Below are 72,089 nucleotides of genomic sequence, written 5' to 3'. Positions count from 1 at the left end.
CTTTAAAAGTTTTTTAAAGCTTCCCCACAATATATGCAGGTGCCAGGTAGCACAATCTTGACAATGACCAAAGATATTACCTAGATGCATAACTAATCTCCACTAAGGTACTTTAATAATGTTTCAAAATTTACATAGCAATCTTTTGGTTTAGATAAACTTTATTACTTTTAAGCCTTAGTTAAAGAGTTTCGAGTTATGACTTCTATACCCATACACAGCCATACTTCCTGCCTCGTTTAGTCAGACTCAAGGTTTCATATAATCAGAGCATAGATAAAGATATGAGATTCATTGACTTTACCCCATTGACATAACAATCCAATCTTCCCTTGACAACTGATGAGGAGTTAATCAGAGGCCCCAAGGTTTGACCTTTCAATGGAGAGACATAAATAATTGATGTAATAAATGTAAAATGGACCAATCAACTTGAAACCATCTTGCATTAAGTCCGCAGTAACACTAAACTTTGAAACATGTGGTCATATGGGTGCTAAAGACAAGGTAAGGCATCCATTCAGCAAAGCGAGTGCATTTATTTTCTCCCGCGACTCATTATATGCATTTTATGTACACATGTCCTGGATACTTCAAAAGAAATAAATGCTGACCCTTTCCGCATCAAAAAGGGAATATGAAAATGAAAGTAAGGAATCACTTCGCAATGACTCTGGAGTATGCTATAACTTTGTATACATTGCGTGCTCTAACCTTCACATGATCTTTTATTCTTTAAAGATGCAAAAGAATGTACTAGTATGATTCCTATATTGAGTCTACCCTGAAATCAGAAAAACAGTTGATTTTGTTGGAAAAGGCTCGCTTTGACAGTTAATCTTTTAAATGTATATTGAGTCATAATGTGGACTCAACGCATTTCAAAAATGATTTAATTATTATGAAATCACCGTGTTATAGAATCTACCATGATATAAGGTCTAACCATAAAGTCAATTTAAATTGAAAAATTTAAAAATCATCAGATCTTTGATCTTAATCATGGGTCCACCAGTTAAGCTAATCAATATTTCTGACACCCAACACACACACACACACACACACACTCGTATAGTTTTATGCTATAATGTGCACAATGCAAGCCTGGAATTACCAGGCACATTTTCGCCCCTTCAAATTATGGAGCACTCTCTAAAGACTCACCTTGCCATCATATTCTCGCCTCGAAAGTACTTCAGGTGCTATGTATGCTGGAGTCCCTACCGTGGATTTCGGCCTTGAATGCAGAAGAGATGACTACAAGTTGCAGTTTTAACAATAAACAAATTAGTGAATAAACTAATCATAGCACTTGATTATAAACAACTTAACAAGTCAAGCAAACACATGATACAGAATACAATATACTATTGCTGAGCTTCATGGAAAACATAAATACGGTAAGATTCATCCGAACCTTGGAATAACCAAAGTCACATATCTTCAGGCGGGGAGCTGCATTTCCATCTAACAATGTGTTCTCCAATTTCAAATCTCTATGACAAATTTGCTGCCATCCAAAATATATAAATTAATAAACATAAAAATTGGCATATTTTCTAAGCTAAATATTATACAAATATACAATGATGAACTGAACTAAGATAGCAAGAATTGGTATTTTACCATGGAATGGCAAAAGCTAACACCTGAGATCAACTGCTGGAAGAAATATCTTGCCTGGAAAATTATTCAAACATAAATCTTATTAACTATAGGAAAATGTTAAACGCAGCCCTTAAGGCCATTAAGGATTACGACTACAAATAAGAAGCTAAAAGTAAAAATAATCAAACACTAATAGGGGATCGAGACGTGATTTTGTCATAAATTTAACTTAAAATGGAAATGATTATTAAAAAATGATACTCTAAATATTATCATGAGAGATTAAACAACATGCTATTGATTGCTACTTTCAATCCCAAATGGACCCCACATTCAACCCCAAAATATGACGCAAAACGAGTAGCTAGCCACGCAAGTTAGTATAAGTAATTTAAAACTCCTGGTAATTAATTAATATTATTTGTAAGTGTAACATAAACCACTACAAATCAAATGAATACATAATAATTCAAATAAAAAGCTCAAAAAACAATAAAAAAAAAATAATAGAAAAGGCATGAACCAAAAAGAAGGTGAGGATATTATACCTCATCCTCGCTAAAACGACCAGCAGTGCAAATTCGGTCAAAGAGTTCACCACCGGCCGCGTATTCCATCACAATTCCTAGATGGGTTGGTGTCAATACCACCTAAAAATTATCCACGAGACCTCGGATCAAATTCCGTCTATACGACTTTTCGTCCAAAAAAAAATATTGATAAAAAATAAAAAAACAAAAGACCCAAATTACCTCCTTAAATCGAATAATGTTAGGGTGACGAAGCGACCTGTGATTGATGATTTCTCTTGCTACATTCTCATCAATCTGAAAAAAAAAAAAAAAAAAAAAAAAAAAAAAATCACAAAATTAGCATCTGGGTATTTTATGAAATCTTATTTAAAACTAAACCCAGAAATTAAAATTAAAAAAGAAAAAACCTTTTGACCACGTTCGATGTATTTCATGGCAACAAGTTCTTTGGTTTCTTTATGACGCATTAATCTGGCAACTCCAAAATTCCCGGCACCCAATTGCTTCATTACCTCGTACTTTTCCATTTTGTTCAAATTTATTTTTTTGTCCAATTTAATTGGGATTTTCTTCTTATTTATAAAATTTTGTGAATTGTAAAGAAAGGAGAAATTAGGAAGAAAAAGGGGATAGAAAAGAAAGCATGATAAATAAGCTAAATATAGGAGAGAGTGAAGGTACTATAAATAGAAAGATGGAAAAAGTGGTGTGGTGAGTAGTGGAGTACTGGTAATTAAGAGAGGAGAGAGAAAGAGGAAGTGAAGGAGAAAGCACGTGGGGTGGAAACGAGAGAAGAGTAGTTTATGGGATTACATGCTAATGTCGACTTACCCCACTTTTCCCATCACCGCCCTTATTCCTTAACTCCAATTATAATCAATCTCGTCACACGGGGTAACACTGTCAGTTCGGGTTGACAGTTCGGTTTTGGTTCGGGTTGAAACGAGATCACTTGGTTGATAGATTGGATTGGGTTGTTCTAATAATTAATGGGTTGAATCGGTTATGATAATAAGTGAGTTGGTTTTTAGTTATTATTTTAATCTGGGTTCTAGTCGTTATCAGTTTTTATATAATAGATTGGTTTGATAGGGGTTAGATAATTGTGAGTGGGTTTACTCGGTTTAATGCAGTTTGGGTTCATATCAGTTCGAGTGTTATTAGGTCGAGGCTTAAACGGGTAAAGGTAGTCGAGTATCCCGATCAAATTGGGTCGGGCTGAAATGAGTTTATTTGGTTGGCGTCTTGGCGGGAATATTTTTTTTTATTGTATAAAAAATTAACGTTTAATCAAATTAGACGATTAGATCAAATCAGAAAATATATGTTTATATTAGATTATAAAAAAATAAGTTTACGTTAGATTAGAAAAACAAAAACATGGTGAACTAAACATAACCCCAGTTCAATTTATTATTTAAGTTGATATCAGCTTATTTCAGAAATAATCAAATTAGACTAGATCTGATCTGATCTGATGAAATCAAATCAGATTGAATCATATTAAATCTTATATTCATTAAATATTTTTAATTTCATTATTTAATAAATAATGAAAATTTCATAAAAAAAGTACATATTACTATGAATCTTATGGCATCTCATTTGATAGATTTTCATTTTAAAAACTAGTATACAAATAAGGCTAAATTTGAAAATAAGATCACGTTAGACTAATTCAAATTAAACTAGATTACATCATGTTAACTAAACATAGCATTAGTTTCAAAAATATACTTATGTAAAACTCATACATTGCATTCTTCAAATGATTTGTTTAATTAGTATGTACTCGTAACTCACTAATAAGTTATTTTAAGGCCTTGTTTTTAAGGGTGCAAATGAACCGAGCCACTCAATAAACAACTCAGATTCGAGCTCAGTTGAAGTTCATTCATGTTTGTTTATTTGTTAACAAATGAGCTAAGCTTGAACAAATTTTAAAGCTCGTTTAATAAATAAGCTTGTACAAGAGCATAGATATACTCGTTCAAACATGAACAACTCGTTTATATATGTTCATGAATTACTCATTTATTTTTGTTCATAAACTACTCGTTTATTATTTAAATTCACGAGCTATTCGTTTGATTTGATAAGATGTGATATCTCGAAGACACAAAATGCTTTTATGTGAAATAAAGTTTTGATATAAATTGATCATTAACTCTTTATAAATTATTGACTTATTCACAATTGTTAATTTAAATTAAATTTAATAATTAAGATTTAATTATTAGGGAGTATGCTATTTTTGAGATTTTCAAATGTCAAAAGTGCAAAGCTCATTTATTAGAGAACTCATAAAATTTATAATTAAACTCATTTATGAACACGATCGTTTATCAATAAATAAGCCAATCACGAACTGTTTGCGAACACTATAATGTACTTAATGAACTAAGCCTGAACAGATTTTTGAAATTGCTTGAAAGCTCGAGATCGTGCTCGGACTAGCCGCTTATTGTTGCTGAATATAAAGTATTTTTACTGAACTAAAATTATTTTTACTAAACTGAAAATTAATTTTAAAGAACTGAAACTATTTTTACTGATTCTCTATTTATTTTTTTCATGTTACACTAAACTAAACTTATTTTTATTGATTTGAAATTTTTATTGAATATTATTTTTAAAGGTATAGAGAATAGGATCTAATTCTAGACCATTTCAAAGGTTTTCAATAAGAGAATCAAACAAGTATTGAATAAATAGTATTCCCTCTATTTCTTTTTGTGCTTTCAAAACCACTATACTAAGCAAGACAGACAGTCCATCATTAACAATAATAATATACAAGAAACCATAATATTACTAATTTGCTATAAAGTGGGTTCGTAACACTTCAATTTGACAGTGTCAACATGACCACATCAAACATATGATACACTTCATATTTTAAGTATTCACCAATCATAACAAGGGGAAAAAAAGGTGCCATTTTTTAGTGCTCCTATCTTTATACAAACTAACAGTACCAAGTCACAGGCCTACAGTCTCAAACATCTTAAATCCTTTCAAATTTTCGGAGCACTAGTTATGCCACACGCCCACACCTATGCACACTTTGATAAACATAAAATTTATGCAACATATTGACTACAATGGCAACACCACCAACTTAACTAAGAGCAAACTCTCCACTTGCATGTACTTGTTTCACGGTTTTATCATACTCGTCCTCTTCATCCTCTTCTTCTACTTCTTCTGCATCTTCATCATTATCGTCTTCATTCTCATCCTCCCATCCCGGGACAGGCCTTGCTGCAGGAGCAGGTTTCCTTGCCTCCCCCACAATTTTCATGATCTCTTCCACGCTTTGCAGTGTAGCAAAGCTTGGGTTATCTTTTTGGTAGTAGACGGCTTGAGCTTGTGGAGTTAGTTCCTTTGGAAGATTCTTTAAGAACCATGGATGGCTTCTGATTTCCTTAAGGGTAATTCTCTGCAGAAACATAGGAATGTTGATAAAACAGAATAATTTTAGTCTATATAACCCCATATTTGCAATAATTTAAGAAACAACCATCCATAATGTGGATTCATGTACATAGATTAATTAGATCAATATAAATGCAGTTCAAATTAGCACTCATTTTCTTATCTACTCAAGGTACACCAATCTTTTATCTTCAAAGACATTGAAAAAGGGCATAATTAGCCATCAAAATAGTATATAAATTCAGTGTCTTAATCTAACATTTGCAGAATGATATATGTAGAAAGCTCAACGCAAAACAAATTAGTTCTACACACTATTCCATAAACACCAGAAAAGGTCCTGACAAATTGGGATACCAAGTACTAGAACATATACCAGAAGTCAACAACTCCTCATAACAATGGGTAAAATTGTGTTGTTAGCAGAGAATAGACAATTAAATAATTTGACACGTTACACATTCAAATAGGATCAGACAGATTTCCCGGGGGTGGGGTGGGGGGTTGGGGGGGTGGGGGTGTTAATGTGCTAGGGAAGATATGTAAACTCAAGGCTTACGGCTGAGAAGAAGATGAGAAAAAATAAAGATGAGCAGACAAAGGTTACACTGAATGAGAATTTCAAGGCTTTATTTTCAAAACCAAATACTCCTTATCTGAATTTTTTTTAGTAATGATTTGAACCTTTTTTTAAAGCGAAGAGGTACAGTTGTGAGTTGAACTTGGTACCTCATACACCTAATCTAAGCATTTTGAACTTACAAAGTACTTTTTTGTGTAAATTGAACTTACGGGGTTGGGGGGGGGGGTGGTTGTTAATGTGCTAGGGAAGATATGTAAACTCAAGGCTGGCTGAGAAGAATATGAGAAAAAATAAAGATGAGCAGACAAAGGTTACACTGAATGAGAATTTCAAGGCTTTATTTTCAAAACCAAATACTCCTTATCTGAAATTTTTTTAGTAGTGATTTGAACCTTTTTTAAAGCGAAGAGATACAGTTGTGAGTTGAACTTGGTACCTCATAGACCTAATCTAAGCAATTTGAACTTATGAAGTACTTTTTTGTGTAAATTGAACTCGATAACCCGTAACTTTTTTTATGATACCATTCATCATCGAGAATGACCTCAACCCCACCAATTTTTTTGCTTTTTTCTAAAGTTTGTATCTTTATTTTGGAATTTAAGTTGAAAAAAAAAGGGTGACAAAAAAAAGGCAATAGTATTTATAAAAAAAGATACAGCACAACATGCCATTTGCCAAAGTCAACTTATAAAAGAATGAGCCAAAAAAAAAAGTAATGGAGAATGGAGAGTCTTGGAGACTGGTAAAGAACAAATCAGGTAATTCTTAGACAATGTAGATTCACAAGACTATATACTTCGCATATTCCAATAGCAACCAAACATTAGGGTTCTACCAACCATGATTTAAAAATAAAAAAAAGTAATTGCAACAGCATTCACATCACTTTATATATTTCAGCAGCTAGTGGGAGCCAGAAAAGAAACATTGTCAACCAAAGAACAGACACATAGAGAAAACTTCAGCAACATACATACCCTGGTTGGATTGGTAGTAAAAATTTGAGAAAGCAAATGCTTGCAATCTTGTGATATGTGAACATATTCTGGAATTTTGTATTGAACAGCCATAATCCTCTGCAGAAAACATCGTCAATGAAACAGTTAAAAACTGAAATAATATAATACAATTAAAACCTCTACAAACTCATTATGAGAACTGAAAAAAGAGAGATTACTGTAATCGTCTTTCTGAAGTTCTTTGGATCCTGAGGGTCTTCAAAGGGATATGCTCCAACCAGCATAACATATAGGGTCACTCCACACGACCACACATCTGCTAACTGAACATGAACACTAGCGTCAGAAAGTTTGAAATATAGGCTGATCAATTACAAAGTTACATTTAAATTTTCAGCAAAGATAATGTTAAATAAAAAGAATGGGTACAGACTACAGAGTGGTTTTTTTTGTTTTTTTTTTTTTTTTTTTTTTTAAATAATTATCATCACCTGCCAGGAAACATGTTGGTTGAGGCTACAACAACTACAACAAAGACTTAGTCCTAAAATGATTTGGGGTTAGCTAACATGAATTGTCATGAGAAACTGTCGCAAAAGTTTTGATAAAGTGATGCAATGAAAGTGGACGAAAAACGAGAAAGAACATAGTGAGCATAAGGCAGTGTAATGTGAAAAGCTGAAAACCCAACAGGAGGATATAAAAATAAGATTCGGAAGTTTAATAAAGGGGAGATTAAAATAGAGCAAAAGCGGTGAGTAAAAACCCCAAAAAAAGTTAATAATAAAAAAATAAAAAAAAAATAAAAAATAAAAACCAAAAACCAAAAAACAAAAAAACCCTTAAAAATGAAGTAAATAGAGTTTGCAAAACACAATGAGTTTAGGTACAAAAAAACAGTATATAACTTAAATTTATGCAGGTCCTCATGTAGATTTTTTCCCTCCAACAACATATTTTCCTCTAACCCCAAAACACTCATATCAGTATATCACTCTCAATCACCCTCCTCCAAGTTTTCTTAGGTCTTTCCCTTCCCCACACAATCCCATCAATTTGCCACTTTTCAAGCCTCCTAACCAAAAGAGCCTCACTCAATCCCCATCTTACATGGCCAAACCACATTAGGCGGTTCTCCCTCATCTTGTTGTCAATATATGTAACCCCTATCTTCTTCCGAATTATCTCATCCCTCAACTAATCTTTTCTTGTATGGCTATACATCTAATGCAGTATACACATCTCCGCCACATCTCTACCACATCATTTTATGAGCATGACAATGCTTCACAACCCAACATTTTGTACCATATAATAAAGCAGGCTTAAAGAAAAAAATTACTCGTACAAAACTATCAAATACAAGTAATACAGAGATCTTGACCATTACCAAGCATAAAATAAATCAGTGCTTGATGATGAGACTACAGAGAAAAGACAAGTAAACTGCCTGAATCTTGACTAGAGTTATTTTTGAACAGCACCATTATCACTTCTGCATAGTCCAATATGTGAACCATAGACAGCCCAGCAAAAAGGACTAAATTATCTCAAAATAATAAATTACATTTGACTTGGGTAGTCAAAGCTTGCTAACTATGGCTGTAATCTCTTAGTTGGAGTGAAAAAGTACCTTTGTAGGCTTTTTTACATTACTTGGTGTCTACAATTATTACATATTTTATTGATAAGACATTTTTTATATCTAAATGGCAAATTCTAGTGTGAAATGTCAAATTAGGGCTGTTATTTTAAAATTGTTGTTTTAAGCTTCTTGAAAACATTATGTTTCCGATGGTTTTATAGAGGAATAAAATGACCATATAAAAGAAAAAAAAATGTTGCTTAGACTGAAAGTTATTTGCGATAGTAGTCATGGACGTAAATAGTCAATCACCCTATAATAACATGTACAGAGGTTCAAATAATAAAATGAATAAATAAACTAATTGTTGACGTTCACTATTCTCACGGATTTTTAGGCAATTAGAGAGGGTGTTGATGTGATGGGTGGGTAAAAGAAATAAAATGGATAAAGTAAGAGAGGGAGTGTATAAAGGTAGGTAGGTAACTAGGTACATTATAAGACAAAGGTAAGTGTAAATATTGTTGGATAAAGTAGTAAATGAAGTTTGCAAATAAAAGTGTAAAGAGATTTAAGGAACGAACAGATGGGTAAAGTGCTAAGAACGTCAAAGATGCAAACAACATAATTCCATTGAGCAACAGATCTAACCAAAAAGTCAAATGTGACCTATTATACTGAATTGGAGGAAACACAAATCATCACATCTTTTATCTTAATCATGGGTCAACCAGTTAAGCTGACCAAGAGAGATGACACCACAAACAGACAGACATACATTTCTATATCATATGAAATTATCAGACATAGTTTTGCCCAACCACAGACTACTCTCTAATGACTCACCTTGCCATCATATTCTTGCCTCGAAAGTACTTCAGGTGCTATGTATGCTGGAGTACCTACAGTGGATTTAGGCCTTGAATGCAGAAGAGATGACTGCAAGTTGCATTTACAACAATAAACACATTTAAACTGACTAATTAAAGTACTTAAATTATAAACTTTAAAAGTCAAATAAACATGCAATGCCAAAAAAAATACACATGATGTCATAGCTTCACGGAAAATATAAATATGGTAAGATTCATTCGAACCTTGGAATAACCAAAGTCACATATCTTTAGGCGGGGAGCTGGATTTCCATCTAATAAAGTGTTCTCCAGTTTCAAATCTCGATGACAAATTTGCTGCAACAAAAAAAAAAAAAAGCATGTCAGCTAAGCTGTGACATAAAATTAATAAAAATATACATCAAAAACTAAGATAGCAAGGATATGGTATTTTACCATGGAATGGCAGAAGCTTACACCTGAGATCAGTTGCTGGAAGAAATATCTTGCCTGGAAAGAAATTCAAACACAAATCTCATTAACTATAGGAGAATGCTAGACGTAGCCTAACGACAACAAGTATATAATATGATGTAGAATCAAAGGCACACTTTGAAGAAGCTATCACTTTAATTCTTAGACACCCCTCGCTTTAAGTTGTTTGCAGCTAAGCAAGAATTACACAATTTGCTTTTTCCGTTATCATTTCTAACTTGTTGTATCAGTTAATAAACCCCTGGTTTTACCGTTACTCTTAAAGTGAGAGTTTTACATTGTGTAGGGTGTAAATTGGGCCTGTTATAAGTCCAACAGAGATTATTAGAAATTCCTATTCATTACAAGTTTATCATTTACTATAAGTATAAATAAAAGATTTTTATCCACAATTTAGGATTAGAGAGTTGATTATAAAAAATATTAAAAATAAATTAAAAAACATCTTAGTGAATTTTAATCGAGGGTTAGGAGTAACATTGAAGCCTCTAATTTTAATTCAGGATTAAATTAGGATTATAGCTTGATTGCTTAGATTAAGAGTATGGAGTCAAAACCCTAATGGAATATTTAGAAGTGATAACTTGATCTAAACATACTTAATAGGAGGAAATCGTAACTATCAAGATGATTTATAACTTCATAACTTTAATGATTACATTCGAATGAATGATACACATCACGAATGATCTAAACATACTTAATAGTTAATACGAGGTATCGTGATCATGATAGGGGTGGCAATTCGGGTCAACAGGTCGGGTTTGGGTCAGATTTCGGGTTATGCTTAGAAACTATTAAAAATAGTGTAAAACTTAATATTATTACGAAATATGAAATTTGGGTCAAATCGGGTCGAATTCGGGTTGTTCGGGTTCGGTTCAGGTCGGGTTCGGGTCTCTCTCAGTAACTTCGGGTCTGGTTCGGATCGGGTTTGCCAGCCCTAGATCATGAATTTAAAAAACATGATGATGATGTTTCATTTTGTAGTCAACCTCGTCGAAAAATAGCGGTTTTAAAACTAAACTAGCGGTACTAGCCAAAATTTGTCATTAATGGTGATAGCAATTCTAACATTTACTTGAATGAGTTAGTGGAATGGAAAGGGTAATTGATAACAAGGGATTTGATGAGCAAAAGAAATACAAGATAGCTATTCTAAAAATGAATAGATATGCTTCTATATAGTTAGATAACATGAAAGCTCAAAGAAGAAGTGGGAAAGAGAAGATCTATACATGGGAAAATTTGAAAGAAAAAAAATTAAAATAAAAATGAGCAGGAACTATACATTAAACTAACCCTGGAGGAAGATGAATACACAAGAAAATTTAATAGATAAATTATATAGTGTGATATTCAAGAAAGTGGGACATATTGTCAGGTACTTAAAAGGGTTGTCAAAAAAGATCTCCGACAAAATTGATCTCGAGAACACCCTCTAGTAGTTATAAAAGTAATGCAACCAACTACAAAAGTGGATCTCACTATTGTCAAATCTAGTCCATCGTCAAGTAACTACAAATCTATTACAAGTGGATACAACAAGGATCCTAAGAAGACTATAAAAACAGGAAGGTGTTCATTAGAGAAAAGTAGCAGCATAATCAGAGATGCTTTAATTATCACGACATACAATAAGGGAGTATCCTGATGCTAAAGCTCTTAATCACATGCATGCTAAGCAGGTTGAGTTCTTATAGAGTTCTTACAATTATTTACCTTCAGTTTAGATATAAGGATTGGAAGAGCAATGTTGGTATTGATGCTCTTTCACGAATGATTCATTTACTTGCTATGGTGGATGCTCGAATTCTTAGATTTGAGAAGTAGAAGGCACAATATACAATTGATTCTGAATTCGCACTAACTTGAAAACCCTGCTCAATCAAATATTGTGCAAGATGGTTTTTTGTGTAAGGGTAACAGGTTGTGCATTCCTCATTATAGGGTACAAGAATTACTTATTCAAGAGGTGCATGGTAGTGGATTGGCGAGTAATTTTGGAGCGAAGAGTACTTCTAAGGGCCCTTACACTCCACTTCTAGTTCCTAGGAGAGTGTGAGTATGGATTTTATAGTTAGACTTCCTAGGAACTCAACAAGGTAAGGATATCATTATGGTTGCTGATTCTTTAAGATGGCAAGCTTTATTTTCCATAAAACAGATATGCTTCTTATGTTATTGATCTCTACTGCAATTAGATAGTGAAGTTACATGTCATTCATAGGAGTATACTCTCTGATCATGACAATAAGTTTCTAAGTCACGTTTGGCAAACTTTATGGAAATTTGTAGGTACTAAATTGGTTAGAACTTCCCACCACCCAGGCCCAAGGTCACTAATCAGCAAAAAGATGAGTTCGCTTACAAGAGATTTCATTCGACTATTACATATCATTCTTCATTTTGAGGTGGTGTATGGCATTAATCCATTTCTTTCATTGAAATTGCCTCCTTTTCAAAAGTGAGATTGAACATATAGCATCAAAGAAGAAACTTGAATCTTTTAAAAAAACTTGTGCTGAAGTGAAAGCTCGGATTAAGAAGATAATAAGAAATATCAAACTTCAAACTCGAGCTATTAAGAGACATTATCTCAAGCTAGAGATTTGGTTTCAATACATTTGAGGAAGGAACATTTCCCCTGGTAGAGAAAGAACTTAACGTCAAGCTGATAGTCATTCGAGATATGGTGATAGTGCATACAAGATTGAGCTACCTAGTGATGCTGGAGGCATGAGTGTTAACTTTAATGTCAGGAACTTGCCTTTAATGTTGGGCAAATTATTTTGAAGAGGGAGGAAATGATGTAGAATCAAAGACACCCAATGAAGAAGCTATCACTTTAAAATTTGATACACTTGGGTCCTGGTATTAATTTATTTGCACATAGGCAAGAGTTTTTATGTTGTATTACTTGGCATATTGAATAACCACGTATTAGCCTTTTATCGTTTCCCAGAATGCAAGTTGTAAGTTGAGCATGTTTTCACTCTAACAAAGATTATTATGCTTTCATATACTTTGTAGGGGTTATCATTTATTATTGACATAAATAAAAGATGTATAACCTTTTAAAGATATATAAAGTATCTTCTTTTGTGAATTTCATTAAGGTTGTTAGAAACAATGGGAATATATTGGTATTATTGCTTGATTACTTAGATCAGGAGAATATAAGGCGTGAAAACCCTAAACAGGGTAGAAGTATAAATACTGAAGCACTAATAGTGAACAAAGTGTGGTTTTCTCATAGATTAAACTTAGAGGCTGTTTAGTTCACCTGATTTTAGCTGATCTGATCTGAACTTATTTTTTCTGATCTGATCTGGTCTGAACTTATTTTTTCTGATCTGATCTGAACTTATTTTTTCTGATCTGATCTGAACTTATTTTTTCTGATCTGATCTGAACTTATTTTTTCTGATCTGATCTGAACTTATTTTTTCTGATTTGACCTTATTTTAATTATTTCAATATTCTACTTTGAATGTTAATTAATATTAATGTTTAATTATTATTATTGTTATTATTATTATTATATTATTATTATTATTATTATATGATATTATATTATTATTATTATTATATGATATTATATTATTATTATTATTATTATATTATATTATATTATTATTACTATTATATTATTATTACTATTATATTATATTATTATTATTAAATAATAATAATAATATCATTATTGTTAATTGAATTGTTTCTAAAATTTCAAAAGGTGAGATTGTTACCGGAAGATAGGAGCAAAGGTGGGATTATTAGATTTCATTTTCCTTTTTTTATTTAAGCTTTTATATTTAACTTGTTTAGGGTGTTTAAGTGTTTTTTTATTCATTTGTTCCTCTATTGAACCTTTTTTTTTTATATACAGAAAAAGACTCTACCGAGTTGGAGCCTCTCATAGGTTCTTCCGACCCATGTTAGCGCTAGGCTCCTCTATTAAAACTTGGAAGACATGATTTGGGTCACGCACGAATTACACTCCGTAAGTAAATTACAAGTGCCAAAAAAAAAAATTAAAATGATACTCGTACAAAATAGATTGGTACTACATTTTTTAATGTTGTTTCATGCATGAGTTGTTTGCACTATATTGGTGTTACACGGTTACACACACTATTGCCCGAAATTGTTGACTTTTTACAAATTACAATGAGTTGATCAAATAATAGACTAACTCACTCTTAGTTGTTTCAAATCAAGTTAGTTTTTAACATCACTTGTTTAAAACATATAATCATATTATATAATTAACCATTAACTAGATTATGGTGTGAATGATACTCCAAAAGTATCACAATAAGCTATAGAACATCTATTTTTATAAAATATAAAATAATTTATTTGTGAAATTCCAAAAGTAGAAAATGTGTCCGATTGAAAATTAAAATGCCCAAATAACCAAAACAACTTTGTCGTAGTCTATGGCATTTAGGGCTGGCTTTCTGTAGAGAAAGAAATACTAATCTTATAAAAGAAATTACTACTCATAACGTCAGAACCCATAAAAATGTGGACTGTTTGGTTGAGTTTAGAAAAGGCGTGGAATCACTGGAATTGAGTGATAAAGGTTTGGAATAGTGTGAAAATTAAAATTGGTAAAATTGTACGTAGTATAAGAGTTGAAGTGTTGAACTATAGAGTACAGAATTGTAAGACCAAATTGCAAAACTAAAACTAAGAACACGTACTCTACAAATCAAACAACTCCATAAACTTGAAATCATCATTACCACCCTAATGAAGAAAGATTATAGAAAAAATACAGCAGATGTAGCTACGGAATTCGTGTCGCTAGGGTTCATATAAACAAGTTAAAAAAGAAACATTTACATTTTTTCATTCATTAAGATCAAACGCGAGATTTCTACTCGTAAAATTTGTACATATCAATTTCACTAGTATAGATGGTTTAGTCACTGAGGAATCAATCTGAACATGTATGTATGTTCAAAGAATCAAAGATGATAGCATTATTCAATGATCACAACATAATAAATGTGGTCAATTTTAGGGCAGAAAACACACAAGTACCCATAAATGTAACTGTACGTACTGTTAATTTTTTTTGGTCACCCTGGGCTATTGCTTGCAGACCAAGGTTAAGGCTAAAAATGCGTAAATTATAAGCAACAGTCATGAAATTTACGACTCTTCAGTCTTCACTGTTTAAGCTTACTCAGGCAAAGAGTTCTATCACCACTCTGACCACCTTATTTTCTCACGTAGTCAACCCATAGAGAGAGTGATAATGGGTCAATTTTGGTCTCTTTTCCAAAAAATTTAAGATTTTTTGATGCATTAGTAACAAATAAATAAATAGATAAATAAACGATGGGATTGTATGTTATTCGAGTAAATCAAGTCCGAATATGACCACTTACACGCATATATGTTTTTAACTTCAAGTAAGGTAAGGAAAATGATTCATAATTAACCTTATTTTCAGCTATATAAGTTTAGCTTTTCAATTCATGTAGCAAATGCAACATATAAATGATTTTTATTTTAATTAACCTTTTGGAATGATTTAATTATTTTTTTACTTTGTTTTCTGTTCTTTAATTTTTCACTTTTCCAGATTTTGACCTTGCTTTTTTTTTTCTTATAACAACTGTCTATCTCTTTTTCTGTACTCACACTTTCTCTCTCCTCTCTGTTTTTTGTGCTTACTTTACACTCTTCACCATTGTTGCTACTCTTCACCATTTTTTTTATTTTGAATTACTTTTTCTGTAATCTGAATTGGGTTTCTCGGTACTGTAATTTTACTGTCAGTCAATTCTAGAAATCTGAGTTGGGTGACAAAAATATTAATTGGGAGTATTGGTAGTTTGGTACTACAGTTTTTTTTTTGTGTATATATATATTTTTTCGTATTGCAATATCTCTTACCTACAACACATCAATCTCTCCCAAATTTTGTCCTTCTGTTGGTCATTGTAGTAGCTTGCTCGTATACAATCTTGTCGACAGGTAAATACCTTAACTCTTTGTTATTTTTTTATTATATTTTCATAATTTCATCTACAATCATCACTTCATCTGTTGGGCGTCTATAGTATACAGTTGAATAATTTCAGAATTTATTTTACATACATACGAAGTATACATTTGGGAGCTTATAATTGAACTTATAACTTGATGGAAGTTACGTGTAGTTGATACAATACTTCAACACTTATAATTATAATTGAACTTATAATTTTACATACTACGTAGTTACGGAGTATAATTTCGTCTACAATCATCACTTCATCACACACCCACCACACACACCCACCACACGCACCAACCCTTCCACCAGCCCCCCATCCCCACCACACGCACCCACTGCACATAACCACCACAGGCACCCACCACTCCCGAAAACACCCAAACCACCCAAACCGTTCGAAATTAACCACAAATCCCAGATCCCCACCACCACCACCCCCACCTCGGCATTCCCAACCCTCCCAAACCACCACCGTCACCACCCCAACCATCCAAAACCTACCACAAAAACCAACCAAAAATCGAATTTCAACAATTTAAAAAAAAAAAAAAATTAAAATCACGAAATCTTACCTCAAAATCTGAAATAGGTTCGAACTTCACCTCAAACTTGGTTAATAAGGCCAAATTCGACCAAGAAACCTCTAGCTTTAGAGTTTTCTTGGTCGAAATTGACCTTAAAAACCTTTAAAAATGACAATAGATGCTTCGTTAATGGCGGCTTGGTTAGTGGTTGATGAGAGAGAAGAGAAAAGGAGGAGGAGGAGGAGAACTCAATCGAAAATAGAGAGGAGAAGGAAAAGATATCAGAGGAGGAAGGTAAAGAGATATTACGGAGGGATGGAGGAAGGAGGAGAGAGAAAGGGGAAAGAGGCAGAGGAGAGGAGAGAGAAAAGAGAAATGAAAGGGGAGGGGAATTAGGGTTTTCGGGTTTTTATGGTTGTTTTTTTTTTTTAATTTTAGGGAAATTGTTATATTGAAGAGGAATGGAAAATTAAATTATAAAATTCGGTAAACTCTTGTTTTGTGCTTGCGTGAACTTTGCGGTTGATGTGATGTAACCATTACAATTTACGCCACTAGTTCTGAAAACCCATTTATTTTTATTTTTTTTTTTAAATAAAAATAAATTGCAAAATAATAGAAAGAGGATTGTGAGAAAACCAAAAATATGGCCCATGCAGGGATCAAACCTGGGACCTTCGCGTTATTAGCTCGACGCTTTAACCAACCAACTCAGCTAATGGGCAATTTGATGATAATCTATGTCCTTGGTTATTTGGTCCTAGTTTCTCAATAGATGTTAGAAGTGGAACGTATATATTTTTTGATGAAGAAGAAACGTAACGTATATATTTATGTACTTATTTTGATTATCTATATCCTTCATGCATGAAACTAATAATTTTAAAGTGCTCTTGATCATAGTGTAATGGCTGATAGGGTAGCATGGTCTGATGACAGTACAGAAATTTTTTTGGACATATGCTTGGAGATGAAAGCAGGTGGACTATCAAAGGTTAATTGGGATAGAATAGTGAGTACTTTGAACGTTAAAAGTGGGAAGAATTTCAACATTAAACAAGCAAGAAATCATTGGGATGATTTAAGGAAAAGGTTCAAAATTTGGAATGAAATGGAACTTAATTGGACCGGTCTTACATTTGATCCTATTACTGGTTGTCCTGTAGTTGAACAAGATGATAGGTGGAATATATTTGTGAAGGTACGACATTTTGTTTATCCATTTTGTTGCATTATGACCTCTACAATACTAGTTTATTTTAAAATTTATTTAATCGAAGTTTTGTGCATTTATGCAGAAACATAAAGGTCTGCCAGCGAGATTCCTAAGGAGACCATTGCCTCATCTAGAGAAGTTACGGGCACTTTTTTCAGGGTCTTTTGCTACTAGCAAATGGAGTTTTTCTCCCGGATTAGGTGGGGAACAAATTGGTAAAGAAAATGAGGAAAGGTCCGGGGACAATGATGAAAATATAGGAGATATGGAAATAAGTAGGGTAATAAATAATTCGGATGATGAACAGAGCATTTCACCTCCTAAAAGTACCTCGTTGGGGAAACGTAAGAGTGATGGATGTACTAGTAAACTTAAAAAAAACAAGAGTAGTAACATTGACTCTTGTATAGAGTTGTTGAAAATGTCTATTGAAACTAATTGTAAGCAAGAGAGTGGTAATAAGTATAAAGATGTCTTAGATACTCTATACAATATTGAGGCTATTGTTCAACAAGGAGAAGGATTTATTTACCAATGTAAGAATTTTCTTCATCATGGCGATAATGCAGATTTCTTCTTAGGTTTGTGTACTGATGATCAGAAGATCATGTATTTGAAGACAGCATTTCAAGATCCAACATTGGGTGGTCCTTAATTAGTTTTTTTGGGGAGATGAGTATTTGAAGTTAACTTTGGATTATGTTTTCCTATGACTTGTTTTGCACTTTCATATGTTCTTTGTTAGTTATTTGATGTTGTTCTAGTTTTAATTAAGGTTCCACATATGAAGCTACTATTTTTTCTGACCTTTAGGTTTAAGTAGCTTCATATGATGCTATTGCTTTTCAGGTGATCTAATTAAGAAGCTTTAGCCTTTATTTTAAAAGTCATTGTTGATTTTATTTTACAAATTGAATAATGTTGGTATTTTGTTGGTTTATGTTGTAGAATGGATAACACGCTTCCAATGTGCTTGACAATTATCGCATTGGAAGAGCTAAAGAGACTTCTTACACCAATTGAGAGATTGCCTCTAAGGTTAGGTGGAGAATCTGGTAGCGAATACATAAACAGACTACTACATGCGCATCCTGATTTATGCAAAGAACAATTGAGATTAGATAGAAACATATTTGTGGATCTTGTTACTTGCATGAAAAATAAAAATTTATTATCGGATGGTCGTTACATATCTGTGGCTGAGCAATTAGGAATATTTTTATATATCATGGCTAAAGGCAGTTCTTATCGTGATGCTGCCGGTCGATTTCAGCACTCTATTGCAACAATTGGGTTGTACTTTAAACAAGTACTGGAAGCAATGGTTCATTTGTCTACCGAGATCATAAGACCATACCAAAGTTTGATCGTGGTGCCAAAAAAAATAGGTGACAGCACAAAATATTGGCCATATTTCAAGGTATTAAGAAACATTATTATTATCTTGCATTGTCATTATATTATTTTATGCATATGCAATATATAATCACTTATAAAATGTATCCTAAATGTTAATGAACTATTAAGATTGTGTAGGAGCATTGGATGGGACTCATATAAATGCAGTTGTAAGCGATGATGATGGTGTGACACACCGAGGGCGTAAAGGAAAAAAAACATGAAATGTTTTGGCTGCTTGTTCCTTTGATAGGCTTTTCACGTTTATCAACGTTGGATTTGAAGGTAGTGCTCATGATATTACTGTATGGAACCATTGCTTAACTGTACCAGAATTTCGATTTCCCCATCCACCTCCCGGTATAATTTAAAATAGTGTATGTTTTTACTCCATACATGACACTATACTAATATGCTGTATAATTTTATTTTGTAACAGGAAAATATTATCTAGTAGATTCTGGATATCCGAATACCGTTGGATATTTGAGTCCAATAAAAGAAAAAGATATTAGAACCCATTTGCCTGAATTTCGAAATGGTCCACCACCACAAGGCATGCTTGAACTTTTTAATTATCTTCACTCTTCACTTCGAACAACGATCGAGAGATGTTTTGGACAATTAAAAGGTCGATGGAAAATATTGACAATGATGCCACAAATGGACACTAAACATCAATTGGCAATTATGGTTGCTACATTCACACTTCACAATTTTATTCGATTACATGAGTTGGATATACCCATTGATAGTGGTATAGAAATCGAACCAAGAGCAGATTATGATTTGTTTAACGAGAATCGTAAAACTGTAATGAAAGAAGTACAACTTAATATAGCAAAGGAAATTTGGAACGTCTTGAAATGAATATTATATTTGTAAACGTTTATGATTTGGAGCTTACAATGAAATTTTAATTAGTATCGTTTATTGTTTGTGCTATTTAATAACATAGACAATGTTGCTAGTTCAAACAAACGATAAAATCAAGATACATCATAAATCAATAATAATAATAATAATAATAATAATAATAATAATAATAATAATAATAATAATTTGATCTAAACTTATTTTTTCTGATCTGAACTTATTTTTTCTGATCTGATCTGAACTTATTTTTCCTGATCTGATCTGAACTTATTTTTTCTGATCTGATGTGATCTGAACTTATTTTTTCTGAAATAAGTAAAAATAAGGTGAACTACACAGGGCCTTAGGGTGGGAATGATTACTAAACAAGACAGTGATTTTTTTTTTTTTTTAAGATTCAACAACATGCTATTGAATTATTGATTGTTACTATAATTCCAAGTGGGCTCAATTTCAACCCAAAGAAGGATGCAAATGCAAATTAAAACAAAAAATTTAAAGTCCTTAGTAATAAGTTAACTGCATCATAAACAACTCACTACAAATCAACTTAATATACTTCAAACAAACCAAAAAACAATAAGAAAAATAGAAAAAGCATCAACCTAAATTAAAAAGTAATTGAAAAAAACATTTGATTTATACCTCATCCTCACTAAAACGACCGGCAGTGCAAATCCGGTCAAAAAGCTCACCGCCGGCGGCATATTCCATCACAATTCCCAGATGAGTTGGTGTCAAAACCACCTGAAAATCATTAAAATTCACACTCAAATTACTAATTTTTATTCTCTATAGTATCATCAATACTCCATACTAGTTACTAGTTACAATAATTTAATAAATAAGATCTCGGATCGAATCCCGTCTACACCACTGCCTCTATATAACAATAATATTGAACAATTAACCCCAAAATTACCTCCTTAAATTGAATAATGTTAGGGTGACGAAGCGACCTGTGGTTGATAATTTCTCTTGCCACACTCTCATCAATCTGCAAAAAAGTAATCAAAATGAAAAATTTTGATAAATTACCAACTGGGTATTTTCATGATTTCTTTTCTGAATCAAACCCAGAATTAAAATTCAAAAATTCAAAAAATTCACCAAAAGAAAAAAAGAAAAAAAAAAAAAAAACAACCTTTTGACCACGCTCGATGAATTTCATGGCAACAAGTTCTTTAGTTTCTTTATGACGCATTAATCTTGCAACACCAAAATTCCCAGCACCCAATTGCTTCATTACCTCGTACTTTTCCATTTTTGTGGTTTAATTTAATTTAAATTCAATTGGGTTTTTTTTTTTATTAAATTTATGATTTTTATGATATGGTGAAATAGGAGAATCAAGAGTAGTAAGAAGAAAAAAGGGGAGAGAATAAAAAGCAAAGTTTGTAATTAAGAAAAGGAATTGAATTATTAAAGAGAGGAGAGAGAAAGAGAGTAAGGTGAAGGGGAAAAGCAGGCGGGGTGGAATGTTCAATGTTGATTGCTGAAATGAGAGAAAGACTCAGAGCAAAGGAGAACTAGAGAAGGTGTGTGTAATGTGTTAATGTTTGTTATGAGAATATTTGCGAATGTTCCGACTTACCCAATTAGACCATACCGCCCACATTCCTTAACTCCGATAAGATACGGATAGTGGGATAAGGATACCATTAACTAACCATTTTGGTTTAGACCATTAACAATTGTGTATCTTTTCTTATTAAAAAGATAGGTTAGAAATTGTCATTTACTTTTAACTCGGCCACACGCCTACACTCACTAGAAATCACCTATCTTAAAGTTTCCTACAAATAAAAATACATAACTATAATTAATCCACTATTCTCACAAATTTTCAGCAACAATAATATAATTTAAACCTTACTAATTAACCTAATTTAATTGGTTTAAAAGCCTTAAAACCTTTTCTTTAAGTGTGTATTAAAAATCCTTTCAAAAAGATTTAATTTTCATGACTTAAATAAAATTCCAGCATACTTATTTACTATAAAACATCACTAATAGACTAGGAAATCATTAAAACTTTTTTCCCTGGGTAATCAAACCCTAACACTATAATTAAAATTTAGTGTGTATAATTAAATTCCATCATTAATTGAGGGCTTAAAACCCATTAGAAACATGTTTAAATAATTAATTTAACAACCACAACAACCTAGGATCAAACCCTAACCATATACATTAAATTCCCAAATTCTAGGGTTTGTAAATTAGGGTTTTTGATTAAATTAAAATCTGAAAATTACATAAATAAATTAACAACATCAACTACCCAAAATCAATACCAAAACATAATCAAAATCATGCTTTAAAGTAATTAAAACAAGCTAGATATAAATTAGGGAAAAGAAAGAGTTTTTTTTTCTTAATACCGACCGTAAGGGAGGAGAGAGGACGAGTGGCACCCGGACACCGGTGGTGCGCCAGTGCTGCTGTTGGTCGCCGGTGGCTGGTGGACATGAGGAGAAGAGAAGAGAAGAGAGAGAGACGTGGGAAAGAGGAGAAAAAAAAAAGAAAAAAAAAGAGGAAAAAGGAGAGAGAAAATAAGAGGAAAAACTTTTGGAGTTTTTGTGAAATCTGACAATATGATTTTTAGAGTGTAAAATTCTTGGGGTTTTAAGGTATTTATATCCCCTTTTTAAAACAAAAATACTTATTTATCAAAATTGCCATTACTAATCATACTTCCCCTTAACCTCTCCCTTGAGGGCAACTTGTTGGGTTGTTAAGTGTTCTTTAATTCTCAACAAGTTGATCTAACAATTTAAATAATGTTGACCCAATTCAAAACACTTTTATTGCCTCAATCAATGACTCATATTATTTTATACACTTATTTGATATTTAAATAATTAAGGAAAAAATGAAAATAAATAATCCCACCTTTGCGTGGTCTGGTAATAACAATCTCGCCTTTTGGTTATTACAAAACAATCTCACCTTTGTATGTCATATTCTTTTAATAGACCATTTTACCTATAACCTGTTAAACAGGTTAAGATATTTTTTTTAAAGCCACGTGTCGCTCAATAATTGGTCAAAATAAAAAAAAGAAAAGTTAAAAACAAAAACAAAAATAAGTATAAAAAAAATTAAAAAAAAATTAGCCCAAATCCGAGTTATAACGAGGAAGTTATGGCCAAAATACTTAATCAAGCCCAAACCGGACCTAGGTCCACCTTATCTACGACCCAATGATCACGTGAGGGTCCAAATACCTTAATCTCAATCCTAAACCAATTAGGATTCATTAGGAACTTCTAGAAGTCTCTAGAAGCATCTGATTTATCCTTGCCTCGAAAGATAAAGACTTAAGAATTTTACACCGGATAAAACACTTGTTTTTTAATGATTTTAATTCTGATAAAATTAGAATACGTACAGAAATTCGATCAACCCAATTTAATTGGAAGTCGGATTCCGCAAGATTCAATCTTTCAAAAACCATTGTTGAGCGACGGTACCATTGCGGCGCGAATAAGCCTATTGCGCCGCAATGGAACCTGTTTTACTCCAAGTCGAATTCGGACTATTTTTTAATCCTTCGACCCTCGTTTTTCCTTATAAATAGAAGTCGTATTACCTCGTTTTTATTCACCAACAATCATCATCTAATCCTCTGTCTAAGCTAAAAGCTTATTCTCTCTCTCTTTTTTTTCTAGCCTTAGTCTAAACGCATCTCAACACTTTTCTCGACATCATACACCATACCTCGTTTACGAGTCTCGAATACTCCAAGACAATCTCGAAGTTACCTTCGACCTCGACGTGTAAGGTTGATAGTTCTGAGGGTTTGGTCCAAAATCTATATTTCAATTCTTATTTGATTTATTTGGTTTGTTTGATTTATTTCTTTCTTGAAATTTATTAACGTGTGTATTGTTTTGATAGAAAGAGATACGAGGCATCAAAGTAAGTTATTCAATTACTTAATCATTCCTTTGATATAGAAATCATGTTAGGATGTTTATTTTGATTCCTAGAAATCATGTTAGGATGTTTATTTTGATTCTTAGTATCATGTTTAGGGTGTTAATTAATATTTCAAATATCATGTCATGCTTTCTAGTATCATGTTTAGAATAAAGCTTTGATCTTTTTTATTAGTGACATGCTAGGATTTGTTATTAATCCGTTTAGTATCATGCCTAAGATCTTGCTAATCATGTTTTAATAATGTTTCGATGATGTTTTGATTATGATGATGATTGTTGTGTCAATTATTATATGTTTCTTGATTATTCATGATTGATTGTTATTGCTTGATCACACCCCTTCTTGCAGGTTTAAAGGGAATTTACACTTGAAATCACGCCTAATAAGATAATTAATAATTTGATTTAGGTTAATATGATTTTAATTTCAAGTGATCGCCAATAATAGATTTATTTGTGCATTAATACTCAACCAACGTAGATTAAACAGGTTTAGGGCTAACTTGATGTATTCATGTTGATCGGAAAACACACATGAATATCATAAGAATTAAGTAGAGGCCAATTTAGGGCGGGTTCAATCTCTTTTAGGTTGGATTCGTACCATCATCCCTAAATATCAAGTCATGGTTCCGAACCATTATGAAGTTAGTGATCTCCGTGATCGTGAATGGGGTGTAACCTTCATACCCGTGAACGGTTTACTAGTTCCTAAAACTTGTCGGCGACTCTTTTATCTCTAACTTCCTTCCCTTTGGACGCAACCATGCCTAAAAGCATGATCACAGTGGGGCTCAAGGTTGGGTTTGAAAAATTCCCTACAGAACTTCATTTGTAAATTTTCTCAACACTTTGAGGATTTTATTATTATTATTATTATTATTATTATTATTATTATTATTATTATTATTATTATTATTATTATTATTATTATTATATCTCAAAAACAGACAAAGTCATACAACCTACAATAAATTAGTGGAAAGCCGAGATACAATCTGGGCCCCCCACTCCTCTAGATATAGCAAAGCCTACCCTAGTGAAGATATGAGCTGCAGCACGAGCCCCAATGTCTTGCGTCGTCGAGAACCTCTGAACGCGTTTCAGCAAAGCAAAAACCTCATTCTCTAATTCCCCAAGCGAAGAAAAGGAGAAGGAATGAAACCATATCCAAGCAGCCGACAACCAGCTTCATACTTCACCCGCTTCCGATGAGCCGCATCAGCCACAACCTGTCCAGGAACAAAGTCAGATAACCCTGTCTGTGTCAAAGGAGAAGACCCTGTTAAGTCCACACAAACATCGTGACCACGATCCCAAGAATAAAGTAACACATCAGCAGGTCTGAGGGTCCCGTCATTCCCTCCAGACAGCTCTATGTCAACCTCCTTTCTTGCTGAAATCCCAGATTTGTAGCAGATATCAACAAGTGTATCCAGGACATATTTGCTTATCTCTTCATTTGCTTATTTTGTTCTTCTTCAAAATATTCTTATTATAAGGAATTTTCCTACTTATGGCATATTTTTAGACAAAAATAACATTATTCTATCTTTTGATTTTCAGATATTAATGTATTATTAATTGTTATCTACTATCATAAAGTGTATTATAAAATTGCAGGGTTTTTTTTTTTTTTTAATGCTTTAATCGATTATCACCTAATTGAACATAGCAAATGAAGGAAGTATAACAACATAGCTTAACATTATTAACACTTTATCGATGTATGTAATGATGTAAGATAATTTGGTTGATTAAAATGTCATTCTTTTTTATTTTTATCTCCAATACTTTCATATATTATCATATTTCAGGAAAAAATTGATCAAATATCATTAATTGGGGCTATTAATCCTGCTAATTAGGTGTAATACATAATTTTAAATACTTATTTGGATAATAAAAAGAAAATTGATACCAATACATTATTTATTTTAAAAATATTCATATGGTATAGTTGTATTTATTTTATGTTTTATGTTTCATTTCATTATTTATGCAGAATAAGAAATAATATAGATGTAGTTGTATTTTATCTATGTTATTTTAATAAAAAAAATATAAATTTTTTTATATATTGATTAATTTTATTAAATTATAATGCATGGCACGGGACCTAACCTAGTAAGGAACATAACTGAGGCAAAACTAAGCAAAACAAATTTTTTTTTTTTGAAAAAACAAAAGAGCATTCAATAAAATAATTTTGGCAAAATTGGCCTCAATAGCACCAACTATAGGTTGGGTGCAAAGAATTGCATAACCTTAATCGGGTGCACTCCACATCACAAACTAATATGTCATAAATGACATCGAAGGATGGAGATTTAGTAGAAAAAGTGTATTTTTATTATTTTAATATTTTTTTAACCAATTTTCACCCTTTTTTAATCTTCTCTAACTTATTTAATTACTTTAATATACCTAGCACATGCTCCCTAATTACTTTTTACTAACTTATTTTGTAATGACGTTCATGATAAATTGCAACAAATGGATTATGTTTGGCAAAATAAAACAAAATCTAACAACACAAATTAAAAATTCATCCAAACAACACATCAATTTTAACAAATCATCATAACGCCAACTAATATCCTAATTTCATGAAATTATTAAAATAAAAAGAAAGACAAATAACCAAATACATATAATATTCAGCATAAAGATAGAAATTGAATTTCAAAATTTCCAAAGTACAATTTAAAAAATTGTCTTGTGCCGATTATTTGCCTAGGATTTTAGGATTGGTCTTCGTCTTCTTCTGCGTTTACATTTCAAAGAGTAGTATTAATTTTACTAATTGGGGTAATGGGTGAATAATAAAAATAGGGGCTTGTCCTTAGTGCAATAAAGTAATTATATACCTGAGCGAAAATAAAAAAATAAAAATAAAAAAAAGGGTGAAAATTGATTAAATATATTAAAATAATAATAATATGCTTCCTGGCAAAATCTCCGCTCTTCGATGTCTTTCATGATATTTTTTGCACCGAACTTAATAGTTTGAGATGTAGAGTGCACCCAATCAAGATTGTGTTATTCTTTGCACCCAACCTATAGTTGGTGCTCTTGAGGCCAATATTAATTTTCATTTCTACTAAAGTAATTTAGAAGATGATTTAAATCAGGCAAATAAGATAAGCATAATTTTGGACTGGTCCTTTATCTAAATTTGGCGCATAAAACATGCATGAATTGATCTGGTAATATAACTACTAGCTCTATATGCACGTGTTGTGTGCTTAAAGTTCAAATTTTTACCACTTCTTAATCGTCAATATAACAATAAACTCAAATTTAGAAAGTTAACGTAATGGATCTAAAAATATTAAGGTTAAAAATTGAAACAAATAACCATTTTAACTATCAAACATATAAAAGCAAAGGAATCAAATTTTAATTATCACCTAAAGATAGTTTGACATTTATAGAGCATTTTGGAAAAATGAACAATATAGGAAAAGGAAACAATTAAACAAAGAGATTGCTTTTTTTTTTCTTTTTTGTCAATTATGCTTATGTATAACTCATACATTATTGATTATTGTCATATTATATGGCTCCATTCATTTGATTTAATTAGTACGTACTCTTTTATCTCTTTGCTATTTTCTTATTAGAAGTCAAAGTTTATCAACTTTGACTATGAATTCCCTTTGATATATATTAAGGAAAAAAAAACATACTTAGCTTATGTAAGATCTTGTTAGATTTGGTTAAACTTATACTTTTAAAATATCAACCATTTATTCTTTTTACAAATGCACAGTTAAAGATATAAATGGTTAAATATGTTATTTTGGAAATTGCGAAGAAATTAATGAAGCAAACAATTGGGGACAAAGGGAGTGAACTTTTCTTCGTGGAGGTGGATGTACCAAGCATGGTATATCCGAATTTTTAATTTTTTTTTAAAAAAGCGGAATGAACATATAGTTGTTTTGTAAAGAACATATAACTGTTTTGTAAAGAACATATAGCTGTTTTGTAAAGAACATATAGCTGTTTTATAAAGAACATCCAGCTTTATGTTCTTTTTGTATATCTAGAGAACATCCGTACTATTAATATAGAACATGATAATATTATGTAATGAACATTATTTATATTCACCCACCATAATCTAAATACAAAATTCAAAGAACATTTTACAATAAACAATGAACATTATGTCACAAATAAAAGTACATTACACTGACAATCAAAGAACATGGAGATAAAGAATATTATTTAACAATATGTTCTTTTCACTCTAGATATATGTTCATTACATTTTAATAGTATGTTCTTTATACTGTAACTATATGTTCATTACAATTCTATAATGTGATCTTTCAACTTTTTTTTTAATGAAACATATGTACCATGTGCATGGTACATACGCCTCTACAAACTATGCATTGCAGAGGGAGTACATATTAGTTAAGATATTTTAATTTTGAACCTTTTCAAAAGTTTTCTATACGAAAAATATACATAGTAAATTTAATTCAAAAAAAAAAAGGGTTTTTCACCAAATACCCTGATCAATTCTTTAATTCACCATATACCCATAAAATTTTTTAAATTCACCATATACCCTCGAGTTTAACAATAATGTCACCAAATGTCCAAATAACTAACGGATGTCAACTCCATTAGTTATTAATGGTTAATTGTGTCACGTGGCATCATGTGGTTGGTTCTTTTTAAATTACTTAATTATTTATTAAAAAAATTTAAGAAGAATTTTTTTAAAAAATAAAATTAATTTTTTTTCGAATTTTAATTTTGAGGTTTTTTTTTTTTTTTTTTTACTTTTACCACAAAAAAAAAACATGAAATTGTTTTTCACCACCAAAAGTTCTAAAACTTTTATTTTACCACCAAAAAAAATTAAAAATTGTTTTTTACAACCAACCGTCAAAAAAATCGATAAACTTAACGGAATTTTTTTAAATTCTTCGATTTTTGTGCCAAAAACATGTTCTTTAGGGGTTTTGGGGGGTATTTTGTTCCTTTCGTTCCGATTTGAGGTCAAAATTGACAAAAAATGATCATAACTGGCTCGTTTTTCCTACTAAAAGTACCTCAAATTGAGTAAAACACGCAAAACGAGGCATTTCTAATCATGTTTTGTCAATTCTAACCTCAAATTGGACCTAAGGCCAAAATACCCCCTAAACCTGTAAAGTACATGTTTTTGCATACGAAAATCGAAGATTTTTTTTAAACCGTTTGATTTAACGACTTTCTAGACGGTAGATGGTAAAAAAACAATTTTTAGAATTTTTTAGTGTTAAAATAAGAGTTTTAGATGTTTTGGTGGTAAAAAAACAATTTCGTATTTTTTTATGGTAAAGTTCAAAAAATTCTAATTTTAATTTTATAATTTTTAATTTTAAAAAAAAAATTTAAATTTTTTAATACTTAATTAAGTAATTTTTTTCATTTTTTTTAATTTTAATTGTTTTTTAATTATTTTTTATTTTTAATAATTAATTAATTAAATTTTTTTAACATTTTTTAAATTTTTAATCTTTTTTATTTTTTCAAAAATTTTAAATTTTTAAATTTTTTTAAATTTATTATTTTTAATGTTAATTAAGTAATTTTTTTAAATTTTATATTTTTTTATAAAATTTTATTTTAATTTATTTTATTTTTTTAATAATTAATTAAGTAAATTTTAAAAGGAAACGACCACATGATGCCACGTGGAAAACTTAACTCTTAATGACTTATGGATTTGACATCCGTTAGCCATTTGGGCATTTGGTGATATTGCTGTTAAACTCGGGGGTATATGGTGAATTTGTAAAGTTTTATGGGTATATGGTGATTTAACAAATTACTCAGAAGTATTTAGTGAAAAATCCGAAAAAAAAAGAAAATTTCAAAAAAACCACCTTTTATAATTTTTTTTTTGCAAGAAACCTCCTTATATTTTTTTTTTTTTTTTGCAAAGGCATACCTTAATCAAAATTATTTTTTCAAAATCATACCTTACCCCAATCCACCCATGAAACCACCTCCCTCCCCAGCCTCACCCACGAAACCACCTCACTCCCCAGCCCCGCCCACAAAACCACCCTTCTCGGTGTTGACCACCCTAAACACACCCCTTTAACGACGTTGACCACCCTAAACCCTCCTCTATAGCCCTAGCCACCCTTCTCCCCTCCAATGTCAGTGCCGGCACCCCTAGTTGCGCTCCCCAAATCCTAAATTAACGCTTGAACCACCCTAAACCTAGATTTCACGGGGTGGTGGAAAGAAGGGAGTTCGATTTCGTTGGTGGGGATGAGGAGGGGAGGCGGTTTCGTGGGTGGAGCTAAGGAGGGGGTGATTTTGTGAATGGGGCTGGGGGAGGGGGCGGGTTCGTGGGTGGGGTTGGGGTAGTCAACGTCGGAAAATGGGGTTTGCATAAAGGAATGGTTTTATAAAAAAAAAAAAATTAAATAAGGTATGTCTCTGCAAAAAAAAAAAATTATAAAGAGATTTCTTGTAAAAAAATTCTTGTAAAAAGTGGGTTTTTGCAAAATTCCAAAATAAAATAGCATGTTATTATGATTCTATAACTATTAACTACAAATCATTATAGAAATTGAGTATTATTACCCCATGTCTTAATAATCCTTCAACTATTTCTTTCACTTATTAAACCATTCCAAAAACCCCACTTGTCATAACCTCTTTCCAATTAGACTCTTCTTCATGATTGATAGGATTCTTCGCAACCTATAAGAATATTATGACCCCATTTCTCTATAATCTTTTAGCTATTTCTTTCACTTATATAATTGAAAATATTCCACCTTTGCTTCAAAACCACAACACTTTGCTCTTGCTAGCCTGCAGTTTTAAGCAAGACAGAGATTCCATCATTAACGCGGCATTGTTCTTTAATCCAACGATGCAGTTTACATGACATGTGATACTAACAGCACGTGATGTTACGAGTCCATACGAGTATACGACCCTTTTGTAAGAGCAATCGTACAACCGAGTGTAAAGTGCAACCAACATCTACACACTAGGAGTTCCAAATGAACGAAAAAATAGCCTTGGTTGTACCATTCAACCGGTTGTAACATGAGTGTTTAGCTTTCTTAGAGCACTTAAGGCTTTAGGCTCGTGACAGTCGGTTGTGTTTAAAAGTATTTCACTTGATTTTGCACTAAAATAGCGAAGGATAGCTTTAAGCTTGAGTATATGTATCATGGTCTAGGAAAGTGAGAAGCTTGGACGGGTGGTAAGCCAGGAATTTGAGGATATGAGAGCTAGGGTCTTTACAACTGTATATTCAAAGAAGAACCATCTTCATCTTGTAGGTGGCCGGTTGTTAAGGAAATGAGAGCTTAGGGTATTGGATAGAGATAGCGTACCAACGATGTTGAGGATGTATAATTTATGAGAGATCGCAATGAGTTTGTAGAGAACAATTTTGGTGTTTAATTTGGGGAATTTTATGATTAGGACAATGATGAATATGTGAGGAGACTGAGGAGACTTAGTATTCTTTAGTCTTGAGACATAAACTAAGCTAGTTAGCTTCCACAAATTATAATAGTGTGTTTTTCCTCAAAAAAAATTCTTGATAGTAATCTTTAACATTTACACAAAAATACCACAACCTTGATTACAAGTTAAGATATTCTCTTTTGCTCAGCAACAGAAAAAACTTGAACACCTAGTGCGGGTGCCATACAACATATACAAGTATGCTTTTAAACAAATTAATGATTGCTACATTCATTCAGGTATAGATATACATATGCCAATAAGTCGTATAAGGATAAACGACTCATTTACAAACTCATTTTAATAAACCTTTGCTACAGAAAACCTGATACCTATAGACCAATAAGACCATTCCCAATAACTTGTTACACAAACATACCGACAACGACACAAGCATGTATACAGAAATTGTCGCCACCAGCAGGCATAGTGAGTAACCAGGCATATTCCTGTATGTCCACTTCTTCAGACGCTCACACAAACCTAGAACCACAACAATGAAAGATCTCTTTGCTTCCACAGCAGATTAATATCAATACTCAACCACTAAAAGCCGCATAATAAATCATAAACATACTCGAGTGGGCTACTATCTCATTCACAAGAACCTATGCTCCCATTGTACGAGCTATTACTAGCATTGCGACTGTGTAATGACAGACCCCTCATGTGGCCTGATAAAGAAGCGCCATCTCCCTTCTTCTCCTGGAAGAATTTTTCCCTCTCAACATGTTTTGCTGGTGGGGGTGGGATCAAAGTAGCTGAAGGTGGCACCTGCATTTCACGAGATGGTGACTCAAGAGTTAGAGGTCGTATAAGAGGCCGATGCAAAGTTTCTGTTGGCATGGAAGCACTCTGCATTCCAAAGGGCCTCTCTTCTGCACTTTCTTCATCTTCAGGCCTCACCAGTGCTTTTCCTTTCCGAATCCTGAGTAAAGTCCAAGGTCAACAACACAGATTCCAGGACCAAGGAGTCTAGAAAATTAAGATAAACTGCAAAGGCACACACCTACGAGAAAGTTGCGCTGCCTCCTCTTCTTCATCTGTATCTTCATGGTCAGTACGATTGATACGATTTGGTGGGGATGTGGGTTGGCCAACATGATTTTTATGGTTTGATGCCCAAGTGCCCCTAGCCCCATTAATATTATTATTTTTATGGTTTGCTACCCATGTGGCAGTATCCATGTGATTATTATTGCTCAATGGTGGAGTGGGCTGCTTGGGAGGCGCAGGAACATTAGCTGTTGGTCCAGGGCCATCTGAAAGTAGAGCGGCATGCTTTGCTAAAATCCTGCCAAGCTGCTCGTTCAACTCTATAGCCCGAGAGACCAATTTCTCATCTCTGTTTATGAAAAGATGGACATAGTTAAAATCATGAGATGGTTATTCAATGTAATAGCACATAGCAGTTCCGTACATTATAGGAGTTTCCTTGTAGTCATACAGAAAATCGGGTTGTGTTCTGAATTTAGGTGAATAATTATGCATTATTTTAGGAAAAATCATGCAGGTAATAGGTTTGATTTTTCACTTAGCGGCTTTATGTCCCAGCAGCTTTGTGTCCCACCAATTTAAGTTGAAGAACACTGGTACATAGATATATTTATTTTTATAAAAAAAAAAAAAAAATTATCACAATTGGACCTAAACTTTGTTTTCTTTACCTTGTGACATTAATAAGGTATTCTCACTAATACAAATGTTAAATATCTTTATGTTATGACGGATTAGGATAATTAACCATGGTTATTGTATTTTAGCAGATTAAAGCCTCAATTTATTGTCACCCATCAACACCCCATCACCCTCTCCCTCCCTCACACAATAAAACTCATCAATCATCAATTCCATGGTTCCTCTGTACTTCACCAACCTCCACTATTTCTACAATCTTCTCTTATCCTTCTCTCATCTTTTTTTTTTCTCACCAGTCACCACCCTTCTCTCTCCTCACTTAGGGCATACTCATCCACCCCTAGTTGAATAAACCAGAAGAACACATTATATAAGCCTCTATCATAGTATTCTCCTAGATAATTAAAAACAGAATTGTTGGAAAAAATGGATTTGCTAGGGATCAGAGATTTAACCATAAAATTTGGACTTATGGGTAATATCCAGGGATAAGCTTTGAGTGATATCTATGGATAAAGAAGATGAAGATAATCCCATGGCTGATTTGGGGAAGATAAAAACTAATGGTGGAGATGGTGTTGACGGTAGATCTGGTATAGGGGAAAATGGGCATGCAATACGTGAGTGAAAAGGGAACCATTTTTTTTTTCTATTTTCAAAAAAAAGAAAAATAGAACATTTTCAAAAAAAGAAAAATAGAACCATGGTTCACCGTTAACTAAGGTTACATTTGACAGATAATTTATCACGAAACTATCATTAATGTCACAACAACAAAGTGTTGATCCCAAAAAGATGTGGGGTTGGCTAACAATTAGTGACTAAGGCTTTGTCGTCGTCGTGACTTAATGAAAAATCATGAACACAAGGCTACTTGTGATTATGTGAGAAATTATTTTATTTTACTACCAAATATAAAAAGCAGAAACTTAAAGCTACCAATGAGAATTCCCCTTGATTTTTACATCTAAGTAATGGCAGTTTACAAATTCGGGTTCACCACATGATGGATTCCAACGTGAGGGTTATCTAACAAAAATACCTAAAACACATAGTTATATGGTATAATACCCTTTTTATAATAGACTGACAGCTTCAAGAGCAGCACAGGGCACCAACTTAGTGTGAACAGCCTAATAAATTAGCAGTGAAGGTGTGCCATCTTGTAATGAAACATCATTTGTCCAAAAAAAAGTACATATAGTTTCGAGAACAATGAAAGATATACACTCCCTCCATTCCCAAAGAGTTTGACTCATTTTTGCTTTCGGATATTTCAAAAAGTTCAACTCACTTTTGTTTTATTACATTTTTAGCTAACCCTATTACCCCCACACTATTTACAGTATTTCCACCTTTCCACTCACTCCCTTACTCTCTCCACTTATTTCTTACACTCATCCACCTTTTGCTCCATCTCTCATACCTTATCCACCTTTTTCCTAAACCCGTTCACTTCTTACAATTTAGATTAGTAAAACATTCAAGGGGGTAGATCATATGTGAATATAATATTAAAATTGGAATGCATACGGAAAACAAATGATGGAGTCTAAAGCCTTCCAGTAATCCTACTTATAATTGATTTTTTTTTTTATGAGAGGATGACATAGTATTATAGTAATGAGCATATACAACAACAAAACCAAAATTAAAAAACTGGAAACCAGAAACACTACTTAAAATATATACCTGGATGTCATCACAAGGTGCATTACTCTGTCTTTTTGAAATGAACACTGCTCCACAAGATCAAGAGTGAACTCATCCTTCGCTGCCTAAAAGAGAAACACAAGGAGAGCTACAGTCAAACTAGGTTTAAGTAGCATTAATTCCATTTATAGCTAATATTTCTTACACCCTTACCCCGATTACCCTGCACTATATACAGTCAAACCCAGGTGATGAAGTCATGAATGACATAAGAAGCATGCCAAAACATGTAGACATTAAATAAAGAATTCCCCTAGCTTCTTGTTGACTTTTTGAGAATGTATGGTACAATCAAAGTTCCAGATGATAACAGGAGAAAACTTATCAAGTTTATGACAAAGCGACCAATAAAAAGTAGATTGTTACGGATGATAGCCTATAATATATACATCAAGAACACAGAAACTCATCTCTTTTACCTTCTTCATAAGATTAAAATGTCAAAAAACATGCAAACTTGTCTTACAAACTAAACAGATACAACATTTGAAGAAGCCTGTATAGTCTAGGCCAGTGATACAGGATCATGAACGAAATAACAGTCAGTAACATTTTATAGAACAAGGGTACAGCACAGAGTTGAAGGAACAGGCTGGAACAGCCAAAAGAACAATGCTCAAACATGTCAACACTTAACTTAGTAGCAACTGATTCATGACTAATTTTGCCATCAAAGGCAACATTCAGTAGCTCCAAAACCTAGTTTGCATGTCATCTATGTTACTCGGACATGTTATGAGTTTATGACTACTGTAAATGTGTCAGAAATGAGTGTATATCCATGTATTAGGTGTGTCAAGACTCATATTTTGGACATTGGTAATTGGGAAAATTTCCATAAATTAGACACAGGTGTAGGAGCACAGCATATACATATTCTTGATTTAAAATGAGTTCTGCACGTCTTCATCATGTTACATATACATACCACATTTCAGATTGTATTGTTTGCTAAATCATACTAAATTTATGATCTTAAGTCCCATTTGTGAGTATATATCTCACATAATTTTCTCTTTTTTCCCTATCTCTTTAATTCTTTCTTTACAAAGAGGTTGTTCATACCTTCAAGATAATTAGAGTGTCTAACTGATATATAATGTTCCTGAAAAGTATTCTATACCTTTATATGGTTGATAAAGGAACTCAGGTGACATAGTGTGCATGCAGTGCTTGATATCCATGGAAAATAGACTTTTGCAAGGTAAGGAAGTTTGCCTAGACTTTCCCAATAGTGTTAAGTGCTGTAATGCTCAGACTTGGGCCATCACCCTACCGTTGACACGACAAGACCTGGGTGTGGATATGAAATCCAGGTCTGACCCTTAGGAGAGAAAGTAAACTCGTGAGTCACAAACTCTAGATCTAAAATAGGTCAGATCCACCAAAACAAGAGCAGTCAGCATTTGTCCCTGTGTGCAATCTCTCTCTCCCCCCTTTATTTACCTTTTTTTAGAGTAACTGATGAGGTAATCTTAATTACTTAACAAGTTAGTGATAATCTTTTTTCAAGAAAACTATCTTAAAATCTTAACAAGTTCTTTTGATATCTTCAGTGGTAGGCTGGTAGCTCTACTAGTCCCTCCATCCAAAACCCCATGTCCACCTCCCATAGAATTACCTCCACAATACATAACTACAAACCTTTGCAGACACATCCATCAGCCAATATAAGATCTTCAAAATGTTTAAATATTAGCTACATGATATGCTTTCAATTCATGCCACACCTAGTTCTACCTGGTAAAAGTCAATAAGTACATCTCAATCAAGGTCAGCCAAATCATGCAAGCTTCATTCGGGTGTTGACTAGAGCTTCAGTAGTCATTAAAAAAATTGAGGCCAACTAGTATCCTACCAGCCATTTACACTCTGCTTCTTTAGCACAAGTATTTAAAGGCCTTAGAGGCTAGACACTGAAGATGTTTCACTTGTTTTAGATTATAGCATGAAAACTAGAAATGAATATGAAAAATTCTATGCAACCAAAAACATGCTGATCTAATAGACATGTGAGGAATATTTCAAAAGTGATTGATTTCAAGAACTGCAAAAAGATAACACTCAGCAGCACAGCCCTTTCAGTGCAACTTAGGTGATAAATTAAAAAAAGATTCAAGAATTAGACAAGTATCTTTACAAATACATTTCAATTTCAATGGAAGTAATTTAAAGAAACTAACCAAAAATAAATAAAAATAAAAATAGAGGGAAGAGAGAATAAAGGTAACAGGCAGCAAGCAGCAAGCAGAGGTTGTACAGTCTATATATAATATTGCTCTCTACAGATTTTAACAGAGTAAAAAGGATCATACAGCTAACTTGGAGACACTAACTTCAATGGTTGTCCTGGTGCCTAACTATATAATATTTTTGGAGACTGTTGTACTAGTAGGAAAAAACACGAGATAAGTCCCATATCACTCTAGTCACAAATTGCCAGACTCTGGCTAAGCTTATATGAGTTTTGGCTCAGCGCAGAGCTCAGATAGCCTTGAGTTTGTTTGGCCAGTTGATTAAAACTACACTTTGAGATCAGCTTGATTCCTATTTTTTCTCCTCAACTTTATTTGTTTTTGTTAGCATCCTCTAAGATATTTTTTTTACCAACAGTTCAACTATTTATTTCAATACTTTATGGATGAGAAAATAAAAACATACTAACAAAATAAGGTGGAAAAAAAATAAGAAAAGTAAATATTAATACATGCAAAGCCACGTGAGTTGAACCTCACAATGTGCATATTGAGGCCCAACTTGGCTTAGGCTTGGTCAAACCAAGATCAAGCCAAGCTTAGATTGAGGGCTTGACAGAGAGAAATAAAATTTTGCTTAGATGTTAATATTCAAAATGCACATAAAGCTGCTGAGGAATTTGCACGAAAATGTAGCATCCACCGAAAGAAAATGAGTTCAAAAGTACCTCAGGATTTTGAGCGTTGACTGCATCCAGAACTTCTCTTAGAACTTCCAATGCAGCATTAGCCTTTTCAATTATACTGCATAGGCATAAATTTCGAAAGCAATAAGCTTCATGCACCACATTGCTAATACACCACTCTAAAATATTTATATGCATATTATACTAACAATTCACCATGGCAAAGTAACTACTTGGAACACTGACATATTCATGACTTAGATTATTGTTAGATATTTGACAACTATATCAGGAAAACCAAAAGAATGTCAAGCATAATTATGAAGAAAGAGAGTAGTAAATCAATCTACCTGGACCCAGGAGCAGGCTGGGGTTCTTGACGTTCTTCCCTTTTTGGGGCCCTTTCACTGGCTGAGGCGGCAATGCTTCCAACAGTTAGATTACTTTGGCTTGCACTAGAGGAGTTATGGTTAGATGAGACTGCATTAGGCCTTCCAGGAAACTTTACTCCTGCACTCTGAATAAACAGAACTTCTCAGCTCAATTTAAATTCAGAAATCATTATTAGACTACCCAAAAACATTACAATAAATCTCAATCCAGAAAAGGCAGCAAGAAAATATGGGAGCAAGAGAAGTAAAAAAACAAGAACATGTGTGCCAATTGATGAACAAACAAAAGAAAACATACAAAAATAACTACTATTACACAAACAATTTCAAGATGTGAAGGTTCAACCACTAACTCTACAATTCCTTTCCATCTTTTTTTGAACAAACAAAAGAAAACATATAAAAATACCTATTATTACGTAAACATTTCAAGATGTGAAGGTCCAGTCACTAACTCTAGAATTCTTTCCATCTTTTTTTTTTTTTTTTTTTTTTTTTTTTTTTTTTTTTGGAGAGGGGGCATATTCTCACATTTTCTTCTTTAATGTGTGGTGAACAACATTTTTGTATCTCTTGTACCCCTGTTTTTACTAAGAGGAAAATATACAAAAAAGGAAAGATAACCTTCTTCTTCTTGTGCTTGAACGCCTTAATCCCATAAGTGGGATCAGCTATATGAACCAACATGAGGACTTCCGAGGAGGTAACCCATCCTAGTACTACTCTCAATCATTGTGGCTCATGTCAAGCCTCAAAGGACTTCCACATTTTAATATATCACAATAGTACCTCTTCAAGCTACCCCATCTCAACTCTTAGAAAATAAAAAGATGCCCGTGTCTAAGTAACATAGTGTTAGAATCCAACCTCCTACCTATGTTTTAGATACCTTTCTAATGCTTTTCTAGGCTTTTAGTCTAACTTTTCTAGGCTTAGACGCATTTATTGCGTTACTGTGAATCGAGAATCTTGTAAATGCAAATTAAAGCTCTTTAGAGGGCAAGAGATTAATGAAATCCAAAGGCTTTCTACCCGGTGTTGCTTGGCTGTTATACTTGTGTTATGGTTAGACCTTTATAGGTATTGCGTCTTGCTTGCATAATAACCCCCTACTCATTAGACGCAATTAGAAGCTCATGATCAGACCCGCTGGTGCCCGCTTTGACTTGCACGACCGTCACAAGCCCAGACCACCCGTACTTTGTCACCAAATAGACGTAAGCGCCCTTGAGATCCAAACACTCGCTTGTGTTGCTTTGTGCTTACAAGCCCCGTTTCCGCACAAGGCTTGTGACCTTGTCGCCAAAAGGCAAGAGCGCGCCATACACTTGGCTGTGACACATTAACTTTCATCCAATTATGGACGAGTACAATGAAAAGCATCTTCAACAATTACAACCTTAAATTTTCTCGCAAAAATTTTCTTGGTAATTTAACCCTTTCCCTTCCTCTTCCCCCTCCCCATCTCAAATATGCCGACTTTCTCTTATTGTTCCAACCTTCCATGTTAGTTTTTCCCCTAACACATGCTGATGTGTCCCACAAACTTAGGAACTTATTAACTTTACATTAAATTTTTTCAACCTCCACATAAAGGCTTTACTATGAGAAAATTTTGTATTTTACCACCGACTAAATACACATATTTTGAAATTCCACCCAAATTTTTTTTTATTTTAAATTACCACCCATTAAAGTAAATAAATATTTAAATCACCACCTTTTGCCTCTTTTCGGTCATTTTTAATTGTACCAAGAACCCTAATTTCAAAAAACCCCAAATTTAATTGTACCAAGAACCCTAATTTCACAAAGAATTGAGCTCGCCTAATTGTGACTTCAGTGTCTGCACTTGTGTAAAATTTCAGAGAATTTGAAGGTAATTGTTTTCGAATTTGTGGAAGAGTTTGAGAGTAGTTTTATAGAACAAAATCGAGGGCAAAAAACAAAAATAGGGTCAAATTAGTCGTTAATAGCCGTTATGTTGGCCCCACAGCCAGAAAAATGACCGGAAAAAGGCAAAAGGTGGTGATTTAAATATTTATTTAGTTTAATGGGTGGTAATTTAATATAAATAAAATTTTGGGAGGTAATTTCAAAATGTGTGTATTTAGTGGGTGGTAAAATACAAAATTTCCTTACTATGATTCATGCCAAATTGCCAAGTGACAAAAGTAGGGCTATAATCTATTAAGGGTTGAGTATAATAAAGAATCTACACGAGTTAATAGAAAATAAAGAATCTACACAAGTTAATAGAAAAGAAAGAATCATACAAAGAAAAGCCACAAGAAAAGAAAAGGATATGATGTGTGACATAAGGATACAATTATTGGCAGGGCCAGGATTTCAAACTTGGTACAGCACTATCTAATACAATAATTAGTACTTCGAAAGCCAACAACTTGTTCCTTAACTTCGGTTGATTAAAAATAACACAATTCTAACTGTGGCATATAATAAACTAACTTGTGGGTTCAAAAACAATTAGACTCACTCAGTGGCGTATTCAGGATTTCAAAATACGGTGTGCACAATTGTAACATTTGAACATGATAAACCATCGTATAATTCTAAGCAATAAAAGTTTATTATAAGTTATTAAGTTATACAGTACTAAGTACAAGATATATAAAACCTTAAAATAAATTCTAAACTAAACTTCTTTAAATATCAAATTGCCCATTATAACTATTACATATTTAATTATTTTCTTTCACATATATTTCATGCTTTTTAATATGAGTCTATTCATTATATTTTATATCAATTTTTTTTTGGTAAAATTTATTGTCACTATAATTATTTAACAACCGTGCATTACACGGGATTTAATCTAGTACAGTATCAAGTATAAGATATATAAGACCTTAATAAAATCAAAAAAAAAAAAAAAAAAATCCAATACAATTTAAATTAAAAAATTATATTGTAAAGTAAAAATATACAATTTACAAACTTCCCCTTTTTACCCACCCTTTCACGTTATGAGGTGATGTTTCCTTTATTTAAAAAAAAAAAAAAGAAAATCTCTTGCATACCCTTGGTGTGTATTGTATCCGCCTCTGACAACACCTTAGTCCGGAACTCCAAAGTCCAAACCACATATAATGACTGAAAGATGCGATTACTTTATACCAAGAAATGAATTTAACCTTGAAGCATCGCTTAGGCAGAGTTTTCTATCTTCCCAATTTTTGAGAACAAAGCATCTAAAATAATCTTAAACAATCCTCCGAGGACAAGGGGGGAGTATGAATATGAGAGGCTTACAATTTATTGCAAAAAGCAGTAGGTAATCTAAAGCAATACTTCAAAAATCAAAAAAGTTCACACACCTTGCACATTCATACACTATTAATTGACATGTTTCACAACCATTTTTCTTAGGGCTTAGATGAGACCTGGGGGGGGGGAGAGAAAAAAAAAAAAAACCCACCATATACCAGCAAAAAGCCATACAGTTCAGTTCAACTCTTATAACTGCTTTGAATAATATAAGACTTGACAAATTACAAGCTGGAAATGCATGCATGTATACCTACCACCAACTCATAGTAAGCATTGTAGTATTGAGGAAACTTTCCAGTCGCTCCGCCAACTGATGTTTGTGTTGCATCCAGAAGAAGGAATATCCTTTCTCGCACTGGTAAATCAGACTGCATAACAGGAGACAAGAAAGTGAGATCATGCATAAATAGACTATCAAAATTATTGCTTTCCATCAGCCTGTCTGGTTGAGAGAAAAATATACAAGAAGTGATAAATACCTTTTTCTTCACGATTTTAACTAAAATAGGGAGAAGACCTGCTTCAATCACCAGCTTATGAACAGCCTCACCAATATTGTTCATCAACATCTCTAACAGCTGAAAGTTCCAACAACAAACCAATAACCAAACCATTTTTAAAGATGTTCTCTTTTCATAACAACAATTGAAAGAGCATGCATCATTATCTTTACACGACACATACACAAAAAAACCAACAATAAAGTGTCCAAACATGTAAGGAAATGCAATGATGAATCCTGAAAGAACTGTTTAGCTCTACCTACCATAACAGCATATAGCTGAGCATTTGAACTTTTACTACCCAAGCGCTTTTTGATCGTTTTCATCACATCCTTTGCTTGCCTATACAGAATAATTGCCCAGACATTAACACACTTTAGCTGATGGAAAGAACAGAAATCACCAGAGAAGAGAGGTGCACTAAAGACCTCAAAATTTTGTAAAAAACAGATACATTATATTCAGCTAGCATATTTGCCTTCATCAAGCACAAGGATCCTAGGCACAAACTGTACAAGTGATTGGTAAGTCCAGCCTAAACTATAGTGTATCAGCCATATGCTTGCGAAATTTATTCCCACCTCATCATAGACAGTTTCCTCGTGAAAAAAGACTAAATCACAAATATATAAATAAATGACTGATTGATTATTCAATAGAGATGTTACTTAAATTAGCAACTGGCTTCTAACATCACCTACTACTGGTAAAAGTTAATAGCTTACATATTAAAATATAGAATATAACTCAATACAAACCCAATGGTCACCAAGAGAACACCAAAATCCGGTCTAAGAATTCAGATGATGACACAATGAAGAACTTAGAGTGAAAGTACTATCGATTTTTTCGTTTACACCCTGAACCTGGAACTTCTTATCAAGACAAAAGAGTATACAAAATCAGAAAACAGATACATGAACCCTCTGATGATGGTGAGGATGTTTCCATAGGTGCATTGAATTTAAAAGAAACCAATCTTACTTTAAGATTAAAATTGTCTTCCAACTCTGTGAAATAGATATTAATTGTTTTCTAGGCTATCAAGTCATTGGCCAATGACTCACTTACCTCCCCCCTCCCCCCCCCCCCCCCCCCCCCCCCCCCCCCCCCCACCCATATTAAATCATAAACAATTAGCTAATTCTTGTATCATGTTACTGATATGCTGTAGAGCAACTTTCTGCTTGTAAAGTCATACAGAACCAGAAAATAAGGGGGAAAAATATAGCTCAAGAAAAGGCAAAAATCCCAATGTGAATGAAAAATAGCTCAGATAGAGATCATAGTTGTAAACAAAGCCAAAGCAAGCAGAACAAAGCCTCAACATAAACAGATGGGATCGACCAAGGAGACACTTTCTCAATTATATGCTAAAGATTAGCCTTTATACCGGATGCTGGCTACCTAATCCGGGACTCATTAATTATTAAAAATACAAGTCTACAATTCTCTCTTACAGCTTCTATAGCAATAGCACCTTAATCTAGCTTAGCACCACCTCTGTTAACATGAGCAGAGAATATAAAGATCAAGACTAAGGATCTATAGATCGCTGAAACATATGGACAAAAGGATCAGTCTACTGCTTCCTGTAGACATGCATATAACCTCAAACTCTTGTAGTGTCACAGTTACCAACTTTTTTGTATCAACAAACACACACACACCTTCAAAGAAACATGCTCCAGCAGAAGAATGAGAGTGTTTACAAGTACTAGATATTAAAAGTCAAAACAAAAACTTTGAGTAACAGATTAGATGTATTTTTCTTGATAAACTCTCTTAGCAGTTATAATCTTCATGCCCCAAACTTGTAACTACATAGGTCAATAAAAAGATTTCATAATTGATTGTATGCCAATAATAGAAGATAAAGTTTAATTTAACAGGATATACCTCTGATCATGAGCAACTATTTCACATATCTCAATGTTTTTGGCCCAGTCGACTTCAGTTAGTTTGTCACTTGTAGCAATATTTACAAGCTCAGAAGCCATAGTCATCTCCAATAAGTTTTGAGTCTGCCAACAAAAGGAAAAACTTTCAGAAGTCCTTTTTCATCTAACAAAGTTTCAGAGTGACATTTCATAAAAGGAGATCAGCATGTATATCAATACTTGGCAGCACAAGTTAACTGAACTTTTCAACTTCAAAATAAAAAACAAAATAAAACTACTTCATGCAATATCAATATTTGGACCAAACTGCAGACACGAGTCATGTTACTGGATCACATAGACTTGGCCATGGTGGATTTTGAGTCATTAGATAAAACATGTAGCTTTGTTTTCCATCTAATTCAATTTCATGCACATTTCTGATATAATAAGGGAAAGACAGACTAACAGAACCATCCATAAAGCCATAAAAAAGAGCATGATAGTGATAGACTGATAATTTCAGATGGCAAACGCAAACAATAAAGCGGGTTTTATGGCCGTAACTTAACCCAGCTCACCTAACCTAAATCTAGTACTTGTAACTAACAACTACATGCATATGATAACAACAGACAATGATAGTGTAACTCGTCAACAAACATGCACTGCATACATTTCTATCAACCAAAAAAAAAACAATGATTCTTAACAAGATCGCACGAAAGAAAAGGAATTTAGAGGCACAATACCAATTCATGGATGATACCAATAATAGTGAAGTAATTTACCTATCAACAGTCTGTGCAGCCTCGAGAGCACTTAGAAACATACGCCTATCCCAGCTACACTGGAAAGATAAAAATACTTAATATGATTTCCAACAATACCTCGCGAATCCAAATGTTGTTTTCTTTGAAAAGTTAACAATTCAAACACACAAATAATACAAAGTACTTCCTCCATTCTCAATTAATTGCAACGACGTGGGAATGCAAAAAAGAGGAATCCATCAACCAATTAAAGCAACGCTACAATTATTTTACAACCACCCAAAAAGGAAAAAGCTGCGATTAGAAGAAAACGGAGGAAGTATTTACATTAGCTTCGTATTATTATTAACAAAACACATACTTATATTAGAACATTAAATTCCACTTGATCACCTAAACACCCACGTCCATAAACCCCAAAATAAACCAAAAACAACATCAACAAAGTATACTTACTACTTACTTTCAATCATTCCATATACCACACTCCTCTCAATATACCCATTGCCAAAATTACAAGCAAAGTTAAACAAAATCATTCTATTCCATGAAAATTAAAAAAAAAAAAAAAATGATACACAGAAGCTTAACACAGAAACATTAAGAAATAATCCAGCTTAATAACATCCATCAAACGCGTGATTTTATCATTCATTTCTAACAAATATTTATACTAAACAATAAAATATAAATACTCCGAACGAATATACAATACGGAGTATTAATAGTTAGCCCTTACGACTGCCTATATCAAATCCGTAAACTAGAATACAAATACAAATGACGAATCCGGAAACTAAAATTGATAAAATGATGAAAACTTACAAGAGAATTAAAGAATGGCGGAGATCAGAAGGAAATGAAGCATTAACTAATGAAGAGAATTTCAGGAGTTGAAGAAGAGAATCTTGAGAAGGGTTTAAGATTACAGAAAGTGAAAGGGAAGGAGTCAGGAGAGAGAATTATTGCAATTTTTTACAGTAAATGTCCAGCACCGCCACGAGGACGACAGCGCCTTTAACTACTTTTTTTTTTTTTTTTTTTTTTTTTTTGTGCTGTATTTTGGTGGGCACTAGCACTACAAATCCGAATACACATACGAAATACTCACTATTCTTATTTTTTCCATTTGACTTTTCACTGTCTTCAAAACACATGTTAAAACGTACGGAGTATATATTTTCATTTTCAAACACGTAAAAACTATAAAAACATAATATTTAATAAAGTTTATAATGTTATGAATCTAACAAAATCTCACATAATTATATTATCTCTTATAGATTAACAGTAATTTATGATTAAAGTTTGTAAAGTTTGATCCGAAAAATGACAATGGGGCAAAAATAAAGGGATGGATGGAGTATTATTCTTCTTACTCCGTAATCAAGAGGTTGGTGAATAATTTTTCATGACTTTAATATCACAAGTTCAAGCCCCAACAATTACATTTATTTGAGAGTAAGGGCTTAGAATAACTAGCCCAATTTTTTTTTTCTTGACAGGAAAAAAAATAAAAAAATAAATAAAAATTGGGTTAGTTTCTAAACCCTTACTTCCAATTTGACTAGGCACAATTTTTACATAGTAACATTTTGAGTTATTAAAACATCAAAATGTCAAGCGCTCAAGCCTATTGTTACGATTAATTAGAAATTGAGGGAGTGTTTAGGAGTTTCACTTGACTTTAAATGTAGTATTACGTACTAGTTAAGATATTAATAAATTGTATTATTACCTCTGTATTTTATTACTTGCTTCATTTCTCCATCCGCGAAGTTTTACGAGGTATAGTAGAAAGTAATAAAATAGGATAGAAGTGGGGTTGGTTGAAGAATAAATAAATCTTTAAAAGAGCAAAAGTGAGTATAAGTGGAGAGTAGAGAGAATATGGAAAATATTAAAATATGATAATGAAGGGACCACTAGTGGGGAGGAAAACAGTAAAATACTATGTTAGTGCTCGTACGATGCACAGATTTCACAAAAAAATTTGCGTGAATTAAAGTTGTATATTATTGAAATAGTTTAAAATCAATACGTAACTTACTACTACTACTACAATAATAATAATAATAATAATAATAATAATAATAATAATAATAATAATAATGTTTGATACTTCATTCCTTAATTAAATGGTACGTAGGAAGTGAAAAAGAAAAACAAACAAAATAAGGGATATGATATGATGAAATGAGATGAAATTAAATAGAGAAAAGAGAGTTTAGTTCGATAGTCAAAGCAATCTTGCGATCTTTTGGGGAAAAGAAAATAGTTAATCAATTTATTTCTCCCCAACATAATATAAATTGCATCTCATTAAATATGACCAAATAGGAAATCATATTATATAAATATTCTTTTAAAAGATTTTGGCAAGTAAAGATACGAATTATAACATATTTAGAATAAATTTTGAGTTCATTGTGTATATATAGAAGATATTAAAAGACCAATAATAAATCAAATTATGTAAATAACATTTTGGCAGGAAAAGAGAGAAGATATTTTGGAGGGAAAATATTACACCAGGAATACACACGTGTTATTCCTGTTGTCTGTTTTATTCTTATACTAGGTTAAGTCCCATGTCATGCACGGTCATAATTATAGTTTACAACAAATAAATTATAAATTACGGTGTTAATTCAACAATAATTTATCCAAAAATAATATTTGTAACAAAATAACTTGAATTGGTTGATTGATTAAATACGTTATACAATACAGTTATTGTTTGATTGATAGATTGATTGATATTACAATACATTACAATACCTTATTTTTAATCTATGTTAGTATTTTTGTAACTAAAAGTTTCCTAGTATATATAGTAGAATATATGTAAAAAAAATTAATTGAGTATAATTGGATTAAATACGTTGTCAAAATGGAAATAAGTATTATTGTAGGTTATAAAATGGATGTCACTAAAATTTGGGAAAAAAATAAATAAATAAAAGGAAAGAAACAAAGGCGGGAAAATTTTTTAACCAGAAAATGACAAGTCTCATTTCTAGTTTCGTCTTTAGTATAAAGTTATTGATGCGTAGTATATGATTTTGTTCGATTGTTCTTATAAAAGTTATATTTAAGATACAAAGTATGCCACCAAAATGATTTTTCTTCTTTTATTAAAATAATTTTTATTGTCAAATGATAAAAATAGGAGAAAAAAAATTGATAATATTATAATAATCTTGGATAATAATATATTATAATACCTTATTTTTAATCTATGTTAGTATTTTTGTAACTAAAAGTTTCCTAGTATATACAATACTATATATGTAAAAAAAAAAAAAAAAAAAAAATTTAATTGAGTATAATTGGATTAAATACGTTGTCAAAATGGAAATAAGTATTATTGTAGGTTATAAAATGGATGTCATTAAAATTTGGCTAAAAAAAAGGCGGAAATTTTTTAACCAGAAAATGACAAGTGTCATTTTTGGTTTCGCTTTTAGTATAAAGTTATTGATTTTTTGTTATTTGCATTTCCTTTAATTTTTGTAATATTATTTTATTAATTGAAAAATAAATGAATAATGCTTCGCATAACTATATAAGAGAAGTAGACTAATTATTTTCTATCTCCGTAGGGAAAAAACTAAAATTTTCTTGTTATATCATTCGCTTTAGAAACTACAATCTAATACATGTTTTACCCGTTGCATTCACCAAATCTATATACATGATAATAACCATATATTTGACCCACCAGTATTGTATATGATATATGGAGTAATGTTTATAGTTAGGAATTAATATATATGGAGAATATTTTAATTTAGATTTGGGAAATATGTGAATAAAAAATATCATAATTATATGAAATGATGAATATTGTATATAATTTATAAAAGGTAGTTGATGGTGGCATTGACAAAAATTAGAAAAAAATAATTAAAAAAAGGGAGGGGGAGTTTTGGAGGGAATATACAGTACCAAGAAGTGACATGTGTCATTCTTGGTGTCTGTTTTAATATTATGTTATTTATGTTATTGATATTAATGATAATTAAATGTTTCCAAAAAAGAGAATGGAGCAGTGATAAAATACGGCCGCAAAAGGAAAGTGGAGCAAGTAATAAAATACGGAGGGAGTAATAATATATAATGGGGTTGATAAAAAATACAAGTATGAAAATATTGGAGATGATAAGATTGGGACCATGAAAAAAAAAAAAAATTGTATTATCTTTTAGCAAAAAAAAAAAAAAATAAAATAAAAACATTTTTTCCCCCATATTTAGGGCCATTCACTGGACCGAAAACCAAAAATTTGAATTTCAAAACCAAAGACATGACTGGTTAAGCTAGAACTAGATTGGGACCGTATAAAAAAAATCGGTCCGATTTTAGAATATTTTTAGAAAAATATTCAAAATTTTAAATAATATTATAAAAAACCTCGAAAAAAATACACGAAAAACAATTTGTTAAGTGTTTTTTTTTTACTCTAATACGGAATACAAAAAACTCATAAATTAAAGTTTTCCTAACGTATTTAAGATAATCTTGATCATTTTTAAAGATTTTATGCATATTTTCAAGCAAAAAATTAAAACTCGATTCTTTAAAAGAAGGTTTTGGACCGAATCGGACCAAAGACCGGAAAAAATTATTTCTCGACTTAGAGATTGGACTGTTTAATTTGGTCCAGTCCATTTTTCAGTCCAAGCCGGAAAAAGTTATGTAGAAGTAACATTTTACTAGTATGATAAAACACTAGGAGGAAAAAAAAAATGTATATTCCCTTAGTTTCATTTAAACTAATCCATTTAATACATGGTTAATTAGTTATATATATATTCACTTAGTTTCATTTAAACTACTCCATTAATATATGGTTAATTGGTTATATAAATTCCCTCGTTTTGAGGGGGCTTTCCAGAGAGAGCTTCTTTTTAGGAAAAGCATCCTTCTCTAAAAATGGTCATTTTTACCGTCACTCCTTCGTTTTCTTTCCACCGCCAATCATCATAAGCCTCTCTTCTTCTTCGTTTACTTAATGGGTTGATAGATCTCAATCTTCTTTAGACTTTTATTAACTTTTCTTGGCTTTGCTTTAGAGGCCATTATTTTTGTTCAATATATATAAATTTAAATATATATAATTTAAGCAAGTATTCTTGCTCTTGATTGGCTTTTAGCCCTGTACCTCACATCTAAAGTTGTGTATGCCAGTTTTTTATGCTCTCTTATAGTCCTTGCCGTTGGTAGTTTTGTCAAGAAGCTTGTTTTTTAATAGGAAAGATTGTCAAGAATAATACAACCTTTCAGCGGTCTTCCAAAAATAAAACAACTTTTTGATTATTCTAAAATAAAATGACCTTTGACACACATTTTTCATAAATAGAATAAAAACCAGTTACCTATTTCATAGGTTAAATATGACACGTGTCGTATTGTGATATGTTTAGTTTTTTTCTAACATTTTTTCTTTTAAAAATAAAGATTTTTATAATTTTTTTAAAACTTAATTACTGTAAAAAAAAAAAAAAAAAAAAAAAAAAAAAAAAACTTCCCAACCCCACCCCCCTGCCAGGCTAACCCCTTTCCCCCGCTAGCAGCCAGCCACAGGTGGTCAGCCCATCTTCCCCACCCCTTGCTCAGCCAGACCGAAAGGCCATCCCAACCCAAGCAGTAAACCATCCTTACCTCGACCTATTTCAAGAGGTTTCGACAATCGTGGAGGGTGGGGGTAAGGTTTCGATTTGAGGTTCGTGGAGGGCTACGGTAGGGGTTTCGACGCTCGTGGAAGGCTTCCATAGTGATCAATAATTTGTGGGTTTAAGTCAATTAGAGCCTTACTTTTCGCTGACTCATTCTGTCGCCGATAGATGAAAAGAATCAGTAATATTGGACAAGAATGCAGATATTTCAGAGAGTCGAATGCTATTCGTCGCCATGACAATGAATAATTGAATAAAAGCTTTCCTTCCCTCAATTTATGAGTTATGAAGGGTGGGGGTGGGGGATTCAAGCTGGTGGAGGGGTAAGGGTATTTGGGTTGGTGGGGGTTTTATGCTAGGGGGGTGAAGGTATCGGGCTAGTGGGGTTGGTTCCGAGCTGATGGTTGTAATACTTCGTATTTTTATACGATTTATTAATTAAAGTATTATTTTATAACGTATTTTAATAATTTGAAATGAATTATTTATGGTATTTTAATATTTAAAAAGGTGTATTTAAAATAAAAACCCCTTTATTAATTATTGAAATGGCTTTGGAAATATTTTATTTTTATATTTAGAAACTTTAGGGCATATTTAATTTATAAAAGAATTTTAAAGTCAAAGGAACTTTAAATTAAGCCAAATGACTACTTTAAGTGGAAGTGGGAATCATTTAGGGTAAAAAGGGGAATTTAAGGTAGGAGGGTTTTTGAGAGGGAGTATAAATATCCACCTAAGAGCAAATCTAGACTTTGCCCAAGGTGAAAAATACCCAAAGGTAAAGTCTCTCTCTCCTTTTATTTTCTCTCTCCCTTGATTTTTCCCCTCTCCCTCACGGCACCGCACGCACCACCACATGCACGGTGGCCGGCTGCCTGGCGCCGTTGCTGGGGAAACGGTTTTATTTTTTATTTCTGATTATTATTGTAGTCTAGATTGTTTTTCTTTAGTCTCAGAGAACGTAAGTTCTTTGGGACAGTATCTCATATCTGTTTGTTTACTTCTGTGTTTATGCCCAGGAGTTCTAGATCAAGTTACATTCCGTTTGACCCTGAAATTGAACGTTCTTTTCATAGACAGAAGAATCTTTTTAGACAGGTACGAGCCACTTCCGAGGGTACTATACCTTTGGAACCACCATCTGATTCTAGTGATACAGAGATTCATTCAGAACTAGAAGCAGAGATGGCGAATCCACCACCCCGCAAGCTCAGTGATTATTCGCAGCCGTCCCTGGAAGATTTCCAACATCTTACTCCTCCACCTGATCTTGACGGAGTACAATTTGAAATCAAGCCCAATTTATTACTATGATCGAAACGAAGCAATTTAGCGGAGCTAAGGGTGAAGATCTGAATCTTCATATTTTAGATTTCTGCCAATATTGCAACACCATTAGGCAAGTTGGGGTCACGCAGGACCAAATCAGGGAGATTCTTTTTCCTTTCTCTTTATGTGGTAAAGCTAAATTGTGGTATAATGGATTGAATAGAGTTGCTCTTGGTATTACTAACTGGGATACTCTTGCCTTGAATTTCTATAATAAATATTACCCTGCAGAGAAGACAACTTTGTTAAGGAGTAAACTCCTAAATTTTTCCCAAGAAGCGGATGAATCTTTATATGAAGCTTGGGAAAGATTTAAGGATTTGCAGAGAGAATGCCCTCATCATGGGCTAGAAAAGTGGCAGATAATCCAAGCCTTCTACAATGGGATTGGATATAATTCAAGAATAATTTTAGACTCTGCAGCTAACGGAAGATTTATGAATTTAGATGTAAATATAGCGAGTAATGTTGTTGAGGAGATGGCCATTCATAATTCCCAATATGGGAATCCAAGGGGATTTGCAAATAAGGGAAAGCACCAAGTTGATTCTATATCCTTTTTGCAAGCACAATTGACTGCTATTAGCCAGAAACTAGACAATATTAATAATTCTTATTTATCTTCAGTTGCTAACATTTCTGCTATTGGTACTAACTCTGCAATTAACTGTGAAAATTGTGGTCTTGTAGGTCATTGGGCTCAGGAATGTACTAGTTCGCTTGAGAAAATTAATGCTTTTCAGGCTTATAAGCAAACTAGTCCATACTCTAACACCTACAATGCAGGGTTGAAAAATAACTAGAATATGTCGTACAATAGTACGAATGTGCCTAACCCCCCACCACAGTTACAACAACCGCAGCAGAGGTACTACCAACCTCCACATCAGAGACCACAACAGACTGTTACTCCCCCTTCTGATTCTGGCTTATCAGAAATCAGAATGATGTTAGTTGATATGCAGAAACACATACAGAGTAGGGATGCACAAATTGATTCACTTTTAGCCCATAATAAAATCGTGGACAGTCAAATTGCGCAACTTTCCTATGCTCTACAAACTCGCCAGCAGGGAGCCCTACCATCGCAGCCGGTGCAACCTACCGATCACGTGAATGCAATTACGCTGAGAAGTGGTTCAAAATACAATGGGCCTTCTATGCCCAAAGCTGATGAACCTATCATTACAAAAATTGCTACTCCTGATTCTGTTACACCAAATATTGTTGTTACTAACCCTGCAGGCCTCCGGAATAAAACTAACTCTTCTGATAATAAATTGCAGGGTAAAACTCAAGACAAGTGTGGAGATGTACAGAAACCAGTTATCAAGCTACCATTTCCTAATAGACATCTCAAGAGTAAATTAGATAAGCAGTTTGGTAAGTTTCTGGAAGTCGTCAAGAATTTGCAGGTAACGGTTCCTTTCACAGAATTAATTACTCAAGTTCCTACATAATCTAAATTCATGAAAGAAATTTTGACCAGAAAAAGATCTATTAGTGAGGTAGAGACAATTGCTTTTACTGAGGAATGTAGTGCTATACTACAGAATAAATCTCCACCTAAGCTAAAAGATCCGGGTAGTTTTTCTATTCCTTGTCACATTGGAAATTTGATGATTGATAAAGCTTTATGTGATTTGGGTGCTAGTGTAAGTGTTATGCCATTATCCGTGAGCTCTAAATTAAATATGGGTAAATTAAAAGCTACCAATATTACTCTGCAAATGGCTAATCGTTCTCTTAAATATCCTTTAGGTGTTTTAGAGGACGTACCTGTTAGAGTAGGTAAATTTTATATACCTGTTGATTTTTTTGTTCTTGATATGGAGGAAGATTTGCAAATTCCAATTATATTGGGTAGACCATTCCTTCATACTGCAGGGGCAATGATAGATGTGAAAAGTGGTAAACTTACGTTATGTGTAGGGGATGAAAATATTATTTTTAATCTACATAATGCCCCTAAAAGCCCCATGTTGGAAGAAAAGTGCTATACTATTGATGTGGTTGATGTATATAATTTTTCTAATAAGCCCCAAGCTCTCATTAGAGATCCCTTGGAGGCGGTATTTTGTGTTACATCTTCCACAGGAAAAGCCACTACATGGAAGGATGAAGTGGATGCTATAGAAAGAGCTTTATATTGTGTAGGGTTTGGGTTTGAAGATGAACAAGTGGAGAAAAAGGAAAAAATTGAGAAAAATCGGACTCAAAGTGCTGTAGGGCGCCCGACCGGGCGCGAGAGGAAGTTCGTATACGAGCAATCCCGCCCGACCGGGCAAGATGCCGCCCGACCGGGCGCGAGAGAAAAGAGGATTTTCGCCCAAAATTCTCCCAAAGGTTGAAAAAAGTGTTAAACTCGCCCAGAGGCGCGCCCGGCCGGGCGCGAGAGCGCGACAACAAAACAGGACAACTTCAAAACGCCATAACTTTTGCGTTTCTTAACGGAATTTTTTGTGTGACCTATCGTTGAAAATCTCTTCAAGTCTACTTTCCAATGAAATTAGAATCACTGAATTATCATTTGTATAAAAAAAATTATGATCGAAATAGTGAAGCTGACTCGTTTTTACCTCTTCTCTTACTAACATTTTGTTTCTTTCTTGTCCAGAATTGTACCAAGGTGATGCATTGCAATGCTTGGTATGGTGGTGGATACGAGTTTGATGATGAGGGGTAGTCGCCTGGGTTACTTACTTCCCTTTGAGCTAATGAGGACATTGTCTGGTTTGGCTTGGGGGGAATTTCTTGTATGTATAGGTTTTCTTTCTTTCCTTTTTCTTTTTATTTTCTTTGGTGTGCTTAGTTTAGTTTAGAATTTATGCTTTCAAAATAAATAAAAAATACAAAAATACGATCCAATGAATGATAAATCATGCTTCTCTGTGCCCCATACATGAAAATTGTTTTGATTCTTGGTATATGATGATGAGTATTGTGGATAGGTTAGCCATGATTTGATGTTTGATTGCTTGGATGCCTTAACATGAGTCAATTTTGTCCAACTAATTGTGGATTTGGTGCTTGACTAGTTGATTTGGTTAGGAATGTGTATTAGTTCCTGGTATGTCAATGAATTTGAGTATTGGTTTATAACTTTGAGTAATGTTTGTATGACTCATTATTATGCACAATGAGGAGGACGAAGGCATTTGTTCTTTTAGGTGGCCTTCAGGAGATTTTAGATACATTTGTTCCCTTCTTGCTACCCATGTTGTTACTTGTGCCCTTTTATTGTTTATTAGCCACATTATAAGCCTAATTTGCCCCATTGGTTACTAGTCCCAAGCTTGGCTTGGGGGAGCTATTAGTGAGTGAGGTGAGGGAGTTTGTAGTGTGCACATAATTTGCACAATTTTGTGTGGATTTAAGAAGTTTTTATTTGTTCTTGTATTTGTGGATTGGAAAAAAAATTGAAAAAAATTATTGTTCAAAGTTGAAAATTTCCAATGTGAGATAAAAAGAAAAAAAAAGAGCAAATGAAAAAAAAAATTGTTTCAATGTTCAAGTGTTCGAATGAAGGTTGCTCAAAAGAAGGGAAAAAAAACTAAAAGAATCAGAAAAGGAAAAAAGAGTTCAAGTTTGTTTGTTCACTCAAGTTCTATAGTGTTATATTTTGTATATATGAGTGAAATTGTAAGTGTTGGGAAATTTGGTTATGAATGGATTGGATATTTGGTGAATTTTTGGTAGGGTTGAGTTGTGTTGGAGATTTGTTGGTCATTATTTATTTTTGACCTTGGTTTTATTAATTAGGATTTGGCTCCCTTAAGCATGGCTTTACTCTCACATTTTCCTAAATATTTCCTACTCTTTACCTAAGCCTTACATTACAAGCTTTGAAGACCTTCCGACCTTTGTGCATAGAGTTGTATGGATGTGAAAGTAGTTATTTATCAATGCAAAGAATGATTTGATATATTTCGAGTCGACTGATAGGTTGAGTGCTTGTTTTCTTAAACACACGAGTGTTGTGAGTTTGGGAGGGCATTGTTCACATTAAAGGGGTTGGATGGAGAGCGATCGAGTACATCTTTTACTCGCCACATAAATGAGAGTTGAGTGCGTGAGCACTAGTCTTGAATTCCATATACACTTGTGGTTCGCTCTACTTGACAATTGTTAGGAAGGATGAGTAGTTGTATGGATTTGATTGGTTGACTTTGATGCATATTTGTTGGATTTGCCTTGAATTGATTGTGCTTGATTTAAATTATTTTTGGGGTGAAGTTTTGGTTTACTTATTCATTGCTTTGCTTAGGGACAAGCAAAGGTTTGGCTTGGGGGAGTTTGATAAGTCTATTTTATATATATTTTATTCCCGTCCCACGGTCATATTTGTGCTTATTTGAGCTTTGTGGAGCTATTTTTATTACTAATATACATTTTCTAGTATTTTTGTAGAGTTGGTACTATTTTGTAGGAATTTGCAGAATTATGATAATTCCTGAGCTTATTGAGCCACTATAAAGATATTAGAATCAGATCGTATTTTATGATCGTATATTTGAAGCTCAAGATTGAGCTAATTAAATTTGGTTCGATGATTAAGGGCTCGATTAAGTGAAGAGGTCCAAAGTTTTAATGTTTAATTATTATCACGGACCAAACAAGTGTCACTAACCAAGTAGGAAAGAAAGAAGAAATGGCCCAAAACAAAAGAAGGCATGAGGCCCAGTTCGTAGCATTGCTAATCAGGCCTGATCTTGCGGTCCAATGTCCAATCAGGCGGTAGAAGTCCAAGCCAAAAGTTAAAGAGAATAATTGGTATACACTATACCCTAGTGTAGGTAGCCCAACCTACACTCCCTCTAAACGCAGCATTTAGAGTTACTACCCACACCCCCTCCACTAACCCACAATAATTACCCACTCCCCACAATAACCGCAGTAACTGCATAATAAAAAAAAAAAAATCAATTTCAAATCATTCTCTTACTCTAAACACCATCTTCTTCATTTCTCTAGAGTTTCTCTCTCATCAAACCCAACGAATCACAACAAAATCATACTCCAAAATTGCTTCAAATGTCTGATATTCGAGAAGAAATTAAACAATCACAACAAAAAGAGTAAGTAATTTCGTTAGTTTTGTTCATTTTTTGAGATTGTAGTGCAATTTTATGTGTGAAACCTTAATTTTGTTCATTTTGTTGCGATTGTAGTGCGATTTTGCAAAAAACCACTACAGAGAAGAACATGCAAGAAGAAACTGCAAAATCGGAGCAAAATGTATCTAAAGAGTAAGTAATTTTGTTCATTTTCTTTCGATGACAATTATAGTGCGATTTTATGTGTGAAACCTAATTTTTGTTCAATTTTTTGCAATTGTAGTATGATTTTGGAGAAGAATACTTCAGAGACGAGTAATTTGTTGAAAATTTCTGAAGAAATGTATGAACCCTAACTTTTGTAAAACCTAATTTGTTCATATTCTTGCGATGAAAATTATAGAGCGAATTTATTTGTAAAACCTAATTTTTGTTAAATTTTTTTGCGATTGTAGTAATTGTTCTAAGATTTTACTGAAAATAACTAAAACATTAACAATTTATTAAATAAAACAGAGACGATGATGATGATGTACCTCTTCAGTCAAGAGTAGACAAATTGAAAAAAACCGCCAAAATGATCCAATTGTAGATCCGAAACTTTTTAAAAGATATTGACAAGTCAATTGGTACGGATTTAACAATGTCTCCACTACCAAGGTAATTAGTCATTTACAGAATATATTATGTTCATGTCTAATATGCTAGTTGTATTTGATAAAAATTGGTTTTATCTTTGTTTAATATGTTATTTGTATATGATCATATTTGATACTCATAATGTTCATTTATAGATATATTTATGATCATATATTTATATTTGTTCATATGAGTATTTATTGAGATTTAAGAACAAAAGTACATTTCATTGAAACATCATTGTATATGATCATATTTGATACTCATAATGTTCATTTATAGATATAATTATGATCATATATGTATATTTGTTCATTTGAGTATTCATTGAGATTTAAATAACAAATATACATTTCATTAAATCATCATGCACATATATAAATATGATAATAATCATTTCAGTGATATGCATTCAAACTAATGTCATGTAATTAATTTATAATGTAGTGATGTGCCATTTAGAGTGATACACTTGCTTCAATTTAGAGATGGGAAATCTGAACCATTACTCTAAAGAAGGTTATAGAACAAAATGAATATGGTAATAGTTATGAAAGATACACTTTAAACAAGTAAGTTTATATGTATAAAATAATTGTTTTTACATTCAATTATTGTACATTGTATATATATACCAAACTTATTAGGTAATTCTTAAAATTTTAGTGAAAAAAAAGGTTCGAGTGAAATTTGTTATGTCAAAATCAAGACCACCAGAGACAAATCAAACAATAAGGTATAAAAGCTTTATACCAAAATAACTAATTATCTTCTTCATTGTATAAATTAGTTCATACTTTAATATCATATTATATAAAATAATTCTGTTTTTTTTAAGTGAACAAAGTGAGAACATTCCTGCTACTAATGCAACAACTAAGAGTGTGTCTGCTACACATAACACAACTGACAAAGAGAGTAGGGATGAAAGGTATACTAATAATCAATTTTATATAAACAAATATTCATTTTTATAACAGTATATTTTGTGTACAATTTATGTGCATTTTTTATTTAAAGTATTTCTTAATATTGATTTCAGCAAGCAAGAAGAAGTTCAACCAAAAGTGCAAAGCAATCCTGTAAAGAATAGTCTTGGCCAAAAGTAAGAAAACTTAAATGTTCAATTTAGATAGACTATATGTTCATTTGAAAATCAGTACAAAAAAGTTTGCTCATGGCCAATAGTAATATAAGTTATATGTTCATTTTTTTATTTACTAATCAAAATTGTAAATCCAAACATATTTTTAATGAAATATTAGAAAACCCAAAGATGATGCAAGAATAACAACATTAAAGGACAAGATGCAAGAAATACATTTAGACATAGAGAGAAACCCAAAGTATGTTTAAATTTAAATAATTGAATTAATTTAATCAATTAATGAATATATTTCAAAGTTATATAACAATATCATACATTTATAGGAAGTACAAAGAATCGACAATCAGAATTATGAGAAATCTCAAAAGAATGGAAAAGGCAAGCAAGGAAATCAGGAAAGGTAAATGATCATATTTATTGAATATTTTTGTTTAATAGTCATAAATATCAATTTTAACAATACTATTACTTTTGAAGGTGAAGCAAAAAAGAAAGAAAAAGGGCCAATAGAAGAGAAAACTGTGGAAAAAGGTAAAAATTTTAAAATGTACATTTTTATTACAAAAAATGTTCATATTGGAAAAGCATAATATTAAATATTCAATAAGATTAAAAAAATTAAATTTTAACTAAATAAATTTTAATTGAAGGACAAGAAGGAAAAAAAGGGATTGAAAAAGAGAAAAGCCCTAAAGACAAAACTGTGGAAGATGTCTTTCAAAAGACAACAAATGTAGAAGGTAAAAATTTATAAATGTACATTTTTATTACATAAAATGTTCATATTGGATCTACATAATATTTAATGTTCAATAAGATTAAAAAAATATATAAATATTAACTAATTAAATTTTCATAGAAGGACAAGAGGGAAAAAAAGAGCCTGAAAAGGAGAAAATCCCTAAAGAGAAAACAGTGGAAGATGAGTCTACAAAGACAACAGATCCGAAAGGTAAATAGTGGAAAATGTACATATTCATTATCTGAAATGTTCATTTATATTGTATATAGTAAACATTTGTCATCCAATTTAAATAAATGTTTATTTAATCTTTTATATTTGATCATTTCATATGCAACACAAATTGCACCTGATTTTGTTCAAATTGAGGATGAAACTTATCTTCTAGATCAAGATGATGATAAAGTTTCCACAAAACTTAGTGAGGAGACAGCTCCATCATCACAAAAAAGTGATCAGTCAACCAAAATGAAAACAAGATACAAAATGGTTGCAAGGAAAAACAAAAACAAAAGCCTTGTTGTTGTGCCAAGTGGTAGAATTACAAGGAGCCAAGGTAATCATAATACTTTTCTGTTTCACAATAAATATTACACTTTCAAATATACTAACATAATTTATTTTAAAAATAATAGATGTTCTGTTAGATGAATCTGAAAAGGGAAGCCTGAAGAAGGATGTTGAACCTGCTAAAGAAACCGCAAAAATAGGACAGAAGAGAAGAATGTCTACAAGGACTTTTCCTATTCAAAAGGAAGCTGATGCACCACCTCCAGCACCTACTCCAATAAAAAAAATGGCAGGTGCTCCTGCTGAATATCCTCCAGACGAAGGCAAAAAGGGTAAATGTTCAATCTTAATGTATAGAATGATCATTTATGATGGTATATCATTAATGTTCAATTTCAATATATAGGTGGGAAAAAGAAAACTCCAGAAGAAGTGAAGAAAACTTCTAAGGTTGCTGGCAAAAGAAAAGCAGGTATATAATGATATATTATAAATGTTCAATTTCTATATATAGAATGATCATTTGAGAAAACAATTTTGTTCATTTTATCATTTGCTTACTGTACATTTTCAATACTTAAACAAAATTATATATTTAATTTTCAGATGTCAGTCCTGCCAAGAGAAATGTTGGAAAGAGAAAAAAAATACAAGAAGTACCATCAGATGAACCCTCTCTAGATCCTACTGATGAAAGTTCTACTGACAGTGATGATGATAGTGAAGAGTCAGTTTATAGAGCAGAAGCAGAGCCTGTCAGTGAGGATGATTATGAGGTGGAGGAAGAGGAGGAAGAGGAAGAAGTAAAGCCAAGGAAGAAACAGGCAAAGAAAGGGAATTCAGTGAAGGCAAAGGTTGAAAAGGAGGAGCAAAAGATGGTACTGTATGATGAAGGAAAGATTGAAGGTAGGGGAAAAAAGAAAATGAAAACTGAAATGGTTCAAGCAATAGAAACTGATGAAGTTGAGGAAATTCAGGAAGATGAATTTGAGGAAGAGAAATCTTCAAAGAGAGGAGGACATGTGAAGTTCATTGCATGGATAAAAAAGATGACACCTACCCAAAAATAACAAGTTGTTGATATAGGGTTAGGATCACTTCTTGACATTAGTTTACCTCAACTTGATCAAAAGTTCCGTAACTGGTTATTGGGAAGTTTTGAAGAAAATAGCCAGTGTTTTGAACTACCAAAGAATGAAAAAATAGAAATTGAGGTAGAGGATGTTAGGGTAGTTTATGGCTTGCCTACAGGAGAAATTCCAATTGTTGAGCCAAAGTCTGATAAAATTAGTGAGGAGTATGCAGAATTTCTGAAGAAATGGAGAAAATCATGGTCAGGAAAAACTCCATCAGTGAGTCAGGTATGATCAGTTTTAAATGTTCATTTTAAATACATTAAATGATCAAAAGTATAAATGTTTTGTTCATTTTGTTTGCAGATTGTGAATGGATACATAAATGATAAATTCACCAACAACATACCACCAAGTGAACATTTCATTACTAACTTTTTAGCAGTGGCTGTGAACTGCTTGATGAAATGTGTATCAAACAATCAATGCCATTTCAAATTTCTTTATTCTATGATGGACAAAGAAAACATAAAAAATTTGAACTGGTGTCAGTTTGTATATGACTAACTTATCAAATGTCATGTTGATTGGAGAAAGCAGCAAGGCAAGGGGTTCTACAAAGGCCCTCTTCAATTTCTGATGGTATATTCTTAGATACAAAATGTTCATTTAAATTTAAATAAATGCACTTTTTTTTATTGTTTATGTTCTGTTCCATGTTTTCTTTTTTCTTGTAGTTGTTCTATTTTGATAGAGTTCAGAGGTTAGACAAAAGGCCTCCAAGAACAATTCCTATCATATCTGCATGGAATAGAGACATGGTTCTTGAGAGGTTGAAGATTGAATTAGAATTGGGATTTGGGAGAGGGAAAATTCTACCAAGGATTGCTGCAGAAGTTGAAGAAAGTCCTAAGGTTATAAAATGATCACTTTTGTTAACATAAATGTTCATTTGTATAATCTGAAATGTTCAACTGCATAATTTTTAATATTCATTCATATAGGTTTTTATGGATGATTTTGTTTCCCTGGTAAAAACAACTTGTTCAAACCTGTCAAAGCTTTCTTCAAAATTGGTGAAGGCAAAGGATTTCTTCCCTGGAAATGACTTGGTGAAAAAAGTTGATGAAGTTTTAGGAAAGGTGGCAGCTAGGGAACCATCAATTCTAAGCCAAGATGAAGAATTCTTTGGCAGTTAGGATTTCCTAAATGCACTTGCACAAGCTGAGAAGAATCTGATGCAAGGGTCTGAAAAGCAAACAATTGAGAAGCAAATTACTGGGAAGAAATTAACCAAAAAGGGAAAGGAAAAAGAACAAGAATATGACATCAGAAAAGCTTTCAGCTTGGGGTTGACTCCACCTTCTCCAGCCATTGGTAAATTCTAACTAAAAGAGACTATATATCCTAATTTTTATATGAAAAATTCTAAATTTGTGGTCTAAATTGTCCTAAACAGAAACAGGGCCCACCTCTTCAACACTTGGTGATATAATTGGTGATATAATTGAACAACCAATAATTTCAACAAATGGTAATATGTTCATATATTTAATAATAATGTACATAAACTTAAGTAGAAATGTTCATTTCTAATTATTATGTGTAAATACTATTAACTTAGTGTATCTCCAAAATGATGATTTATAATACAGCTGGAGAAAAGGATGTGGGTAAAACTTCAGCAGCTTCAGAACAAAGAATTGAAGAATTTTCTAGAACTGGTATAATGTTCAATTAAAAAGTGTAAAATGTTCATTTACAAACAAGAAATATTCATTATTAATTGTATTTTTTTGTTAGACGCAGCAATTGGTTCAAAATTTGATGCTGACACTAGGTCAGATAATGAAGGATTGCCTAGAACAGGTATAATGTTCAATTATAAATACTCAAATGTTCATTTACAAAGAAATAATATTATATCTAATTAAATTTTTTCTTAGATGCAGGATCTGGTTCAGTGGTTGATGCTGACCCTAGGTCAGATGGTGGTGAAAAAAGTGATGATCCAAAAAACACAGTTGGAGGTGGAAAACAAAACAAGGAAGATGTTTTTGAAAAAACAAAAAATGATGAAAAAGTGGAGGGGTAAAATCCTGAAGACATGTCTTACTATTAGGGTTATGTAATTAGTAAGGATAAAATATCAAGATGGAACAATTTAACTTATGTTACTATCGTGTTGTAACTTGAAACTGGAGTTTCTCAAACTATTGTATGTGTGTACATTATTTTGTTGAATATGTAATATGAATGTGTGGTTTATGTTAAATCAATATCTTTCATTTTATGAATTGAAAATGATTCAGGGTGTTACATAAGAAGCTTATATTTTATTAATATGTACTGACATTGTTTGACTTTTCAGTGAAAACAAGAAGATTGTTGCTTCATCCTCAAAAGTCACAAAAAGGTACATTATTTATATTAAGTAAATGTTCAAAAATAATAATGAACATTTTCATATACCTAAATGTACATTTGTGTTATGTAATATGACCAGGAATGATGATAAGAAAAAGTCAATTGCAGAAAAGAAGAAAAAAACTGAAAAGGAAAAGGTTGAAAGGTATAATTTCAAATTTATTTATATACACTCAAATGTTCATTTATGTTCCTCATAATTTTCTTAATTTAACAATATTTTATATTGAACAACAAGACCAAAACGCGAAAAGCAAACAATTCCTCCTGCTTTCCGATCTCCTTACTTGGTCAAGTACAAGGATCTGTTTAAAGATGAGAAAGCCATGAACCAAATTGCAGTAGACTTTGCTCTTGGTGGAAAAGATGAAAGGTAATTACTTACACTAATTAAACTTAAGGTTTAATATCTTTATAAAAATATGTTCACATTCATATTATTAAATGTTCATAATGCAGTGCACTCTTATACTATGATGGCTTGAATCTCATCAATAGAAATGAAATGAAAACTCTTGGAGATGATGTTGAAGTGACAAATTGTGTCATAGATGGATGAGCAAGGTTTCTTAATCATAAAAAGCCGAGAAACAAGATTTATTTCTCAACAGTGCTTCTTGTTAGTCTTTCTTCTTTTTTTATATTATTGATTCTATTTTCCTATGATAAATAATTGCTAAAAATTCATTTAACTTCTATATGTTTGTTTCTATTTCAACAGCACATTATGTGCACAAATAGAGTTTGTCGAGAAGGATCATCAATGAAGACAAGAATTAATGCCTTCATAGAAAGAATTGGCAATGAACTGAAGTTGAATAAAATTGACAACATTGTTGGATATAAACAGGTATTAATTCTTGTTTAATACAAATGTTCAATTACATTCAATATATTGTCCTATAACATTATATAATTTGTTCAGGTCTTCTTCCTAGTATCAACTTCTCAACATTTTTTTCTGTTGTGCGTCAATCATATAGAAGACAAAATTCATATAATTGACAATAGAAAACTACCAAAAAAGGTATCAGTCCAAGCAAAATATGAAGAACAACCAAAAATGATGGTGAGATAATATGTTCATTTATAGTTGGCTACATGATCAATTATATTTTATTAATTGTTCATGTCTTCATCACAATACAAACTTCTAAACAATTTTTACTCTTTTTTCTATCAGTTAAAAGGATTGGCAGAGTACATGAAACACCTTGGATATCAAGATGCAAAAAGAATTGAAGACTACACAGTTGTTTTGGAAAAGATGAAATGGCCTAGCAACAATGACTATACAAACTGTGGAGTTTACATTATGAAGCATATGGAAACCTTCACTGCTGATCCTAATGAGAGCTGGATTTGTGATTTAAAATCAAACAATGTAAGAGTTATAAATGATCAATTATTTAAGATATAATATTCATTTATGAAACAGTAAAGATTGTTTAATTAAAATTTGACAATTCATTTTGTTCAACAGGTGGAGCAAATTAGAAATCTAAGGCTCCAATACACAGCAGAACTGATGTTATTTGAAGAAAACACTGAATCAAGAGCAAATAGAAGGAAAGCTAGAAAATTTGCAACTTTGTAGTTTCAAATGTTCATTTACAACTATGTATATGTTCATTTCTTATATATGACTATTTTTTTTTTAAGAAATAGACTTATGGATTTTATTTTAATATTACTGTAATTGATATTTCATTTTAATCTTTGAATGAAAGTTTTTTATATTTTATTTTAATATTATTGTAATTGATATTTCATTTTAATCTTTGAATGAAAGTTTTTTATAAGTTTTATAAATTGGATGTTGATTCTTACTTTTGTTCATATACAAATGACTAAATAATCACTGATAAATGTAGAATTTTAAAACATATAAAATTCTAATGACTAAATATTAGAATTTTATATGTTATTTTAAAAACATATAAAATTCTAATATAAAGTTCAAATATACTAAAAATAGTACTATATAAAATATAATATTTATGTCTTTTACATAATAGATCGAAAATTCAAAATTACAAAATAGTAATTAAATCAACATTACAAAAAAGTCTAATGTTTATAAAGTTCTGGAATACTAATTATTTATCTTTATTAGCCAAACGTTTAGCTACACTTGTATCAAAAAAGGCTAACAACCTATCATACTTAGAAGAAATCTTTTTAGAACCTAATTGAACATTTCTTGATTGAAGAATTGGAACACGAGCACCTTGATCATTTCTTTGAACTGTGGGAGGAGTAACTTGAACATTCTGAACACGAAATCCTTGATCATTTATTTGAACCGTAGGAGAAATAACTTGAACATTTGTTGATTGAACATTCCTGGAGTTGGATATGATCATTTCTGGATTGGTGTTTGAACAATTCTGAGTTTGATTTTGAACATTCCTAGGAACAGTAGGTTGAATAACAATAGGAGATTTTGTTGACGCACTAGTATGAATTGGAACTCTTGGATTAATTTGAGAGTAAGTTTTAACACCAGAAGCACCTTTATTTGCACCAACATTAGAACGAGCTTGAACAGCAGAAACACCTTCAAGATTTAAATCCTTCGCCTTTAAAAAAAATTAAATTGATCATTAATAAACTAGTATATGATCATTTACAAACACTTATACAAACAAATATGGAAAAAAAAAACCTTAGCAATAGATGAAATATCAACATCAATAGATATGATAGATGAAAGAGAGCTTTCACCAGTAGCCTACAAAAAAACCAAAAAAAAAATATAAAAAATAAAAAATTAAATAAAAAAAAATTATAATATAGATCATAAATGCCAAAAAATAAAATAAATTTATAATCAATAACAAACAAACATACCTGATCAAAATCATTGGAAATACTATGATTTGATTCCTTAGAACTAGAAGGAATTTCTTCTACAACAGCTGATTTTAAGCCGACCTATATTTTTAAATTATAAAAATCAATATTAATAAAATATAAATAAAATGTTTTTTTTGGCACATTTGAATTTACCTGAGCCCGTTTATTGCTTAAAACAATCAATTCAATGGGATCACTAATAGAATTAGCATAAGTAACAGCACAACCATTCTCATCAAGTTCCTATTTAAAAAAAAACATAAATGATCATTTACGAAAACTGAAATGATCAATTTGAAAATATGAAATGATCATATACCTGTACAACTTCCGTTGCCCTATACCCCTTTTGTAAGGAGTGTACAGAGACTTTTTCCTCTTGAAATTACCCTTTGCCTTGTTACACTGCTTCTCCAAGGTACTCTTAGGCCTTACATTCCTCTCACCTTTAGGCCTAGCTTTTGGAGGATTCTTGATCTCAAGATCAACAATTTCAACCTCTTTAACAGGTTCACTAAAGTCAATTACACCTGTACACTCTCAACCTTTTCTTTTAACAGATTAAAATAACACTCAACCTCTGCCCTTGCATTCAAAGAATTCTGACAACTTGTTATCAACTTAACAAACTTTCTGATTGTTTGTGACCTCCAAACACTAGTAGCCACAACATTTGTCCTCAAATTAGGTTCTTCAATACCATGACTACACATGGCAGCCTTTGTCCATCGTTTCATTATATACTCTTGTGGAATATTACGCACACAATGCAAATGATATACTCGAAGAGAATGAGAACAAAGTAAACCAGTCTCACTAAAGTACATGCATGTGCAACAAATTGCATGTGTTTCCTTATTAAAAACAACTTCATGCTTAATTATATCCTTCCCAGGCCTCCAAAGAAGATATGAATATTCTGGAAAACGCAAACCATTATCAACATGATCATAAGCTGTCCCCCTAATGAACTCCTCTTCAAAAAGCACATAAGCTTGAATAGTGTACAATGATCTTGCATGAACTAATATACCAATATTAGCAAAAGCTAGGTGCCTATTACCCCTCAGAGTATTATAATCTCTTGCACCTTCCTTACTTCTCCACTCAGAAATGACATCAAGAAAAACATGATAAAAATCACATAAACCTTGAGTCTTATTAAGACGTTGTGAAACTGACTTATTAGTAGTTTCACTACGTTGAGAAGACAATATACCACCAGACCAATACTTCTTAGAATAAGCAGGACACCACATTTCCTTTATTTTATACAAATCACATAACCAATCATCATTTTCACATTTGTATTTATCACACATCCTGTATAACAGAATTGATCATATATTAATTTAAAAATGTACAAAATATAAATTAAAATATGTACATTTGTATAAAGAATAATGATCATAAACAATATGGACACTAATAATATTATGATAACATACATAACAAAGTAAATTGTATGATCATATGTAAAACACTAAATGTTCATATATATATCACATAATAATCAAATATATCACATAATAAAAATAAAAATAAATACAAAAAACAATAATTTACCTTTTCCAGAAATATTCAAATTCAGCAGGAGTTTCACAATACTTCAAAAGATATCCAAACAAATCTGTAAAGCCTTCCAAAGCTCTCAATGCTCCAATGTGTTTCTTAGAATTTTGTTCAAGATGCCATACACATAAACGATGATGAACAGTTGAAGGAAAAATGTTTCTTATACCCGCTGCAATCGCTTGTGCTTGATCAGTCATAATTGTAATGGGACTTTTCCTCCCCATTGAGTGCAAAAATGTATCAAACAACCAATCAAAAGACTCGGTGCGCTCATTAAGAATAAAACCCATACCAAACATGAAATTGTTACCATGATGGTTCATCCCAACAAATGGAGCACATATCATTCCATATTTATTAGTTCTATAAGTTGTATCAAAAACCAACAAATCTCCAAAGTAATGATAATCTCTCATCATCCTACCATCACGCCAAAAAAAACTAACTAAAGCACCACTATCATCTTGTTCAAAATCATAATAAAAATCTGCCTCATCCACATGTCTCTTGGCAAAATATTTAATCAATTGGTTACTATCACATCCTTCAATTTGGGCAGCTTTTTCAGATGACAATGCATTATAAGCATCAGAAGCAGTAAAAAAAAGATTAGGAGATCCCCCAACCTCCTTCTTTAGAACCCTCAAAGAATCAGTAACTTTGACTCCACTCAATTTCATTGTTGAAATGAAAAGAAGCTGCTCTTTATTCACATCTCTTTGAGACCTTATCAAATGCCTTTTTTTAGGAGGAATCATAGCATGATTATGAACCATTTCATGTCTTGTACATGTATAGACCCCTAAATGATCAATATGAAACTGCACAAAAGCTAAACAACCAGTTCGATGATCCAACTTCTCATAAATCCTTTTATTCTTACACTTATTATCTTTGAATCCCTCATTACAACAAACAAATCTTTTCATCAAAAAAGAATAATCTCTTCTTCTCTTACTCTTCCCAATTCGAATTCCAAAACCTTTCCTAAAAGCATATTCATTATACGCTTCGAAAGATTCATCTTCAGATTTAAATTCTTTATCCTTTAATTCAGACTGTTCTGCTTCTAAATACATAATATCATCTTTTTTTTCCACTGCACAATATACAATTATAAATGATCATAAAGAGTTTCATGAATGAACAATAACAAATAAGTAAAATGTTCAATATCAAAACAACACATGATCAATTGCAAAAAGAATTTCAGCACATAATATTTTGAACAATATTTTCATTATTTACCACTACACATAATATCGATATAAAAATGTAAAAATAAATGATCAAAAATGACTTTAAGACTGAACATAAACACATTAGTAAGTATGAATAAGAAAACGTAAACGATTAATTGAAAGTATAATCTACAAAATATACGACAAAAACACACAATTCTAAAACACAGAGAAAACAACAAATGAAACAACAAATGAAGCAACAAAATGTTCATACAAAGTATAACAATCCAAAAACGTTCATCATAATGTAATCAAAGTAGTAAATTCAAAAATCGAAAGTGAATAATAATACATCAATTAAGTTCAAATTAACAGAGCATTATAACAGAACAAATTAGAGATAATTAAAAATTGCAAAATTATGATCACAATTACTCACATTGTTGCACAAACGAATCAACCAAACGAACTCCAGAAGGAAACACACGCTCGCAATCACGATCAAAATCAACGCAATCTCCAGATGCAGAATTCGCCATTGATGATCGGTAACAATTAACAAGTTCGTTTAAAAAATCAAATGAAGAAGATGAATTAGCGAGAGAAAAATGTAGATCAAAAATGGAGGTTGATCAATTGAAGAGAGAGAAAAAATAGGGTTTAAAATCATATATATACATAAATTGAATAATAAGAAACAAAGAAAAAAGGAAAAAAGAGGAAGAAAAGAAAAAAAGGAAAAAAAAAAAAGGAAAGAATCGCAAAAGGAAAGAAGCTGCACATGAGAACTCAATACCAGCTACAAAACGACGTAGCATAGGGGGGTGTAGGGAACACACCCTACACTAGGGTGTAGGGTAAAATTTTCATAAAGAGAAAGGAGCCAGGCATTTCCTTCAGTTGGGCCCGATCAGGCAGCCCATTTGCCTGATCCGTTGAGTGTTGCTACTGCTTTATTTCGGTTAAACCATGTTGCACAAGAGGCCCAATAGGTTTAGTTTGTGAGGCGGTTAATAGGCTGATATTAAGCCTTGTTTACACGCTTTCAAGGATTGATTTTTAGCTACAGGATAGTTTTTAGTGGGGTTAGAAGTTGAGTGGGAATAAATTTTTACTTTCTTTATAAGGGAGTAGTAGTACGTAGGAGGGGGATCTTAGTTTAGTTTTAGTTTTTGCTTTTGTTTTCTTTTCTTTTTCTTATCAACTTTTGTTATTATTACTAAGTTTTAATATTATTTCTTTGTTTTCTCTTTGGTTTAATTATTTTCATATTAGTTTATAATTATTGTTTTAATCATGCTTCCTTTATACGCTTTGCTTAGTTTAGATTTAAATATATGTGAGTAGTTTTATTCTAGGGTTTGTGGGGATCCATGAATAATACGAAGGGGTAATTTATTATTGTTAATTATTTATGATGGATTAATTTCCTATTGATTGATTTAATACTATGCAATTAGATTTTCGCAGGTTTAATTGTATGAGTTTTGCAATATTGATTCGAGAGATGAGAATTGATGTTTAGGCTTAGTTTCAATAGGCATGTTAATCTATTAATGGTTAGGTCGAGATTCGAGAGATGAGACTTAATACCAGTAGATTAATTATATGATTATAATATGTAGCGACAAACCTTTATAATCTGATTAATTTATGCATTGATAATTGATCGTATGTTTTACCCTGGAGTATTATTTATTGGTGAACCTATACCCTAGAGCTTTTTATTATTGATTATTACTTTGATTTATTTGCTTAATTTAATTATTAGTTAAATTCATACAAATACAAATTGGTTACTCTGTAATTTAGATTATAATAATTAATTAGGAGTAAAAGAACATTGTTTCCCTGTGGATTCGACCCTACTTTAGTTAGAGGACTTAGGTAATTATTTTTTATTAGGTGATACGACTAGATCCTGTCACTGCCACCACCACAGTCGGCCGCCGTCAGCACACGTCGACAACAGCAGCCGCGGGAAGGCGGCAACAGCCCGTCCTCCCCTCTCTTCGTGTGTGCGTGTGCGGTTTTGCTTAAAGGAAAAAAAAATTCCATCTTTGATTTTTATTAAACTTTGATTAATTATGATTTTGAATGTTTTATGATGAAATTATGATGATTTTGATAGTGTTTTATATATATTTTCAAATTTGATTTTATATGAAAAAGCCCAAAATTGATTAAACCCTAGGTTTCTAAATTGATGTTTATTGAAGGAAATTAATTGTGGTTGGTTTGTAATATTGAAATTGATGTTTTAAAATCAAATTACAGCAAGTTTTGAGTTTTTTGTATTGTTGGAATTTTTATATAGAGGCTAAATTAAGGTTTTCTTGAAAGGATTTTAATTACCCATTAATTGGGAATAAAACTAAGTGGTTCTAAATAATTTTCAGCATGTTTTAGAAGGTTTAAAAGTGTGTTTATATTGCTGAAAATTTAATAAGAATAGGTATTAATGTCTCTTGATGTTTGTGGGTTGTAGGAGACTTTCAAGTGAGTGATTTCGTGTAGTCGTGACGATTTTGAGATCATATTCCAGGTACGTACGCATACTCGATATTTATTAAGCGTGTAAAAGCATGCTAGTATTTGTTTTAATTGGTTTCAAATTAGTATCATGCTAGGAATTGGTTGGAATTGGTGAATTGAATTGGATTGTTGAATTGAAATGGTTTATGGTAAATTATTTGTGAAGCATGATTGGTTGAAATAATTTATTTGTTGGAATTGATGATCATGGAATATTGTTATTGAACCATACTTTTATTATTGACATGATTGAAGACATGTTTATTTACACTAAATGTTTAATTTGGTTTGGAATATTAAAAAAAGAATTTTATTATGGTTCATATAATTTTTATTGATGCTATAAGCATGGGAATTGAGCTATTAAGTGTCTTAGTACACATGAATAAAATATATTGCGGTGCGTAGGTGCACTTAAGGTGTTCTAAACACCAAAGGATAGGATTTGCGGTACATTATGCGCTTAGGGTGTTTTAACACCGATGTAGTTTAAAAAGGGTTCAACGTAAAATTATTTGTGATCACTGATTATTCAAAAATTGAATTGGAATGTTTGATTACTTGAATAAATTGAATTGATTGGTTGTGTTGTGGATTGAGAGTCATCACCAAGTCTAAAATGTAACTAACGTAAAGTGAAAGAGGTTACGCACCAAAATTCTCGGAACGTATATATACCTTGAGTATGAACATATATATGAGGGGAGTTATGCGACTTTATTTTTTACCATAACTTCTACTGGGCGTACAGGATGCTGTATTTTCCTTTT

General features: G+C 32.2%; 6 protein-coding genes and 2 long non-coding RNA genes across 10 annotated transcripts in view; 4 read left to right on the top strand and 4 right to left on the bottom strand.

Moving 5' to 3' along the window:
• LOC110700139 (serine/threonine-protein kinase SRK2H-like) overlaps positions 1–2,971 on the bottom strand; it is a 6,352-nt gene extending 3,381 nt beyond the window's left edge. Inside the window, exons 1-6 of the mRNA XM_021877630.1 lie at positions 2,549–2,971; positions 2,361–2,435; positions 2,157–2,258; positions 1,627–1,680; positions 1,418–1,510; positions 1,165–1,257 (exon numbers count right to left, since the gene is read on the bottom strand). Coding sequence (XP_021733322.1) covers positions 1,165–1,257; positions 1,418–1,510; positions 1,627–1,680; positions 2,157–2,258; positions 2,361–2,435; positions 2,549–2,668 — 537 coding nt within the window. The 5' untranslated portion in view covers positions 2,669–2,971. The remainder of the gene's footprint in view (positions 1–1,164; positions 1,258–1,417; positions 1,511–1,626; positions 1,681–2,156; positions 2,259–2,360; positions 2,436–2,548) is intronic.
• A 1,962-nt stretch (positions 2,972–4,933) lies between these two features.
• Positions 4,934–21,636, bottom strand: LOC110700137 (serine/threonine-protein kinase SAPK7-like). Its single transcript, XM_021877628.1, has 9 exons — positions 21,215–21,636; positions 20,993–21,067; positions 20,716–20,817; positions 9,999–10,052; positions 9,807–9,899; positions 9,556–9,648; positions 7,343–7,447; positions 7,143–7,241; positions 4,934–5,583 (listed from the first exon to the last, which is right to left on the bottom strand). The coding sequence occupies exons 1-9, from the start codon at positions 21,332–21,334 to the stop codon at positions 5,263–5,265; spliced, it is 1,062 nt and encodes a 353-aa protein (XP_021733320.1). The 5' UTR covers positions 21,335–21,636; the 3' UTR covers positions 4,934–5,262.
• On the top strand, positions 16,286–19,446 carry LOC110700138. The gene is made up of 3 exons (XM_021877629.1): positions 16,286–17,781; positions 17,879–18,834; positions 19,070–19,446. Exons 1-2 carry the CDS (start codon positions 17,488–17,490, stop codon positions 18,449–18,451), a joined length of 867 nt encoding a protein of 288 aa, XP_021733321.1. The 5' UTR covers positions 16,286–17,487; the 3' UTR covers positions 18,452–18,834; positions 19,070–19,446.
• Positions 21,637–31,630: 9,994 nt separating the features above from the next.
• On the bottom strand, positions 31,631–45,738 carry LOC110700136 (TOM1-like protein 5). 2 transcript variants are annotated; one of them, XM_021877626.1, is made up of 11 exons: positions 45,423–45,738; positions 44,616–44,674; positions 43,844–43,968; positions 42,208–42,286; positions 41,921–42,019; positions 41,696–41,809; positions 38,109–38,275; positions 37,801–37,876; positions 34,857–34,942; positions 32,536–32,871; positions 31,631–32,454 (listed from the first exon to the last, which is right to left on the bottom strand). In XM_021877626.1, exons 3-11 carry the CDS (start codon positions 43,948–43,950, stop codon positions 32,121–32,123), a joined length of 1,398 nt encoding a protein of 465 aa, XP_021733318.1. In that variant the 5' UTR covers positions 43,951–43,968; positions 44,616–44,674; positions 45,423–45,738; the 3' UTR covers positions 31,631–32,120. The 2 variants fall into 2 exon arrangements, with proteins under 2 accessions (XP_021733318.1, XP_021733319.1); XM_021877627.1 differs by having other exon boundaries at positions 44,616–44,669.
• Positions 45,739–56,135: 10,397 nt separating this feature from the next.
• Positions 56,136–56,997, top strand: LOC110700186. The gene is made up of 2 exons (XR_002507166.1): positions 56,136–56,859; positions 56,951–56,997. It is a non-coding gene; the product is annotated as an uncharacterized LOC110700186 (long non-coding RNA).
• Positions 56,998–58,388: 1,391 nt separating this feature from the next.
• LOC110700185 lies at positions 58,389–58,930 on the top strand. Its single transcript, XR_002507165.1, has 4 exons — positions 58,389–58,411; positions 58,572–58,652; positions 58,738–58,814; positions 58,892–58,930. It is a non-coding gene; the product is annotated as an uncharacterized LOC110700185 (long non-coding RNA).
• Positions 58,931–61,153: 2,223 nt separating this feature from the next.
• LOC110700135 lies at positions 61,154–62,237 on the top strand. Of its 2 annotated transcripts, XR_002507136.1 has the most exons (4): positions 61,154–61,381; positions 61,477–61,653; positions 61,744–62,116; positions 62,199–62,237. XR_002507136.1 is itself a non-coding variant. In XM_021877625.1 (3 exons), exons 1-3 carry the CDS (start codon positions 61,379–61,381, stop codon positions 61,936–61,938), a joined length of 375 nt encoding a protein of 124 aa, XP_021733317.1. In that variant the 5' UTR covers positions 61,154–61,378; the 3' UTR covers positions 61,939–62,231. The 2 variants fall into 2 exon arrangements, 1 of the variants encoding a protein (XP_021733317.1); XM_021877625.1 differs by having other exon boundaries at positions 61,744–62,231.
• Positions 62,238–65,242: 3,005 nt separating this feature from the next.
• On the bottom strand, positions 65,243–69,323 carry LOC110700198 (protein FAR1-RELATED SEQUENCE 7-like). The gene is made up of 8 exons (XM_021877704.1): positions 69,224–69,323; positions 67,592–68,699; positions 66,597–67,348; positions 66,422–66,555; positions 66,179–66,268; positions 66,020–66,103; positions 65,835–65,900; positions 65,243–65,748 (listed from the first exon to the last, which is right to left on the bottom strand). The coding sequence occupies exons 1-8, from the start codon at positions 69,321–69,323 to the stop codon at positions 65,266–65,268; spliced, it is 2,817 nt and encodes a 938-aa protein (XP_021733396.1). The 3' UTR covers positions 65,243–65,265.
• Between the last annotated feature and the right edge of the window lie 2,766 nt (positions 69,324–72,089).

This window comes from Chenopodium quinoa, unplaced genomic scaffold (assembly GCF_001683475.1).
Source record: "Chenopodium quinoa cultivar QQ74 unplaced genomic scaffold, ASM168347v1, whole genome shotgun sequence".
Lineage (NCBI taxonomy): Eukaryota > Viridiplantae > Streptophyta > Magnoliopsida > Caryophyllales > Amaranthaceae > Chenopodium > Chenopodium quinoa.
Note: the sequence above shows the minus strand (reverse complement) of the source record. Positions and strands in the feature narration are given on the sequence as shown.

Bases quoted from the DNA above. Each gene is read 5' to 3' on its own strand.
- LOC110700198 (XM_021877704.1), bottom strand. From the start codon at position 69,323: ATGGCGAATTCTGCATCTGGAGATTGCGTTGATTTTGATCGTGATTGC. The intron at 66,556-66,596 runs GTTATTTTAATC...GAGAGTGTACAG, and splicing joins TGCAAGGGCAGAGGTTGAGT to GTGTAATTGACTTTAGTGAA. The intron at 65,749-65,834 runs GTTTTTTTTTTC...TTTTTTTTAAAG, and splicing joins ATATTTCATCTATTGCTAAG to GCGAAGGATTTAAATCTTGA.
- LOC110700138 (XM_021877629.1), top strand. From the start codon at position 17,488: ATGGCTGATAGGGTAGCATGGTCTGATGACAGTACAGAAATTTTTTTG. The intron at 17,782-17,878 runs GTACGACATTTT...GCATTTATGCAG, and splicing joins GGTGGAATATATTTGTGAAG to AAACATAAAGGTCTGCCAGC.
- LOC110700136 (XM_021877626.1), bottom strand. From the start codon at position 43,950: ATGACTATGGCTTCTGAGCTTGTAAATATTGCTACAAGTGACAAACTA. The intron at 34,943-37,800 runs GTACTTTTGAAC...TTTCTCTTTTAG, and splicing joins TCAACGCTCAAAATCCTGAG to GCAGCGAAGGATGAGTTCAC. The intron at 32,872-34,856 runs GTATATATTTTA...TTTCATAAACAG, and splicing joins CACCTTGTGATGACATCCAG to AGATGAGAAATTGGTCTCTC.
- LOC110700137 (XM_021877628.1), bottom strand. From the start codon at position 21,334: ATGGAAAAGTACGAGGTAATGAAGCAATTGGGTGCTGGGAATTTTGGT. The intron at 21,068-21,214 runs GTTGTTTTTTTT...ACTTTTTTGCAG, and splicing joins TCATCGAGCGTGGTCAAAAG to ATTGATGAGAGTGTGGCAAG. The intron at 9,900-9,998 runs GTAAAATACCAT...TTTTTGTTGCAG, and splicing joins TAAGCTTCTGCCATTCCATG to CAAATTTGTCATCGAGATTT.
- LOC110700135 (XM_021877625.1), top strand. The intron at 61,654-61,743 runs GTTATAAAATGA...TCATTCATATAG, and splicing joins AAGTTGAAGAAAGTCCTAAG to GTTTTTATGGATGATTTTGT.